Source organism: Nomascus leucogenys, chromosome 15 (assembly GCF_006542625.1).
Source record: "Nomascus leucogenys isolate Asia chromosome 15, Asia_NLE_v1, whole genome shotgun sequence".
In the NCBI taxonomy this organism is placed as follows: Eukaryota; Metazoa; Chordata; class Mammalia; order Primates; family Hylobatidae; genus Nomascus; species Nomascus leucogenys.
This window is the reverse complement of record NC_044395.1, coordinates 6,697,333-6,769,421: the sequence shown is the minus strand read 5'-3', so window position 1 is coordinate 6,769,421 and position 72,089 is coordinate 6,697,333. Positions and strand designations below refer to the sequence as shown.

The 72,089-nt window shown below is 38.7% G+C and overlaps 1 long non-coding RNA gene across 1 annotated transcript; it reads left to right on the top strand.

Moving 5' to 3' along the window:
- Nucleotides 1–17,514: 17,514 nt before the first annotated feature.
- On the top strand, nucleotides 17,515–46,013 carry LOC115830479. The gene is made up of 4 exons (XR_004026023.1): nucleotides 17,515–17,691; nucleotides 20,396–20,477; nucleotides 22,744–22,858; nucleotides 45,850–46,013. It is a non-coding gene; the product is annotated as an uncharacterized LOC115830479 (long non-coding RNA).
- Nucleotides 46,014–72,089: the final 26,076 nt, after the last annotated feature.

The following is a 72,089-nucleotide window of genomic DNA, read 5'->3' as shown; positions in this document are numbered from 1 at the left end:
GCGGGAACCCTGTTAGTTATTTTGACTTTTGCTGCTATTGCTGGTGCCACAAATGATGGGAATGCCTCAGTTTTATAATGTACTTCCCTTAAAGAGTTCAAAGGTCCTTACCAATAAAAGCCATTGGGGGCCAGGCACAGTGGCTCACGCCTGTAATCTCAGCACTTTAGGAGGCCAAGGCAGTTGGATCATCTGACATCAGGAGTTCAAGACCAGCCTGACCAATATGGTGAAACCCCATCTCTACTAAAAATACAAAAAAAAAAAAAAAAAAGTTAGCCAGGCATGGTGGCACGTGCCTGTAGTCCCAGCTATTCAGGAGGCTGAGACAGGAGAAATGCTCGAACCCAGGAGGCAGAGGTTGCAATGAGCCGAGATAGCACCACTGCACACCTGCCTGGGCAACAGAGCAAGACTCCATCTCAGAAATAAATAAATAAATAAATGTCATTGGGGAAAGTGTAGACCACATCTTTTCTCATGTCCAGGCATCGTGGATGACATGGCATGGCAGACTTCCATGACATCAATCTAAAAATGACTGGAATATAGTATGCTACACTTGATGAGTGATGAAATGTTAACAACTCTAATAGCTCATATATACTCTGCGTTTATTATATGTCAGGCACTTTGTGTTATCTAATTTTCACAAAGTTCTATGATCTATTGTTATATTAAACTCATTTTACAGATAAGGACACTGGGGACACTTAAATTTTAAATAACCTACCAGAGGTTGTATAGTCAAGACCTTGCCAGAGATTCACTCTCAGGTCTGATCCTGAAACCTCTGTGCTCTTAACCACTTGGCAATATTAAGTCCTTTGTTCCTTATATTTTATTAGGATATGTTCAAGAGATATTACAAACAATCAGAAAGTTGGAAGAACAGAATGGCGCGTCCTTACATTGCTCAGTGTCAATACTAACATTCACTAGGCCAGTAGACATTGCCGAGCATTTACTAAGTGCCAACTAGGAGCTCAGAATATGGATGTAAGTGTTCAGAAAATAATATGACAAAGCTTAAACAAGGAATGCCTTATTATTTGGTCATTAACAGAACAGAAGTAGACAGACAGGCAAGTTGCTAGGAAAACTCAGCTAAACCGTACTAATTTTGCTTGAAACTGGAAGACAGAATTTGGTGAAGAATTGGTCTCTATGTGAAATGCGCTGATCTGTGCCAAGAATCTGGTCTCTATCACGTAGTTTCAAATGATCCCACTGAAGAGAAACTCATGATGGACATTGGGGAAATTTCTCAGTGAAGACTTCTGTGTTCTCTACCTCTTAAAAGTGAGTTTGAAAGGAATGAGGATGATGACATTTTGCAGGGTGATTTTTTTGCTCTCTCACTGTCAATACCCATTCTCATATCAGTCTCTTTTAAATTAAGTAGATAAAATTTAGGCCATTTTGCTGCACACTTGAATGCATGCAGTAAGCCGAGACTCCATCAAAATGGAATCAGCCAAACACAGCAACAACAGTGCATAAGGGTGGAAGGTTGGGATGGATCGATCTGCTTAGGAAAGCCTAGGAGACCTGCCCGAGCCACTGTCATTTCTGCAACAACTCCTGAATCACTGGAGGACTTAGGACACTCAGTGAGATCACAACCTGCCTTTTAGCCTTTGGGCAATGTCATGCTCACAGGCTTGAAAAGTAGCCAGAGATCTCCCTGCCAACAGCTGACAAGGGAATCAATCTACCTCACAGCTGCTGTTGATCCATTGCATACAGTTTAAGACAACACCTCTGGGCAGGGGGAGGCTTTCCAATACATCTCCCATTGTCCAGAGCTGCTCCTGAAATCCAGCACATGCAGAGCTGGGACTCATCTCACCATATTGTCTACTCATGAAATTATTAACGACAACCTCCTGTGGTTGGGGTTTGGCAGGGAGATCTTGTTTCACACGTGGCTGGCATATATTTGGCCAACAAACCCACAGTGCACCCCACAAATAGACAAGGGATCTCAATTATTCACTGGCTGAAAGTACAATATGTCTCAGAGCCTCCTCTCTAGCCCATGGTTGGTTGATCCATGGACAACGGTCTTGTTAAAAAAGAAAAAACACAGGTGTCAAGTCTTGGCAAGATTCCAAACTAAGGTCATCAATGGCAATGTTTTCTGTGAGAATACAGCTCTAACCAGTGCAAGATAGTTCAATAAGCTGGTGAAAACGTTATGTTAGGTTTGGAAGATTGATGAACGGAAGGCCCCAGTGTTCATTATTGCATTGGTCTCTCAAACTCTCTCAGCATTTCTTTTTCAACATCTCATTAAAGTCTCTATTCAGGGACCACCTTGAAAATTCAATGAAGAAACAAACAGAAAGCGTTTACATTTTTTCCGGATATGTTAGAAACCACTAGACACAGCAGGTAAAGGACTTGTTTTTCAACTGTTTTCAAATCTGTGGTCTCATCCCGCCTTGCTCCTAACAGTACCACGAGGGACTGCCACAGTTCTCTATTTCATCTCACAAGATGAATCAAACATCTCAGGCACCCGTCACCACTATTGTGAGGTTTTGAAAAGTGACACATTACTTTCCTAATTCAATTCATATGAAAACTTGCAGAGATAAAGTTTACCTAGTAGTCATATTAAATGAATGGAAAGCAGATAATCCTGTGTACAAAATAGCATGCTGCTGCTGGTAAGAGTCAGTGGAAAGTTCTGACCCTCACTCACCACACACCTATCCCCAAGTTCCCGCTAATGTACATATTGCCAAATCTCAGCAACTTAATATAGTTAAATTCCCTATAATATAATAATTAAGTTCCTTGTAATGTATTTTTCTTTCTTTCTTTAGTGCAAGTACCTAACCACCATTCTTTACACAATATAGTTAGGACAACCTGGAATAAAGCTTGAAGGCCCCACTGAATTAAGCAAATATAAAGCAAATTGATGCTCAATGTCCTGGAAGAACAATGCACAAAGGCCTTCCACCTAGTTAGTTTGTATATTACCTTGGATGCAGTGAGAAGACAGAAATCATATAGCAATTTGCACAGTGAATTTTAGCAAAGTATTAACTGTTAGTAGAAGATTAGCTACTAAGAAAGGAAGAAGAAAAATTCTGAAGAATATTCTAAGGCTGAGGTAGAGCCCCAACCCCCAGGAAGGAACAAACTAGGAAGGACAATCCCATCTCTGAGGCTGGGTTTCAGAGCCTGTTGTTGAGGGTGTGACCAGAGCCTGCTGGATGGGGGGACAGTTTGCCGGGTTGTTCCAGACCAGAGGTGATACCAGTTGCCAGGCCAACTGTGGTGAGTAGAAAACAACAAGCAGGAAATAATCTCCTGAGTTGGCAGCTGGCTGGTGCTTGTGGGCAGGGAATCATTGGCCTGGGTCTGGCAACTTGAACGTGCCCCACGCGGCTGGCCACGGAGAAGGCTGAGAACAGACACTCCTGCAACACTCTCCAGTGGAAAAGTAGAAACGTTGACACGATCCAGCTCCAGCATCACAAGCTGTCAATGAAGATGGATTTGACGATTGTTGAGAAACAATAATCTGACAACTGGTATTGTTGGAGTTTTTTGTTTGTTTACTTGCCTGTTGTTTGCTTGTTTTGGGCGAATTGGAAAATACTACCCGGGTCCTCCATACACACTGCTTCAAGGTTTTCTGGACAGGAAAGCGTAGTATCATTTCTCATAATTACAGTCTAGGCAGACCTGTCACAACAGACCAGGTCACACCTGAGGGGCTGTGGCCAAAGCCCAGGGCAGGCAGGACATTGAAGTTTGGGGATTAAATTTACATTGATAAAGGTGGGTGTCGAGTCTTTGTACCATGCCCAGTCTAGATGTCTATGTCTTTGAGGGGGCTTTCAAGTTTCTTTGGTGTGTGGCTGATACTGGAAATGTTTCTAGTCCCTGCCTCAACATCAATAAATCCATCTTGAAGAATAAAGGCTGAGCATGGTGACTGTGAACTACAGAGAGCTATAACCCTGAGCACAAGTTTGAGCCCCATGAATGCCCTGCGATATATGTGAGTCAGTAAGTGCACCCTGGGGAAGGTGCCGTATCTTCAATGCATACACTATGCATTGAGTGTAGAGAACAGAGCTGGCCTGACCCTTCTGTCTACATCTGCCACTAGAAGCAGGTACCTACCCTCATCTCAACAGGCACGCGCTCCGACTCCGGCCTTAGGGAAGAGTAAGCCTCTAGGGTTCTTGAGACAGGAGAAGGCTTAAGAGAGAAGTAGTGGGATTTTAAAAATAAATACAACATATTTTTTACATTTTTGATAAGAAATAAATTTACAGAGAGAAAAATTAAAGTATTTGAAAAGAACATATTGTAATACGTCTTAATTCTACCCCTTCTCCAATCCATCCAGGTTCACTCTCAAGAAACTATTGTATTATTAGAGTTTTGGTAGTGCTTCCAAAGATATGGTATGGACAGTGGAGCCAAGATGGCCAAATAGGAACAGCTCCGGTCTACAGCTCCCAGAGTGAGCGACACAGAAGACGTGTGATTTCTGCATTTCCATTTGAGGTACCAGGTTCATCTCACTAGGGAGTGCCAAACAGTGGGTGCAGGACAGTCGGTGCAGCACACTGTGCACGAGCCGAAGCAGGGTGAGGCATTCCCTCACTCGGGAAGTGCAAGGGGTCAAAGAAAGGGGTAACAGACGGCACCTGGAAAATCGGGTCAGTCCCACCCTAATATTGCGCTTTTCCAATGGGCCTGGAAAACAGCACACCAGGATATTGTGTCCCGCACCTGGCTCAGAGGGTCCTATGCCCACGGAGTCTCGCTGATTGCTAGCACAGCAGTCTGAGATCAAACTGCAAGGCAGCAGCGAGGCTGGGAGAGGGGCACCTGCCATTGCCCAGGCTTGCTTAGGTAAACAAAGCAGCCAGGAAGCTAGAACTGGGTGGAGCCCACCACAGCTCAAGGAGGGCTGCCTGCCTCTGTAGGCTCCACCTCTGGAGGCAGGGCACAGACAAACAAAAATTCAGCAGGAACCTCTGCAGACTTAAATGTCCCTGTCTGACAGCTTTGAAGAGAGTAGTGGTTCTCCCAGCATGGAGCTGGAGATCTGAGAATGGACAGATTGCCTCCTAAAGTGGGTCCCTGACCCCCAAGCAGCCTAACTGGGAGGCACCCCCCAGTAGGGACAGACTGACACCTCACTTGGCCAGGTACTCCTCTGAGACAAAACTTCCAGAGGAACTATCAGACAGCTGAATTTGTGGTCTCATGAAAATCCGCTGTTCTGCAGCCACCTCTGCTGACATCCAGCCAAACAGGGTCTGGAGTGGACCTCTAGCAAATTCCAACAGACCTGCAGCTGAGGGTTCTGTCTGGTAGAAGGAAAACTAACAAACAGAAAGGACATCCACACCAAAAACCCACCTGTACATCACCATCATCAAAGACCAAAAGTAGATAAAACCACAAAGATGGGGAAAAAACAGAGCAGAAAAACTGGAAACTCCAAAAAGCAGAGCACCTCTCCTCCTTCAAAGGAACGCAGTTCCTCACCAGCAACGGAACAAAGCTGGATGGAGAATGACTTTGAGGAGTTGAGAGAAAAAGGCTTCAGACGATCAAACTACTCTGAGCTATGGGAGGAAATTCCAGACAATAGCAAAGAAGTTAAAAACTTTGAAAAAAAATTAGATGAATGGATAATGAGAATAACCAATGAAGAAAAGAGCTTAAAGGAGCTGATGGAGCTGACAGCCAAGTTTTGAGAACTACGCCAAGATTGCAGAAGCCTCGGTAGCCGATGCGATCAACTGGAAGAAAGGGTATCAGTGATGGAAGATGAAATGAATGAAATGAAGCAAGAAGGGAAGTTCAGAGAAAAAAGAATAAAAAGAAATGAACAAAGCCTCCAAGAAATTTGGGACTATGTGAAAAGACCAAACCTACGTCTGATTGGTGTACCTGAAAATGACGGGGAGAATGGAACCAAGTTGGAAAACATGCTGCAAGATATTATCCAGGAGAACTTCCCCAATCTAGCGAGGCAGGCCAACATTCAGATTCAGGAAATACAGAGAATGCCACAAAGATACTCCTCGAGAAGAGCAACTCCAAGACACATAATTGTCAGATTCACCAAAGTTGAAATGAAGGAAAAAATGTTAAGGGCGGCCAGACAGAAAGGTCAGGTTACCCACAAAGGGAAGCCCATCAGACTAACAGCTGATCTCTCGGCAGAAACTCTACAAGCCAGAAGAGAGTAGGGGCCGATATTCAACATTCTTAAAGAAAAGAATTTTCAACCCAGAATTTCATATCCAGCCAAACTCAGCTTCATAAGTGAAGGAGAAATAAAATACTCTACAGACAAGCAAATGCTGAGTGATTTTGTCACCACCAGGCCTGCCCTAAAAGAGCTCCTGAAGGAAGCATTAAACATGGAAAGGAACAACCGGTACCAACCACTGCAAAAACATGCCAAATTGTAAAGACCATCAAGGCTAGGAAGAAACTGCATCAACTAACGAGCAAAATAACCAACTAACATCATAATGACAGCATCAAATTCACACATAACAATATTAACTTTAAATGTAAATGGGCTAAATGCTCCAATTAAAAGACACAGACTGGCAAACTGGATAAGGAGTCAAGACCCATCAGTGTGCTGTATTCAGGAAACCCATCTCACGTGCAGAGACACACATAGACTCAAAATAAAGGGATGGAGGAAGAATCTATCAAGCAAATGGAAAGCAAAAAATGGCAGGGGTTGCAATCCTAGTCTCTGATAAAATAGACTTTAAACCAACAAAGATCAAAAGAGACAAAGAAGGCCATTACATAATGGTAAAGGGATCAATTCAACAAGAAGAGCTAACTATCATAAATATATATGCACCCAACACAGGAGCACCCAGATACATAAAGCAACTCCTGAGTGACCTAAAAAGGGACTTAAACTCCCACACAATAATAATGGGAGATTTTAACACCCCACTGTTAACAATAGACAGATCAACGAGACAGAAAGTTAAAAAGGATATCCAGGAATTGAGCTCAGCTCTGCACAAAGTGGACCTAATAGACATCTACAGAACTCTCCACCCCAAATCAACAGAATATACATTTTTTTCAGCACCACACCACACCTATTCCAAAATTGACCACATAGTTGGAAGTAAAGCTCTCCTCAGCAAATGTAAAAGAACAGAAATTATAACAAACTGTCTCTCAGACCACAGTGCAATCAAACTAGAATTCAGGATTAAGAAACTCACTCGAAACTGCTCAACTACATGGAAACTGAACAACCTGCCCCTGTATGAATACTGGGTACATAATGAAATGAAGGTATAAATAAAGATGTTCCTTGAAACCAATGAGAACAAAGACACAACATACCAGAATCTCTGGGACACATTCAAAGCAGTGTGTAGAGGGAAATTTATAGCACTCAATGTCCACAAGATAAAGCAGGAAAGATCCAAAATTGACACCCTAACATCACAATTAAAAGAACTAGAAAAGCAAGAGCAAACACATTCAAAAGCTAGCAGAAGGCTAGAAATAACTAAAACCAGAGCAGAACTGAAGGAAATAGAGACACAAAAAACCCTTCAAAAAATTAATGAATCCAGGAGCTGGTTTTTTGAAAAGATCAACAAAATTGATAGACCACTAGCAAGACTAATAAAGAAGAAAATAGAGAAGAATCAAACAGATGCAATAAAAAATGAAAAAGGGGATATCACCACCGATCCCACAGAAATACAATCTACCATCAGAGAATACTACAAACACCTCTATGCAAATAAACTAGAAAATCTAGAAGAAATGGATAAATTCCTCAACAAATACACCCTTCCAAGACTAAACCAGAAAGAAGTTGAATCTCTGAATAGACGAATAACAGGCTCTGAAATTGTGCCAATAATCAATAGCTTACAAACCAAAAAGAGTCCAGGACCTGATGGATTCACAGCCGAATTCTACCAGAGGTACAAGGAGGAACTGCTACCATTCCTTCTAAAACTATTCCAATCAATAGAAAAAGAGGGAATCCTCTCTAACACATTTTATGAGGCCAGCATCATCCTGATACCAAAGCCTGGCAGAGACATAACCAAAAAAGAGAATTTCATACCAATATCCTTGATGAACATTGATGCAAAAATCCTCAATAAAATACTGGCAAACTGAATCCAGCAGCACATCAAAAAGCTTATACACCATGATCAAGTGGGCTTCATCCCTGGGATGCAAGGCTGGTTCAACATACGCAAATCAATAAATGTAATCCAGCATATAAACAGAACCAAAGACAAAAACCACATGATTATCTCCATAGATGCAGAAAAGGCCTTTGACAAAATTCAACAACCCTTCATGCTAAAAACTCTCAATAAATTAGGTATTGATGGGACGTATCTCAAAATAATAAGAGCTATCTATGACAAACCTACAGCCAATATCATACTGAATGGGCAAAAACTGGAAGCATTCCCTTTGAAAACTGGCACAAGACAGGGATGCCCTTTCTCACCACTCCTATTCAACATAGTGCTGGAAGTTCTGGCCAGGGCAATCAGGCAGGAGAAGGAAATAAAGGGTATTCAATTAGGAAAAGAGGAAGTCAAATTGTCCCTGTTTGCAGATGACATGATTGTATATCTAGAAAACCCCATCGTCTCAGCCCAAAATCTCCTTAAGCTGATTAGCAACTTCAGCAAAGTCTCAGGATACAAAATCAATGTGCAAAAATCACAAGCATTCTTGTACAACAATCACAGACGAACAGAGAACCAAATCATGAGTGAATTCCCATTCACAATTGCTTCAAAGAGAATAAAATACCTAGGAATCCAACTTACAAGGGATGTGAAGGACCTCTTCAAGGACAACTACAAACCACTGCTCAATGAAATAAAAGAGGATACGAACAAATGGAAGAACATTCCATGCTCATGTGTTGGAAGAATCAATATCATGAAAATGGCCATACTGCCCAAGGTAATTTATAGATTCAATGCCATCCCCATCAAGCTACCAATGACTTTCTTCACTGAATTGGAAAAAACTACTTTAAAGTTCATATGGAACCAAAAAGGAGCCCGCATTTCCAAGTCAATCCTAAGCCAAAAGAACAAAGCTGGAGGCATCACGCTACCTGACTTCAAACTATACTACAAGGCTACAGTAACCCAAACAGCATGGTACTGGTACCACAACAGAGACATAGATCAATGGAACAGAACAGAGCCCTCAGAAATAATGCCACATATCTACAACTATCTGATCTTTGACAAATCTGACAAAAACAAGAAATGGGGAATGGATTCCCTATTTAATAAATGGTGCTGGGAAAACTGGCTAGCCATATGTAGAAAGCTGAAACTGGATCCCTTCCCTACACCTTACACAAAAATTAATTCAAGATGGATTAAAGACTTACATGTTAGACCTAAAACCATAAAAACCCTAGAAGAAAACCTAGGCAATACCATTCAGGACATAGGTGTGGGCAAGCACTTCATGTCTAAAACACCAAAGCAATGGCAACAAAAGCCAAAATTGACAAATGGGATCTAATTAAACTAAAGAGCTTCTGCACAGCAAAAGAAACTACCATCAGTGTGAACAGGCAACCTACAGAATGGGAGAAAATTTTTGCAACCTACTCATCTGACAAAGGGCTAATATCCAGAATCTACAATAAAGTCAAACAAATTTATAAGAGAAAAACAAACAACCCCATCAAAAAGTGGGCAAAGGACATGAACAGACACTTCTCAAAAGAAGACATTTATGCAGCCAAAAAACACATGAAAAAATGCTCATCATCACTGGCCATCAGAGAAATGCACATCAAAACCACAATGAGATACCATCTCACACCAGTTAGAATTGCCATCATTAAAAAGTCAGGAAACAACAGGTGCTGGAGAGGATGTGGAGAAATAGGAACACTTTTACACTGTTAGTGGGACTGTAAACTAGTTCAACCATTGTGGAAGTCAGTGTGGTGATTCCTCAGGGATCTAGAACTAGAAATACCATTTGACCGATCCATCCCATTACTGGGTATATACCCAAAGGACTATAAAGACATGCTGCTATAAAGACACATGCACACGTATGTTTATTGCGGCACTATTCACAATAGCAAAGACTTGGAACCAACCCAAATATCCAACAACGATAGACTGGATTAAGAAAATGTGGCACATATACACCATGGAATACTATGCAGCCATAAAAAATGATGAGTTCATGTCCTTTGTAGGGACATGGATGAAACTGGAAAACATCATTCTCAGTAAACTATCTCAAGGACAAAAAACCAAACACCGCATGTTCTCACTCATAGGTGGGAATTGAACAGTGAGAACTCATGGACACAGGAAGGGGAACATCACACTCCGGGGACTGTTGTGGGGTGGGGGGACGGGGGAGGGACAGCATTAGGAGATATACCTAATGCTAAATGATGAGTTAATGGGTGCAGCAAACCAACATGGCACATGGATACATATGTAACAAACCTGCACATTGTGCACATGTACCCTAAAACCTGAAGTATAATAAAAAAAGATATGATATGCATTATAACTACACACACACACATATATATTCTATATATAATCTATATATTATATACATAATCTTATTCTGTTTCCACACAAATAGCATTATACACTGTTCTGTGCTTTGAGCTTTGATTTTTTTTTTAACTTTTCAAGTTATACTTTTACCAACAATATATAAGCCACAGTGGCCTGTCTTCTCACACCTTATTAAACTTTTGCTAGTCTAATAGATGAAAGATTGAATCCCTAGGTTTGAATTTTTACTTAATTTATTCAAAGTAACCCTTCGTATTTTTGGTTAGGTTGAATATCCATTTGTATTTTTTTTTCTACTGTGACTTGTCTATTTAAATTACCTCCCATTTTCCCATTATGTTGCTTCTTGATTAAGAGATGCTATTCTTCTCTGAGTTAGGAGATCAAAATGTGTTTCTCTCATTTTTTCACTTGATTGGTAAGTTTATTTACTTGTTTTGGTGATTTTTGTCATGCAGTGATTTACAAAATGTATTTAAATGTATTAGTCTTTTTAGTTTTAATTCCCTAAAAAGGCCTTTGGAACCACAATATTACAACGTATTTCCATGGTTCATCTAATAATTTAGTGTCTTACATTTAAATATTTAATCCAGTTATGTATTTATTTTGGGTATAATTCATGAGGTAATGTTCTAACTTTATTTTTTCTCATATGAATACACAAGTCTTTTTATAGAGATGTATACAAAAATTTCTCTTCCAGGCCGGGTGCAGCGGCTCACACTTGTAATCTCAGCACTTTGGGAGGCCGAGGTGGGCAGGTTACCTGAGGTCCGGAGTTCAAGATCAGCCTGGTCAACATGTTGAAACACCATCTCTACTAAAAATACAAAAATTAGCCAGGCATGGTGGTGGGTGCCTGTAATCCCAGCTACTGGGGAGGCTGAGGCAGGAGAATCACTTGAACCCCAGAGTCAGAGGTTGCAGTGAGCCAAGATCACGCCACTGCACTCCAGCCTGGGTGACAGAGCAAGGCTATGTCTAAAGAGAAAAAAAAACTCTTCCAAATCAAGTTTAATGATACTTGTCTCAATTTTGACGGTCCTGAAAAAAACTGTGCTTTTTAAACCTTTGTTTAGTTTTTAAAATATACTAGCTTTCATTTTGAACTTTTTCCTGAAACTAACTATTTGAACTTTTTCTTGGACTCCCAATTATGTGTATATTGATTCTGCTTTCTCTGCCTTCTCTAGATGTCATTTTTTTATCATTCATACTAAGATTATGTTAGTTTCATTTTACTGTATTTACTTACATCTACCATTCCTGTCTTCTGCCTTATTGGAAGTGACTTTTCTTCCCTGTGTGCTTTGTTTTTTCACACTAATTTCTGTGATGTTTATATTTTTTAAATGTTTGTATTTTTAAAAAATTTTTGATACTCACATTTCACTTCTTTCTAGTGTGTAGTCATCTGACTCTTGTGTCATTACTTTGTATTCTTATTTTAAAGATTCAATTGCTTCATTACAGTATTTGTTTTTTAAAAAAAATTCACGAGAAATGTTTGAAGATGATTTTGATCTATAGCCACATATTTCTGTTGAACATTATAAATTCACCAGTTGCTCCATATTTTCTTTGTTTTATAATGGTATTTTATACATGTTACACTGGTTCTTAATTACTCATCTCTGAATTAAATAAGTTTTTGCCAAAACAGTTATTTCGGGGAGAGTTTTATGGTAATAAGTCAGGATTACTTACATACCAGGAAGAATTTGTGTCCTGACCATGGCATTGTGAGTGAGTTTTAAACCGTACTTCTTCCCTGCCAGTAAAATGTCCAGGCATAGGGCTGATTACAATGAGAGGCTTCTCATTTACCTGAAGGTAAATGAGGCTACTCATTGTCCTGAAGATGATGCCAACTTCAACATTTTCAAATGAAAAGTCTCCTGGTGGTTTCTTGAGGAACTCATTGGAAATAAATAAAATAAATATAGTTGTAGTATGTCTTGTGTGAGCGTGTAAGTCAGACTGTAACTGATTCATAAGGTTTTGAAACAAAAATTTTATACTAAAATTGGCTAAAATATTTGTAACCAGCACAGTCACGTTATCTCTGTAGACTATGAAATACAAATGTTATACTAGAACATTAAAGTGTTTCTTCTTTCCCTTACAGCATCCTAATTCACATAGCATTCTATCTTACAATAGGAATAGTCAAGTCTCAATTATCTAAGATACTCTCTAAAAAAAAGTGTGCTATTTTCCTCTTGGGATATGTTCTTCCATTAACAGTCAATAAAACCATAGATTAATGGAGAGACAAGAGAAATGCTGACAAAAATAATGAAGGCAGGCCCTTTAAATTTTTAATTCACAACCAAATATTTTCCAAATAGCCAAAATCTGTATCAAATAACTTTGATATCTAGGATTATTTTGTTTCTGGATGATATTAAACTAGACTTTGATCTATATCATCCTTAATCACTACCATCACTGTATCTGTCATCACTTTCTCTCCCATCCTTAATCACTTAATCACTCTATTTCTACTAGTTTTTAATAGATGATAACCTCTAAAGTCATGATGATTGTATCTCAAATACACTACATATTGTATAAATATATACTGTATTAGTCTGTTCTAACACTGTTATAAAGAAATACCTGAGACTGGGTAATTTATATGGAAAAGAGGTTTAATTGGCTCACACTTCTTCAGGCTGTACAGGAAGCATAGCAGCTTCTGCTTCTGGGGAGGCCTCAAGAAACTTATAATCATGGTGGAAAGCAATGCTGGAGCAGGTGACTTACATGGCTGGAGGAGGAGCAAGAGAGAGAGGAGCGAGGCGCTACACACTTCAAACAATCAGATCTCATGAGCACTCACTATCATGAAAGGAGAACCAAGAGGATGGTGCTAACCCATACATGAGAAACCACCCCCATGATCCAATCACCTCCCACCAGGCCCCACCTCCAACATTGGGTATTACAATTCAACGTGAGATTTGGGCGGGTACACAGATCCAAACCATATCGTATGTATGTATTTAACTGGGCTTTCAGAAGAGAGTGGTGACACCTAAAGTAATGACCTCTGCAAAGAAAGAGTAAATTTTGAGATTGATCTTTTTGGTGGACTAGGAGAGAAGGAAGGGCAGAAAAGATCATAGAGTAGTTCTCATTAAGCAACAGAATAACATTCAAGCAAAACAAATCTTTACACTTAGAACCAATTTAAATTATCCAATTCTTCACCCACACACATTAAGCTAGCTGATCTCAGGATTGAAAATAAAACAAAACTTTGTGTAACTCATAATATTGTGTCTGGAATTGGTGGGTTCTTGGTCTCACTGACTTCAAAAATGAAGCCGTGGACCCTCATGGTGAGTGTTACAGTTCTTAAAGGCGGCATGTCTGGAGTTTGTTCCTACTGATGTTCGGATGTGTTCGGAGTTTCTTCCTTCTGGTGGGTTGTTGGTCTCTCTGGCTCAGGAGTGAAACTGCAGACCTTCACGGTGAGTGTTACAGCTCATAAAGGCAGTGTGGACCCAAAGAGTGAGCGGTAGCAAGATTTATTGCAAACAGCAAAAGAACAAAGCTTCCACAGTGTGGAAGGGGACCCGAGTGGGTTGCCACTGCTGGCTCGGGCAGCCTGCTTTTATTCTCTTATCTGGCCCCACCCACATCCTGCTGATTGGTAAAGCCAGTGGTCTGTTTTGACACGGCGCTGATTGGTGCGTTTACAATCCCTGAGCTAGACGCAAAGGTTCTCCACGTCCCCACCAGATTAGCTAGATACAGAGTGCTGATTGGTATATTTACAATCCCTGAGCTAGACCTAAAGGTTCTCCAAGGCCCCACCAGAGTAGCTAGATACAGAGTGTTGATTGGTGCATTCACAAACCCTGAGCTAGACACAGGGTGCTGATTGGTGTAATTACAAACCTTGAGCTAGATACAGAGTGCCGATTGGTGTATTTACAATCCCTGAGCTAGACATAAAGGTTCTCCACGTCCCCACCAGACTCAGGAGCCCAGCTGGCTTCACCCAGTGGATCCTGCACTGGGGCTGCAGGTGGAGCTGCCTGCCAGTCCCAGGCCGTGCACCCACACTCCTCAGCCCTTGGGTGGTCGATGGGACTGGGCACCTTGGAGCAGGGGGCAGCGCTCATCCGGGAGGCTCAGGCCACACAGGAGCCCATGGAGAGGGTGGGAGGCTCAGCCATGGCGGGCTGCAGGTCCCGAGCCCTGCCCCGCAGGAAGGCAGCTAAGGCCGGGCAAGAAATTGAGCGAAGCGCTGGTGGGCTGGCACTGCTGTGGGACTCAGTACACCCTCCGCAGCCACTGGCCCAGGTGCTAAGACCCTCATTGCCTGGGGCTGGCAGGGCCGGCCGGCTGCTCCAAGTGCAGGGCCCGCCAAGCCCATGCCCACCCAGAACTCCAGCTGGCTCACAAGCGCCACACGCAGCCCCAGTTCCTGCTGGCACCTCTCTCTCCACACCTCCCTGCAAACTGAGGGAGCCAGCTCTGGCCTTGGCCAGCCCAGAAAGGGGCTCCCACAGTGCAGCGGTGGGCTGAAGGGCTCCTCAAGTGCCACCAAAGTGGAAGCCCAGGCAGAGGAGGCACCGAGAGTGAGCAAGGGCTGTGAGGCCTGCCAGCATGCTGTCACCTCTCAATATTTAATCCATAAAGCTCCCAGAAAACAGATTCTAGTGTCTTAAGGCATACTTCTCCAATACAATCATTCCGACACCATCACATTTATGAAATCAAACTCCGAGGAATGGGGGTGCTAGGGTTTAGATATGGTTTGTTTGGCCCCACTAGGTCTCATGTTGAAATCTGATCCCTAGTGTTGGAGGTAGGGCCTAATTGGAGGTGTTTGTTCTTGGGGATGAATCAGTCATGAATGGATTGATGCTATCCTTGCAATAATGAGTGAGTTCTCACTCTTATTTCCTGAAAGAGTTTGCTCAAGAGCTGGTTGTTAAGAAGAGCCGGGCACACTCTTCCTCTCTTTTGATTTTTCTCTTGCCATATAATCTGCACATGCCAGTTCCCCTTGCCCTTCTGCCATAAGTGGAAGCAGCCTGAGTCCCTCACATGAAGCAGATGCTGGCACCATGCTTCTCGTGCAACCTGCAAAATTATGAGCTAAATAAACCTCTTTTCTTTTTGAATTAACAAGCCTGAGACATTCCTTTATAGAAACACAAACAAATACAGGAGGTACAAACATAAAGGGGCAGCATGCAGGAGTTATTCTGTGGTGATAGAAGAATTCTATATTTTGATTGTGATAATGATTATATGAATCTGTATATGGGACAAAATTGCATAGAACTACATACATACACACATGCATGAATACATGTAAAAGTATTGAAAACTAAATAAGATCTATAGTCCAGTTAACAGCAATGTACCAATGTCAATTTCGTTGTTTGATGTTGTACTACCATTATAATAAGATGCCATGCTTGGGAGAAGCTGGGTGAATGGTGCAGGCATTCGTAGGTACTCTTTTGCACAACACTCTGAGTCTATAATTACTTTGAAAGGTTTTACTTAAGCTAAGGAAAAGTTTCTCTTATTCAATAATCAACATCAATGTTAACTTTCAACTGTTGACCTACATTACCATAGGGGTGAGCAGCTTGGGAGAAGAGGGCTCCTCAGTCTTGGTGTCAACATGTTGTTTCTTGGCACCCCCACTGTTAATCTTGAGCAGACCTCCAGACCTACTCCAAATAAGCACACCAGTTGTGTAAAACCAAGTATCCTGTTCGAGATCTTTTTCTAGTCGTCATCCTTCCCTAGTTAGACTGTCACTTGAAACACATTGGAAACCACCATTAGATTGAGGGCTACTACTGGTAGTTCAGGGACCCAGACTGAACAAGACACAGAAGTCAGCTGGAGGATTTTAAGGTCTTCTTAATCTTATCCAGTGTTTTTCAAGGATGGCAAATCAAATTCTGCCACTAACTTGGTTTTATTTATGTGACAAATATTTAGTCAGTGACTTCCCTGAAAGTCCTGAAACTTGTGAAAATGATTCCTGGTTGCCCAGTGCCTACAGGATAAATTCCAAATCACTGAGTCATTCACATAAACTCTTTCACAATATTTGCCCAATCTGCCTCTCTAGACCCATTTTTTTTTCTTACTCCTTTTACCATCATTCTTCTTAAGGTTACCCCTACCCCAGAGGATATGATGCATTCTATATTCATCCATGTACATTTACTTGCAGTTTCACAAATATTGCACCACCCATTGTTCCTGCTAATCACTAAGTTTGGAATGTTTCCTCTGCCATTCCTGGAATATCCCTGTCCCAGCACACACACACACACACACACACACACACACATTTAAGCATTGAGAACACATACAAATCTTTTAGGGCCCAGTTCAAAAGTGCTTGCTTTGACATATTCCCTAACTAACCGCTGTGATTTAGAATGGCCACTTCTTTGCAGCTCCTGGCATTAGGAGGTGGAGGCAGTTTTCCCCATTCTTGATTCTGGAATGGCCCAGTTAATTGTTCTCACCAGTTGAATGTGCAGCAGAGGTGGCACTGTGTGACTGTCCAGTCTCACTCAAGAGGCCTTGCAGTTTTTGTTCTCACTCTCTTGGAAAGCTGCTGCCCCCATATTAAAAACCTGGGTCAATATGCTGGAAAAGCCACATGGAGGAGAGCCAAGACACTCAGCTGCAAATTCCATGTTACTGCCAAGTATGTGAAGGAAACTTTCTTGGATCCTCTGGCTGCAGCCAAAACACCATGAGTAATCCCAAGAGATGCCAACAGAAGAGCTGTGTGGCTGAGCCCAGATCCCAGAGCAAAATCATGAACAATACCTTTTGTTTGAAGGTTCTTTTTTGGAATGATTTGTTACACAGTACTAGACAATTGATACAGCCTCGCCCCAACTCCAACCTCAAGTAACTGGTCATTCTGAATTCTGAGAGACCACAGCACTCTATGTCTACTTCTATTATAGATTCATATTTGACCATAATTATTTATTTCAACATTTCTCTGCACTACCAGACTTTGAGTTCCCTGGAACTAAAACTATTGCTTGGACCTCACACTGTACCTGAATACCTAGTAAGCACTAAAGTAATAATTGGTAAAGCAATGAAAAGCTAAAGGACTGGCCTTACTCAGGTTGATTCTGTCTGAGTGTGTTCGTCAAACCACAGGCAGAAGGAACTTTCACTTCGTACACTGGAAAGAATAGTGAACCTCATGCCTCAGTGGTGTGGCTCACCTGAGGTTAAGTTCAGCAGCAGTAGTAGACTGGAACTTTTTAGAATGCTAAGATTCAACAGCCTCAGATGAACAGTATTTCACTAGCTCTGCCAACCTAAAAGCCTAGGGAACTCTTTGCTTGCAAATAACAGAATATAATTCCAAGCAAAATCCTGTAAGACTTGGCTTTGAGTCAAAATTATAAAAATAAAAACATTTGTTTTTTACAATTCCTCTCTAGAGTTTTGTTCAGCATTATTCAGATGAAGTTGAATTATTCACTATAACCTATAGTTATTTGCATATAACTGGGACATGGCTGAAAAAAGGAGGATCTTATCAATTATCTTCAGATAATAATTTCTCCAGTTTAGAACCATATTTTGCATATATTTTAGCTGGACGAGTCCAACTATTGAATCATTAAGTAATCCATTTCTAAGCATGGATATTAAGTTACTTTTTTACATTTAGTTAAGGTTGCATTATTGCATTTAGTACTATTTTCATCTTATGTTTTACTCTTAATATTATGTTATCTTTAATCACTAGATGAAGTTGGAAGGCAAAAACAGATTGAGTAAGGAGCTTGGAAGAAGAAATTTTCAATTCTTGTTTTGCTTTGTCAGTGAATTTCTCTCTGTCCCTTTTCATCTTAAATATTTGTCCCTAGTTTCTTTACTGGCAATGCCTTTTAATGAAAAAAGAAATGTTTTAATTAACCACAATAGTATTTGTTTATGTTAACTTAAAAATTACAGCATTTGCAAATTTTTAACTATAACCAAAATCAACAGCTAGCCTAATTTTAAAAAAGTCTTTAGAATGCCTTGATATCTATTGGAACATTACATATTTGTGATCCATTTTACTTTCTACTGTTGAACAGCAGATCCTTCTGGTTCAAGAAAGGCTACAAATCCTTATTAAGTTGCTGTAGTATTGGCAAAATACAAACCAAACTCTATATTAGTGAGCCTGTATTTATTTGTAAGAAAATTTAATCCATATGATTTTGAGTCATTGTCACTTACAGTAATACAAGCAAATCATGCTGCATAAGTGCTACTTGATTTCCAAGATGTCTTTTGAACCAACTTTTGAGGTGGTCTTTTTTATTTAGGACAAGAAGGTTTATTTTTACTGGTTGAAAAAAGGCTCAAGTTTGAGTAAAAATATGGGCATTCATCACAATAGAGGATGAAAAACAGACTTCTTCAGACGAGTAACAGCATAATGTTGAGGAGTGTTCTAGACAGATAGACTGACTCAGCTGTGAGGTGTACACTTTCTGGGCAAAGATTAACCCTCATGCCAGCATAAGCCAACAGGAATAAGCAAGTCAACTTTTCTTTCCCACATTGTCCAATGTAGATAACTGGTGACTGCATTAAAAATGCAAATCAAATTATTGTAAAGTAAACCTTTGTTGATTTTGTAACATTTATGTAAGTGGGAGAGCCAGGGTTTGAATCAGTCTTGTGTTGTCTGTTGAACTGGGTGCTGAATGGAATCCACCTAAACTGGCTGTTCCTCAAACTTCATACCAGAGCAATGAATCACCTTCAAAGTTAACTCAGGGAGCATATTGGCTCCAAAGACCATTAACCCTGGGAACTCCCCAACTGAAAGGTGGGACTGGAGAGATTTAGAACTGCTGGCTTGGAATTGTGAGTCATGGTTGAATGCCAACAACCTGGCATAAATCACAGAAGCACTTGAATTTCACATTCATTACTTACAACAGTGTGGAAATTGCTCAACATTTATGGCAGACATGCATTCCACAGATATAAAAATAAAACTTTATTAGAGATCTTGATATTAAATTTAGACACTGAGAATTAAATTCAGGAGAGCCGATCTTTCTCAAACCATAAATAAGAAATAGAGTGGTTCCACTGTTTAACTTTTCTTTTTCGTAATCTATATGGCCAAAAATCTTAATCAAAAGACATGACATTTAGAGACAAGAAACATAGATTTAAGATCCTACGCTGCTGATCACTAGTTAATTGATGTTGGGAAATCACAAAACTCTCTACTGTAGCTTTAGTTTTATAAGCCTAATGTGCATCATAGGGTTAACATCAAGATCCAATGACGTACTATGTCTATAAACCTTTTAGAGTCATTAATTTAGAGTCATTCATTTATTCTTTAGATTATATGTGCAAAATTGAGAAAAAGGCATAAGCACAAAATTTCATGTGAGTAAAACTCAGGAATCTGAATATTTTTAACCTCTGTAGGAAAATGTTGTAAGATCTATAACACTGTATTTCAATCTGTTTCTAGGCATTAAGAACAACTATTTTATTTGCGTCATAACCCAAATTCATGCTCCCCCCCAAAAAAGGAGTATTTAACATCAGGGTATAAAATGCCAGCTGGAAGAGTATTCACAACCATATACAATAAGGAGTCGTACTTCCAAGAAGAAAGCTGATGTCCCACTTCAGCATCAAATCTAAGATGCTGCATTTCACTTTCTCTGTACAAATATCATAATCTGTTTGTTAATCTCTTGGTTTTATTTCAAAAATGAAACTATATTTAGAGAGGAAACAAATTCTACCAGTTGCTGTTGGGAGCAAAAGATCTTTTTCTTTCTTGGATGCCTTATATTTGGACAGAGAAAGGTACATATTTTAACTGTATGTGAATTCAAGTGTAATGTATTAGCTTTGATTGTGCCAGAGTTCCTAGAGGGCTCCAGAAACCAAAGGATGTGGCTAGTCGCCCTAATTTTGGAGACTTGAATGCCTTTGTTCATAGTAGGAATCCAGAATAGAACGTAGCAACTTCTGTTCCTCATGATTTTGTATACTCCATCCGTAATCATCTGTCCTCATTCTAGACGCTAGTTTGGTTTACCCTATGGTAGCAAAATCAGTTTTCATTTTCTTAGGGAGAGATGAGACTACTGGCAGGAGGAAGAGGAAGGCAGAGTAGAATGATAAAATTGTGTGTGTGAAACATGGCTGCTTAGCCCAGTACTAGCAACAGCCATCATTTTGCTATCTTTCTTCCGTGTCTATTCAGTGAGAGTTTGGCCTGGTTGATTGCTAAGATCTTTTCTACGTCTGATGGTGAGCAATCTTATTAAATTCTTGAATTAGGCCACCACAAATGACTACAATCATTTGGCTCATATAAAGATGAATTAATGCAAAAAATGCTTGCATAAATGAAGGTATGGCACAAAAGAAATATAAATGGAGGTAAAGAGAGCTATACCATTTTAATGCAATCATAATTTTGACTTCAGTACACTCTGGAATATACCAATCAAATTACAACATCTTCTCCCTAAGGCAGGCATTTCAGTAGTGGACATAAGAGAACTAGTGTATCAGTCAGGATCCTCCATAGAAAAAGAACCAAGAGAATATGTAAATCCACCTTTGTTTGATTGATTGATTGTTTGAGTAGTTGCCTCATCCCACAGTTGTGAGGACTGTCAGGTCTGAAACCCATATGTCAGGCTCACAGTGTGGAAACTCAGGTAGGATTTGATGCTACAGATTTGATGCTAGGGCCTTGAGACAGAATTCCTCCTCCAGGATAGCCCTTAGGCTGTCCTTCAACAGACGAATGGTTCAACTTACTGTGCAGTTCAGCTTTCAATTGATTGGATGACATTCATCCACATTATCATGGGTAATACCTTTTACTTAAAGACAACTGCATCAGCAAAATACTTCACAGTAACACCCAGACTAGCGTTTGATTAAATAACCTGCTTTTTAGCTGAGTTAACTCAGAAGACTAACCATAACAACTAGTATAGTGTTGAGTCAAAGAATATTCCCTTTTCAGTAAAACATTAGGGATTCTGCAAAATAGAGTTAATGCTCTGAAATTTGTCAGAGTTTGTAATAGATTTTACATTTCTGCCAGTCCATGTCAATCTTTTCTTCATGCATCGTTTTCAGTTTATTTAGTTAAAGACGCCCAAACTATTTGGTGATTGAGCGGATGACTTTGTTTCCAATGGCATTGTGTATAGGAATGTTTTAATAGGAACTTGTTCACAAGTCTACATTTATGCACATTTTTGAATGTTAAAAAATTTACAGAATCTTTTAAATCAATGGGCATAAACATGTAGAATCTTAGAGCTGCATGGGCCTTCAAGATTATGTCGCTCTACTTTTCACTCAATGCCACAATATCTTCTCCCTTAATGTTGAAATTTTTAGTAGAATATTCCTTATGATGGGTAGATTACTACTTCAAAAATCAGTGGATTCTCAGTTCTAAATAGCCCATTATTGGAAAGATCTTTCACAAGATGGCCTGTGTCTATCAACCTGATAGTTCCATCCATTGACCGTCTCTCTGCTCTGTAAAGACATGTATGATAATCTATCATTTCTATAAATCCAATCCTAGTTTCACATATGATCTCTAAAATATCTGTGAACAGCTCCCTGCTTTCTTCACCATACCTCAGGTGGCACTATAAATTGCTTTCACTGTCTCCCTAATCCCCACTATGCTCTAAAAATAAAAACAATGGAGTATTAATGTCAGATGTTTATTGAGTTGAATCTATACGTAACACGCCAGATGAAGTTTTGGCATTGTGCCATTTATCTAAAAAACTCAGATAAAGGCATTTTTAGTCAATGTAATAAAGCCTTAAAATGAATTTAAGGCCAAGACATAGGTATCTACACTTTTAGAATAACTAAATCTTGGTGATTCCTTCACAATAAAAAAGGCAAAAGCCATGTTAATAAATGGATAATACGTTTTTATGCAAACTAGATACGCATCATTGGAAGGAAATTAATAGCAATGTTGGTGAACTATGTTTGAGTTTAGGAATTTAGTAGGAAATCAGATAACTTCTGAAGATAACCATTTTCTTTTCCTTTTCTTCTTCATCAATCCAAACAGAATCAGAATCCATCCTTCTTTTTCCTAACTGGAATTTGAGAGACATGAGAAGGGAACTAAATACACAGACTTCAGTATCTGGTGGAAAAAGATAAGGTGTCTCAAGGAACGTTGGGTAAGGATAGGTATGATGTTAGATAAAGGGTTTTTGTAGATGCTCATTAGTAAGTTGAAGAAGTTCCCTTCTATTCCTATTTTTCTGAGTTATTTTTTTCAATCATGAATGGATGTTGAATTTTGTCAAATGCTTTGCTCTATATTGATTTATACGATCATGTGATTTTTCTTCTTTAACATGTTGATATGGCGGATTATACTGATCGATTTTGAATGTTAGATTGGCCCCACATAGTTGGAATAAATCCTGCTTAGTCATGGTGTATAATTCATTTTATACATTGCTGTAGTTGATTTGCTAATATTTTGTGGAGGATTTTTGTTATAAGTTATAATTGTCTATAGTTTTCTTTATTTTTTTAAATTGTATTTTCTTTTCAGTTTTTGGTATCAGAGTAATTCTAGTCTCGAAAAATGAGATGAAAAATATTATCTAAAATTGGTGTCAATCCTTCTTAAAAGTTTGGTAGCACTCTCCTGTGAAACCACCTGGACCTGGACATTTCTTCTTCAGGACATCTTAATTACAAATTGAATTTCCTTAATGGTTATAGAAATGTTCAGATTGGCAAACTCATCTTGGGTGAGTTTGGGTGGCTGGTGGTTTTCAGGGAATTGGTCTGTTTTTTCTGTGTTGTTGAATTTATGAGCATTCAAAGGGTTAAGACATATGAATAGTCTGCTGTGGTACAGTCAGCCTCCAAGATGAGCCTCAGTGATTCTTGCCTCTTGCTATTCACACTCTTGTGTAGTCACCTTGCACATTATACTGGAGTTGGCCTGTGTGAAATATAGACTATGTCAGAAATGGCAATTATGTCTCTTCCAACACTAGGTTATAAAAGACATTGCAGCTTCCGGTATAGTCTCTGTCTCTCTCTGACTATGGCTCTGAGGAAAGCCAGCTGCCACACTGTGTGTAGCTCTATGGAGAAGCCATGTGGTGGAGACACCAGCTCTGTGAGTGCACCATCTTTGATATGGATTCTCCAGTCCGGTCAAGGTTTCAGACGCCTGCAGCTCTGGCCAACATCTTGCCCACAGTTTCATGAGAGAACATGATCCAAACAATTCAGCTAAGCTCCTCCTAAATTCCTGTCTTTTACAAATTCTAAGATAATAAATGTTACTTTAAATTGCTCAGTTTTGGAGAAATTTATTAGGCAACAATAGATAACTAATAAGATTGCCATTAATATAATTTTAGGACCATTGAACCAGAATGATTTTCCTTTTTCTTCCGTTTTAACTATTTGATCTTTCTTTTATTCATTCATTTATCCATTCCTTCATTAAATAAATATTGAATAGACCTCTACTATATGCCATACATTATATTGGGTCTGAGAATACAAGAATGGTAAACAGAATACTAAATAGAATTTTCCTTTTCTCTCAGCCCCAAATTAAGGGGCAATAGATAATTGCCCCTTTCTCCTAAAGATAGTATCTTGGAATTACAACAAATACCTTCTAGGGCTTAATAAAAAATAGTAGGATTAGTCCTGTGCCCCTCAAGCCAGGTAACTTCTGGAGAAGCAACCAGCTTCTACAAAGCAAAGGCCAGAAATCTAAAAGGAATTCATAAATGAGAGTTGTTAGAGTAGGAAGAGCATGAGAGAAATGCTCTGGCCTTTCTCCTCTCCTTCCCATTGGGGGGATTTTTCAAGAGGGTCTCCACAGAGATGGAGTTGAAGTGCCTCAAGAAGATTGGCAACTTATTCACCAGCCTAATGAAGCGGAGCTGCAGAATCACTTACGCTTAAATCAGCACTGCTGCTGAGCTGAGAAATTTCACCCAGGTATGACAAGCATGCACTGGGGTTTAAAGGTTATAGGCTAGAATGGAAACCAATAACTGCTTCTTTTATGGTGCATTCCTAAGGCAGGAGACTGTCTGGAGTAGCTGCCATTGTAAAGGAGAGAGTGCAGCAGTAGCCAGCACAGCTTCTATGCACCTGTCTCCAAACCTTCATCCATTTCCCTTCCTTCTCTCTGGGAAGTCGGAAGTAGCAGAGAGAGGAAGTAAAGGAATCATGGAAAATTAAACACTCCCTCCCTACACACACACACACACACACACACGCACACACACGATCCCTGAGCAATGAGTTAAATCTGAATTTGGATACAGCAGATAAATAGTATTGCATACGAGATTTGAGGTTTCAATGGATTTAGCAATCCCAGAATGTGATCACAAATCTATGACATATGCTTGAGCTGTGATGAGAAGTAGGAAAGGAAGATACAAAAGAACATGTCTGAAAATAGTTATTAGAGAAGAATAATTTTTTCCTGTCAGAATTCAGGTCTTCAATGAACAAGTTAATCAATAATGAATTAAAAGTAGGGACACTGTCTTCCTGGTGTCTGGAATCTTTCCATGTTGATCTTTCAGTCCCTGGAATTCACAATAAGGAGAAAATGACTTACAAGACATTTTCTTAGCCGATGACTTGATCTAGGAATATACCAGAATACAGGGAGGGAACAATATCCAAAATGGTGTGAAAAGAAAATAATTTTGGTGAGGCAGGAAAGGAGCCAAGAAAAAAACAAGAAGGAAAGGGAAATTGAAAACCAGAAAACAAGCCTCTGCTGAGTGTCATAGGAACTGACTGCACCTGTCTCTTCCTTAATCCACTTCTGCCAAATGAATAGAATTCTCTCCCTGTCTCAGCAGCTTCATGTGCGCCTTGAGTTTATATCCGTATATCTGTAATGGTGGGCACAGTGTAGGGTGAGAAGAGGAAGAGTAGAAGAGATTATTTAAAAAGAAAGTTTTACAACCAGGAAGTATTGGAAGAGGCAAATCATGGCAACTCTGGATGTTTCTCCTAAAACCCCAGATAGAACTGACTGTAAATAAGCTAAATTTTTCTCTAGATAGAAAGTCTTTTTCCTCCTGGAGTCCCAAGGGTCCCTTGCATCATAAATGAAGCCAGAAAAAAAAAAAGTTATGTTGAATAGAACTTGATAAACTTATCAGTTGCCAAGTTACAATGATGTGACATCCCACCTCTAGCAATAAGAAAAGCTGTAGCCTTGGACCTATGAACACAGAAGTTTTATAATAATTGTTCAATCACACCCTATTGGCCTAAGAAAAATAACTTGCCTTTATAAATTACTCACTAGCAGGAAGTATCTCAGCACTGAATGAATTTCGCTATATTTTCACTAGCCTTCAAATAAAATCTCTTCATCACAAGACACTGAAATGGACAGGACTGTTCAAGAAGTGGAATTTAGGCTGGGAACAGTGGCTCACACCTGTAATCCCAGCACTTTGGGAGGCCAAGGCAGGAGGATCATTTGAGTCCAGGAATAAGAGAGCAGCCCAGGTAAGGCCTCATCTCTACAAAAAATGCAAACGTTAGCCAGCATAGTGGCGCAAGCCTGTAGTCCCAGCAACTTGGGAGGCTGAGGTGGGAGGATAACTTGAGCCTAGGAGGTTAAGGCTACAGAGAGCTATATAATTGCACTCCAGCCTCGGCGACAGAATTAGACCTTGCCTAAAAAATAAAAAGGTGGAATTTAGAAAGTCAGCCTATATTTCCTCTGCTTTTAAAAAATCTCTGCAAAGATATCTTGCATAATTATGCCCACCTCCCACCTCTGTGGATCAAGATCAAGAGCCACCTTACGTTTGCAAAAACTTAAACTTTACAGAACATTTTAGAAGAGGTCTGATTAGTTGTTTCTGGAACAAGATGGACTTGGTATACCAGAGACACACAGAGAGTAAAGAAGCTTGGGTCTAAGTGAAGGCTGGTCCTTTTATCTTATGTGTAACTTTTTTTTTTTTTTTCTTTTTAGACAGAGTCTCACTCTGTAGGCCAGGCTGGAGTGCAGTGGCATGAACTCAGCTCACTGCAACCTCCGCCTCCCGGGCTCAAGCAATTCTCCTGCCTCAGCCTCCCGAGTAGCTGGGATTACAGGCATGTGCCACCACACCAGGCTAATTTTTTTTTTTTTTTGTATTTTTAGTAGAGATGGGGTTTCACCATGTTGGCCAGGCTGGCCTCGAACTTCTGACCTCAGGCAATCCACCCGCCTCAGCCTCCCAAAGTGCTGGGATTACAGGTGTGAGCCACCACACCTGGCCCTTATGCATAACTTTTAACAAGTCATTTAACCCCTCTGACCTTCAATGTATTCATCTGTAAAATACAGACAATAAAGTCTTCCCTATGTAATATAAATGACTTAGGAAGATTAACCATTTAATATGTGTATTAAAATTATCATCACTGACCATGCTGTGTTGGTTTCCTATTTCTGATTTCCTACTAACTGCACCAGATTAATCATAAAATTCCACTTTCTTCATGCAATCAAAGAATGCTGACTTTGGGCAGGACGGTATTATTCTATATCAAAACATGCCACAGCATAGCCTCAGTCTACCATTTCCACCTTCAATCTCATTTTCCAGCACTCCACAACATGTGCTGTGGACTCAGGCTGAACTATCCTACAAAATATCTTTGCCTCCATGTCGTTGTTTACCCCAGAGATAAATAAAGTATACATTCTGCCCTCGCATGTTTGGGTTTTCTCCACACCCTTGAATGTCTCCCTTGGAATTCACAAGGTAGTGTCCAGGCTTTTGGCTTGAGATGTAACATTATTCATCTTTTTCCTCTCTCCTGTATTGTCTCCTTGAGGAAAGAGATAATGTATTCTGATTGGTTGTTTTCTGTTTTGGGTTTTTATTGTTTGTATTTTTCACAACATAAAGAACAATATTTTGCACATAGCAGATGCTCAGTAAATGCCTTTTAAACAATGAATGATTTCAATTTCATATAAATGTAAGACTTGTTCTCTGGACTCCACCTTTCAGAAGAGTGGGTAGAGACAGAGGTCACCTCTTCTTATCTGCCTCGGAAGCGTATTGAAAAAAGAAGTGTGTGGCCCAGAAGAAACAAGGATGCTGAGAGGCTCTAGGGACAGCCACCTTGGTCCAAAATGAAGAATGTAGAGGTTTATCCTTCAGCCTTGAGTAATAAATCCCTCAAACCTTGAATTATTTTTCACTATAAACAAGAAGGCATTCTCTGAGTATTTAAAAATTCTTTAGATAGCAGCAGGTCATGGGAAGCCACGCAAAGTCTGCTCAGTGCAGGAATCTGATTCTGGGTGTCCCCCTGGGAAACCAATCTCCTGAGCTCAAGGAGATCCTCATCTCTGAATTTTTTCAAATAGCCACAAAGGAGACCTAAGTCGAAGACTTAACCTCTTCTATGCTCAAGTAAGCCCTTAGCTGCAACTGGAATTCAGAGTATTTCCACTTCAGAATATAACACACATTTCGGAGGAAATGGGGGATTGACTTAGCTTGGAAAGATAAGGCATCAAGGGGATCTCAAAGGAGAAAGGAGTTTTTAGCCTCTCCACACAGTGCATTACTAGGGAAATCACCAAACATCTAACACCTGCACGGTGGCTTCAGCAGGGAGCCCTGGCTTCTGCTTGGTTACCCTTGCTGAATTCCCCTCAGCACAAATGAGAACTGGCTGTGATTTCTTTCTCTTTTTTTGATTTTAAGTTATGGGGTGCATGTGCAGGATGTGCAGGTTTGTTACATGGGTAAATGCGCGCAATGGTGATTTGCCGCACCTGTCACCCCATCACCTAGGTATTAAGCCCAGCATGAATAAGCTGTATTTCCTGATGCTTTTCCCCCTCCCTCTGACAGACCCCAGTGTGTGTTGTTCCCTTCCTGTGTCTATGTGTTCACATTGTTCAGCTCCCACTTATAAGTGAGAACAAGTGATGTTTGGTTTTCTGTTCCTGTGTTAGTTTGCTGAGGATAATGGCTTCCAGCTCCAACCATGTTCTGCAAAGGACATGATCTCATTCCTTTTTATGACTACATAGTATTCCATGGTGCATATGTACCATGTACCACATTTTCTTTTTCTTTTCTTTTCTTATTAGTATATTTTTTTTAGAGACGGAGTCTCGCTCTATTACCAGGCTGGAGTGCAGTGGCACAATCTTTTTTTTTTTTTTTTTTTGAGACAGAGTCTCACTCTGTCACCCAGGCTGGAGTGCAGTGGCGCGATCTCGGCTCACTGCAAGCTCCGCCTCCCTGGTTCACACCATTCTCCTGCCTCAGCCTCTCTGAGTAGCTGGGACTACAGGTGCCCGCCACCACGCCCAGCTAATTTTTTGTATTTTTAGTAGAGACGGGGTTTCACTGTGTTAGCCAGGATGGTCTCGATCTCCTGACCTCGTGATCCACCTGCCTCGGCCTCCCAAAGTGCTGGGATTACAAGCGTGAGCCACCGTGCCTGGCCAGTGGCACAATCTTGGCTCATTGCAACCTCTGTCTCCCAGGTTCAAGTGATTCTCCTGCCTCAGCCTCCACAATAGCTGGAATTACAGGTGCGCACCACCACACCCAGCTAATTTTTCGTATTTTTAGTTGAGACTGGGTTTCACCATGTTGGCCTGGATCTCCTGACCTCGTGATCCACCCACCTTGGCCTCCCAAAGTGCTGGGATTACAGGCGTGAGCCACCAGCCCCGGCCACCACATTTTCTTTATCCAGTCTATCATTGATGGGCATTTGGGTTGATTCCATAATTTTGCTGTTGTGAACAATGTTGCAATATAACATACATGTGCATGTATCTTTATAATAGAATGATTTACATTTTGGGGGGGTATATACCCAGTAATGGAGTTGCAGGGTCAAATGGTATTTCTGGTTCAAGGTCTTTCAGGAATCACCACACTGTCTTCCACAATGGTTAAACTAATTTACATTGCCACAGATAGACTTAAGATTACACTACAAGGCTACAGTGACCAAAACAGCATGGTACTGATAGAAAAACAGACACACAGACCAATGGAACAGAGTAGAGAACTCAGAAGTAAGACTGCACATCTACAACCATCTAATCTTTGACAAACCTGACAAAAACAAGCAATGGGGAAATAATTCCTTATTTAATAAATGGTGCTGGGAGAACTGGCTAGCCATGTGCAGAAAATTGGAACTGGACCCCTTCTTTATCTCATATACAAAAATTAAATTAAAATGGATTAAAGTCTTAAATTTACAACCCAAAACTATAAAAGTCCTAGAACAAAACATAGTAACTATTCAGGAAATAGGCACAGGAAAGAATTTCATGGCAAATACATCAAAAGCAATTGCAACAAAAGCAAAAATTAACAAATGGGATCTAATTAAAGAGTTTCTGCACAGCAGAAGAAACTATCATCAGAGCAGACAGACAACCTACAGAATGGGAGAAAACTTTTGCAGTCTATCCATCTGACAAAGGTCTAATATCCAGAATCTATAAGGAAATTAAACATGTTTATGAGAAAAAAAAACCATTAAAAAGTGGGCAAAGGATGTGAACAGACACTTCTCAATAGAAGACATTTATGCAGTCAACAAACATATGCAAAAAAGCTCAACATCACTGATCATTAGAGAAATGCAAATCAAAACCAAAGTAAGATGCCATCTCATGCCAGTCAGAATGGCAATTATTAAAATGTCAGGACTTTTTTTTACAAGCCAAGACATCACTTGTCATTGGTTATAGGTCTCTCACAGCCGCCACTAGACATGGCTGTTCTCAGAGCCAGTCCTCACTTCAGATTTCATATCATTCCTGCCTGTTTTCTACCTTGGCTCCATGTGTAAGGGATTGCTTACCACGGGAACATATATTTTCCCCCTCCTCTGTATCTGTGTAGCGAAATATGGAACATGTATTTCTAAAGAAGAAAAAAAGATTTTTTTCAAGTACAAGGCCATTTTAATGCAGATTTTAAAAAGTAAAAGTGAAACTTACTCATGTGAACATTTTGAACCTGCCATTACAGATAAAAAATTAAGTCAAGAATCATAACTAGCTGGTAAAGTAAACATTTACACAATTGACACATTATAAAAAAATCAAGCAGCAGCTAGGTGCAGTGGCTCACACCTGTAATCCCAGCATTTTGGGTGGCCAAGGCAGGTGGATCAACTGAGGTCAGGAGTTCTAGACCAGCCTGGCCAACATGGTGAAACCCCATCTCTACTAAAAATACAGAATTAGTCGAGTGTAGTGGCACATGCCTGTAATCTCAGCTACTTGGGAGGCTGAGGCAGGAGAATCGCTTGAACCTGGGAGGCAGAGGTTACAGTGAGCCAAGATCGTGCTACTGCACTCCAGCCTGGATGACAGAACAAGATTCCATCTCAAAAAAAAAAAAAAAAAAAAAAATCAAGCATAGTAGAAGCAATCAACACACAAATAAATTAACAATAGCTAAAACTCCACACAGTAAAATTGTTGAAAGTGAAACACTGAGCAAAGCATCGCCTTATGATTAAACAGACAAAAAATAAACTTGATAGAAATCATTTTACATAGACTGAAAATAAAATTATACACTATAAATATTGATAACAATAATATTTGTTAAAATATCAAAATATTCTCAGAAATTTAGATCTAACATTTTTAGACATGAAATTTGGACTTTGTAGAAGTTATGGCCACAAAAGATAGTTTACAATTGCATATGGGTAAAAATTGATTTAAATTCAAATGAGACATTTTTTATAAAATTTACACTAAAAAAAGGATTTGTCCAGATGAAAACAAGTTTAGTCAAATAAATTTTTTTTAAAAAAAATTGAGGTGATTTAACTCTGGATACCAAATTGATGAAGGAATTAAATAACTTTAACGTCATTTTCTCCAGAAATTTTTTTCAGTTAAAAAATTATCAGCACTAGTATATGTAAATATAGCGTTAAAATGTACTCAGTCTAAGAACAGGCAGATGTTAATAACTGAGGTGCAAAAAAGGCCAGAATCACTTCCCATGTGGAGTGAGCAAAGAGCCAACTTCTTATATAAAACCAAGAGTCAAAACATCCTTCGTACACTCTATACTACCTCCCCTGATGCTTCTTCTATGTCCCCCCTCAATGTTTGTCACCTCAGCCTCTGCTGGGGTGATTCCACTATCATGGATCCTCTCTCCAGAGAATATCCTTAAATGCCAAGCTTGCATTCTGGTAGATTGGTCTTAAATTCTGACACACACACTCTCGCATTCAGCCTCACACATAAAGCGGTGGAGGTTGAAGTGGGTAACAAAGTAGTCTTCTGAGATGCAGTGAAGATAATTTATTTCTGGTTATGGAGTCTCATTTGAGTCTTACAACCCTACAACTGCAGTAGGCTCCAGCACAGAGAGTGCTGAGACAGCCATCCACCCATCTCCCTCTATGAAGAGGGGAAACTGAGACTGGGGAAAGCCGGATGACTCGTGGTGACTGGCATGACAAGTTGAGGGGGCGAGGGTAATGGAAACATTCATTGTCCTTTGCTAGTACTTCTATGGAAAAACAAATTATCACAGATAGTTACTCTTAGTCAGCCCTGCACGCAATTTAAAGGCAAGAAATATTTTTCTTTCCTGCCTTACCATCCCACTTCTCAGAGCTTGCTGACACTTATGGCCTTAAGTTAGCACATTGCCCTGACTTCAGCATCCCGCCCAGGCCAGCCCTTTCCAGGCAGGCACCACATGCTGGCTAAGCCTCACCACCATCCTGTTTCTCAGAACTATTTCTCACCTAATTCCCATAGGGCTGCTAAAAGCGCCTGACTTTCTGATTGATAAATCACTAATAGGTGTATATGTGTTACAAAATTTCAGTGTGCTGCCTCTCCAAATGTGTTTGCATTTCAACAGAAGACTCCTAAGAATACTTGTCTACTTCAATTTTAAATTAATTTTAATTAGTTAATAAAAAATTATTGTGCTGGTATTAATGGCATGCTAATTATATTTGTACGAGACATGAGGCAGGGGGTAACTGCTAAATTTGGATGCTAGACTGTAAGAAAATAATTCTGGCAAAAGAAAAATATGTGTGTACATGTGTATGTATGTACATACACCTATGTGTATGTGTGTACATATGTGTATGGATGTGTACATATATATGCATATATGTGTGTGTATGTATATAGATATATACATGTGTATGTATATAGATATATATATATACACATATGTATGTATACAGAGAGAGAGAGAGACAGTCATGCCTCATATCATACCAACTAGGCAACCAATAAAAAACATATTCAATTTCAGATGGATTACAGATTACAGATCTAAATGTTAAAAGTAAAACAACAAACATTCTAGAAGAGCACCTTTGTAACTTCAGAATAGCCATTTTTAAACAGGACACAAAGGCATCAAACATAAAGGTAAAAATCATAAATTAAACTATAGAAAAATTAAGAAATTTTGTTTCTCAAAAGACACAGCTGAGTGAAAATATAATCCACAGAGCAGGAGAACGTATTTACAATACACATATTTTAAAAGGATTTATACCTAGAATAGATGAAGTACTAAAACAAATTGCTAAGACAAAGGCAAATACCCAATTGAAAAAATGCACAAGAGACTTGAATAGATACTTCACAAAAGATAACATCAAGATTACCAATAATCATGTGAAAAAAAATCATTCAATTGGATTAATCATTGGTAATTACTAATTAAAACCACAACGTGATACCACAACACACAAGCTACAATAACTACAATGAAAAATTCTAAATGTGGCAAAGAGGTGGAGCGACTGGAAGACTGATACACTGTGCGTGGGAGGTTTAATCGAGTCAACCACATTGGAAAACAGTGTAGCAGTATCTACTGAAACTAAATATGTAAGTGAACTATTGCTTAGTAATATCACTTTTAGTTATATACCCAAGAGAAGTGCAAACGTATGTTCACCAAAATACATTTACTAGAACTTTCATAGTAGCATTATTCATAGTAGCCAAACTTGGAAATTACCAAAATGCTCACCATCAGTAGAATGGATAAGCATGGTGTATTTTACACCATGAAATACTACACAACAATGAGAATTAATGAGCTATAAATCTATGTACGAAGATGAATAACTGTCAAAAACATAGTATTAAACAAAAGAAGCCAGCATATATTTGTGATTCTCTATACATCCCAAGAGAGCAAAACAAATGTTTTAGAAGTCACAGTAGAGGTTTCTCACAGGGAGATGGGTAATGTCTGGAAAGGAATACAAAGAAGGGCTCTGGGGTGGTGCAAATAGTCTGTTCTTTTAGCTGGGTGCTGGATGCACAGGTGTAGCTGGTAAAAAAAATTAGCAGGTATGTTCCTGGAATGTGCTCATTTATCTTTATGCATATTATAGTGCCTTAAAAATGTTTACAAATATTAAAGTAAATTTAGGCAGAAAAAATATACTAAGTCCTTACCTACATGCAAAAACGAATTGCAGACTGGAGAGATTGTTGGCTTGAGAGCAACACATGGAAAAAGGCCTGAGGTTTTAATTAACTACAATCTCAATCGAAGTCAAGAGTAGAGTGCGGATGCCAAAATTACTAAAAAAAAAAAAAAAAAAAAAAAAAGGTTCACTAGTATAAGAATTGAGTGTATTCAGAATGTAAAACGTCCTCAGGGACTGCACAGTACAGCCCTTTTGTTTTACTTGTGAGAGAATCAGAGCCCACAGAAGACTTGGCTCAATAAAATTTAGATTTTAAGAAAAAGAGTTAGAACTGAACATCATGCTTTCTGACTTCCTCACCCAGAACACATTCCTTTAGATCTGTGCTTCCCAAGCCTTCCTGAGCATAAGAATCAACTTTGGAACCCTTAAAAAAACCCTGAATCGGCTGGGCACAGTGGCTCATGCCTGTAATCCCAGCACTTTGGGAGGCTGAGGCGGGCGGATCACCTGAGGTCAGGAGTTCGAAATCAGCCTGGCCAATATGGCAAAACCCCCATCTCTACTAAAAATACAAAAATTAGCTGGGCATGGTGGTGCACACCTGTAATCCCAGCTACTCAGGAGGCTGAGACAAGAGAATCGCTTGAGCCCAGGAGGCAGAGGTTATAGTGAGTCGAGATCACGCCACAGCAGTCCAGCCTGGGCAACAGAGTGAGACTCTGTCTCAAAAAAAATAAATAAATAAATAAAACCTGAATCTCTAGATCATTCTGTACAACAAACTGAGGACACACTGCTTTGGTCTGTTCCAGACCACTGTACCAGAATTGGAAATGCGATGCTTTTGCTCTACTCATCCCTTCATTCACTGTGATTGATTAATTAGAGTAGTTTCTACTTCTTGAAAGACAGTTTTTTTGGCAGTGGTCAAAAAAGGGAAAAACACACTGAACCCAATTTCTGGTCAGTGCATATCCTCTGAATATGTAATGTTGCAAAATCATATTTCAAGTGAAAACAAAAACCACACTAGTTTTACAAAATGAAAGAAACCTCATCGTTGGCCAGAAAATAACTAAAATACATAAGCAATAAATTTGACTCTTAGGGACTATGGTCCTCAAAACAACCCACACACTGTATAGGACAAAAACAAAGTTCATTGGCACAGGGCCCAGTGGTAAAGAGAGGAGGCTGAGCCCACAGTTTACACAAAGCTGTGTCCATCAAGTGCTGGTCTGCTAGCCCATGGCCTGGCTCCTGCCATCCCAGTCACAGGGCAGAATGGGCAATGATGGAAAGAATGGTTCTGCCCTGCTGAGGATGGGAAAGAGGCCCCAGGGGAAAGCAGGGAAGTGAAAGTACAGAGAGGCAGAGGAAATCATCTCCTTACACAAGAAGAGCTTGCAAAATGGAAATTACAAAGTACATGAAGAAAAAGACTCAGAAGAGATTGCCTACAAAATAAAACATTTCAGACAAAAATTCACCCCTGACAGTATTGAAAATATTGACATTAAAATCTTCAAGATCCTTAAAAACTGGAGGTGAAAATTCATAAAATAAACATGGTGTTATGGAACAACAGATGTAGATACTGAACACAGGTGGATGATAAAACCAACCAATTCCAAATCATAAAGTGAAAAATACAGTCATTAAAATAAAAACTTGATAGAGGGAAAAAAGTCTAAATTGGACATGGGTGAAGATATAATTAGCAAAGTAAAAGAATGAAGTATTTAGTAAGTGGCACTGGGAGAGCTGTCTATCCATATACATAATAAGTATTTTGCATATATTATATGTAATATATAGTATGCATAAATGATTTTTATTTCATATTATTAATAAAATAAAATATAAATGTTTAAAAAACTTTAAATCTATTAGGAGAAAATATAGGTGCACATACTTAAGATTTCAGAGTAGGGAAAGATTTATTAAAGCAGACACAAAAAGAGAAAATCAAAGAAAAACTCTGATAAACCCGACCAATTTAGACTTAAAATTTATGCATAAATAATGGTATAGAAAACAAAATTAAAGGCCGCTGAAAGGAAATATGTTCAGCACATATAAGTCCACACCCAGAATATGAAAATAAATATATTCAATACAAAAATATCAAAGAATATAATAGAAAAATGGGCGAGGTATTTTCATGTGTCATTCATGGAAAATGACAAACTGAAATAGAAAACTGCATTTGTTAAATCCAAGTGAAAACACGCTCACCTATAAAAATGATCAGGAACATTTTTAAAAAGTAAGACACACTTTAAAATCCACCTGACAGACAAAAATATCAATGTTTAGCCAAGAATGAGAGCAAATCGGAACTCTCATTTAATACTGATGAGAGTTTGCTAATAGAACCATCACAAAGAGCAGTGGCATCATCCCAAAACGTTTATACTCTGTAACCCAGCTATCCAAGGTAGTGGTCAAAAAAGGGAAAAACACACTGAACCCAATTTCTGGTCAGTGCATATCCTCCGAATATGTAATGTTGCAAAATCATATTTCAAGTGAAAACTTGAATGCTTCCCTGTGTGTGTGTTTGGCCTAGAGAAAATCTATGAACTCTTACAGAGTAAAGATAACTATATACAAGGATGTCCCATACAACAGTGTTGTATCAAAAAGGGGAAATAATGCAAACGTCAAGTGGTAGTGAAGAAAGATACAAAGTAGGATACATGGATAAATTGTGATATGTTCATATAATAAAATATACTGCAGTTAAGAAGAATAACCTACATATGTATTGTCATGAATCTGCTTTGAAAATATAATATTGAATGAAAAAGCAAGTTAGAAAACTTTACATGTACTGTATTTAATTTACATAATGCAAATGAATGATATAGCTTTGCAAATATGTATAAACTATATATATTTTTATATATGTGCATACGTTATAGTTAAAGAGTACATATACAGAACTGGATGCACATCAAATACTTCTTAATCTCTAGCTCTGGAAGGGAAGGGAATGCAAATTAGGAAGGACTTCACAGGGGTCTCAGTTTTACCTAATACATTCTTTGCCTTCAAAAAAGTGTAAAGAAAACTGGACAAATATTAACAGTTGTTCCATTTTGGTAATGGATAAGTGAGTATTTATTAACTTTTTTTTCTTTTATTAAGGGAAAATACCTAAATTCAGGAGCTTAGTGAGAGCTACAGGGTTTCCAAACCTAGAGAATTTAAAAAGGATCTTAAAGAAATAGCATACAGATGGGTATGGTGGCTCATGCTTGTAATCCCAGCCATTTGGGAGGCCAAGGCAGCTGGATCACCTGAGGTCAGGAGTTCAAGACTAGCCTGGCCAACATGGTGAAACCCCGTCTCTACTAAAAATACAAAAATTAGCTGAGTGTGGTGGCAGGCACCTGTAATCCCAGCTACTTGGGAGGCCAAACTCAGGAGGCAGAGTTGCAGTGACCTGAGATCGTGCCATTGCACTCCAGGCCTGGGAGACAAAAGCGAGCATCTGTCTTAAAAAACAAGAACAACAAACCACAAGAAGTAGCATATTTATAAGCAGAACAGCTACCATAGTAAGGGCACCCAAGCACATCATATTTGGAAGAAGTGAGAGAACAAGGAGAAGGAAGAAAGGAGACCACCAACACAAATTCTCTCAGATACTAGAACAGCTGTCACTGACTTGCATTCTTTTGCTCCAAGGTCTCTAATGAAAATCCATAGATGGATGTTAGAAGATTAGCCTCAAATTGAGAAAGAATTCTCTAGCAATTACAATTTTGAAAAATTACTTGGCAATCTCAGGAGAAAGTAAGATGCTATCACTGAAGTTAGTCAAATCTAGTGTGAATACAACCTGGTATGAATACAGCTTTTGGAGTTGAGTAATGCTTGCCATAGTTTGAGGTTTGGCTATGGAGAGAATGGCAAGTATGATAAACACTGTTCACTCCAATAACAAGGCATTTTGCAGAGCATTTCAAAAACTCCCTTACTTAATTCTCAAAATCACACTAGAGGTTGGTAGTACTTCATTATTCTTTTTACAAATGAAGGCGAATATCACATGCGTGGTAGAGATTTGAATTCAGATTGTTCTGACTCTAAGGCCTGAACACGTCATTAAGTTCCTTACGACCACTAGAATGTCAAGATTTATGAAATCAAAGAACTAGATTTCTAGTTATGAAATTTAAGGTTCACCGAGGTTAGATGTCTTGAAGATGTTTTGGCCAATTCAGAGTCCCTGAAGGCAAACCACTTAAAAGTAAACTTCAAAGGGTACTCTTTGGTCTGGTAAAGTCTAGTTTTAATGCTATGAATGTTACTGACTCTACAATGTAATATGAAGGTGCAAAATAAATAAATAAATAAGTAAAACCTGACACAATGATAGAGGGATTTGTACAAAAGAAGAAATAAGTACAAAGCTCAGTTCTTGAGACATTTGGTGTCTGTCGGTGTGGGTGTTTCACCATTCAATGATCCCATGACCCTACACAGTCCACATTTTCAATGTACCTCTTAATCTACTCCTGTCATATGCTCAATCCTTATCACTTGAAAAATCTGTGAAATATTCTATATTCTCATAGCCTCAACCAAACCCTTCCCACACAGCTAACTGCCTGGCACTCATTTTATCTATATCTGAATAAGAGAGAGGTAGATGAGTCAAATATTCCAGAATTGTCACCTATAGTGTGAAAGAAATGGAGGTGTTTGCAACACCGAGTTTCGCTTACTCCCCCAGGCGGGGGACCCTCTGGGGATGACGTGGAATTTGTCCACTTAGCCTCAGCGTCTGTGTTGGTTAAGAAGGGCACTTCCCCAAGAATATTGTGTGCAGGTAGAGGAAACAAATTACAAGAAAATTAAGCCCAGACCAAAAAGTACCTGTCATTGAACCCTTGTGGCTATGCAGATTCCTCAAAGAGAACCTGAAGGACTCAGTGAGTTCTGGTTCAGAATTTGGGGTCAAGGGTCAGACCCACAACTAAATGTGTTTTGTGCAGTAAGAGATAAAATGGTGGGAAGGGGTGATGTGTGTGCCGCCGTGTGTCAGCCACATCCAGTGAAAAGCTCATCACTAGTGTTCTGGGACAGCCTGAAGGAAGACAGCCTGAAGGAGCAAACACAACCTCTGCAGCTCTGCAGGCAAGAAGCTCCCTTAGCATTGCTTCTCTTGCCTTCCTTCCTTTTATCTCTCTCACCTCCACCGTGATTAGGATGCTGAGCGTGTCAGAGGTCATTCAAATGACTTTGCTAATGAAGACTTAATTTCCCCCAAATATGTGCATGGAAATATAATCAGGGTAGGTATTGGAACCCAAAGTTTTGGTCTCCAAAGAGTACATCTCCAGACAGCCACTGAAAGAAGCCAGTTGGTCAGAGCCCAGAGAGGTAGCTGTGCAGAATGTTCAGGGCACTCCGGACCTTTGGGCTTCTCTGTCCGGGACAACTCTGCTGCCCTCATGGTCGAAATGGTTCTTCAGCAGGGATTTCTACTCAACCCAGAGAGCAACCAGGGCTGAGTACTGAGGAGATTTTATGCATCTGAGCAAGAGCGACTGAGAGAGAAAAGCGTTCTTGGCAGGATCTTAAATTTCTGATTCTGGAAAAGGATTCTACTCAAATTTCTCAAAATTACAGAATTGTAAGTACAAAGTCCAGGCTGGGCATGGTGGCTTATGCCTGCAATCCCAGCACTTTGGGAAGCTGAGGCGTGTGGATCACCTAAGGTCAGGAGTTCGAGACCAGCCTGGCCAACAAGCTGAAACCCCGTCTCTACTAAAAATACAACAATGACCCAGGCTAAAAATACAACAATGACCCAGGCATGGTGGCACGCACCTATAATCCCACCTACTTGGGAGGCTGAGGCAGGAAAATTGCTTGAACCCAGGAGGTGGAGGTTGCAGTGAGCTGAGCTCGCACCACTGCACTCCAGCCTGGGTGACAGAGTAAGGATCTGTCTCAAAAAATAAAAAAAAAAGTAAAATAAAAGTACAAAGCCCTATGTCATTACTCATTCCAGAGAAAACTTCCCTGTGCAAAAAAAAAAAAAAAAAAAAAAAAGTACAAAGTCCTATGTAATTTTTTTGTTACAACCCATCTATGAATTGAGGGCCCTGGTAAGCTCCATCTGAAATCAGCATCATGATATTTGCATACATAAGGAGAGTTCTGAGACCGGGTGCATACTTGTGGTTAAAGTCCCATTAGAATAGCTCCTGTATAGAATACATTGTACACACAGGATGTAAACTCAGACAGTGATGGGAGAATATCAAGGCTAGGAGCCACATGCGAAGGCACTTGCAGGCAGGTGTCTGGAGCAAGTAAACCTCTGAGCTTCAATTTTCTCGTCTGTAACAATGAGAGTCCTACTTACTCTAACCATCTTAGAAAGGTGATTAATTGTGGCAATCAAATACGGTAATTGCATTGTTCTCCCCAGACTGCTACAACTAAATACTATAGACTCGGTGGCTTAAACAAAGACATTTACCCATTTTTCACAGTTCTGGAGGCTGAAAGTCCAAATCAAGGTGCCAGCGACATGGTTTCTGGTGAGGGCTTTCTTCCTAGATTGCAGACGACCATTGTCTTGCTACAGCCTCACATGGCAGAGAGATAGAGCTCCTTCTAGTCTCTTCCTCTTCTTATAAGGGTGCTAATCCCATCATGGGACTCTTCTCTTGGGACCTAACCTAACCTGAATTCATGCCTGAAGGGCCTAACCCCCTAATACCATCATGATGGAAATTAGGGCTTTGACATATGAATTTGAGGGGGTCACATTCAGTTCGTATCAGTAATAAAATGAAAGTTTTATAAGTTATTTAGAACTCTGTAAATCCACCTGGCGTCATTACCACCATTACTAATGTAAGCTTCATATAATATGTTAGAGCCTGATACAATATCCTGTCATTTTTTTTCCTTAAGGATGATGGCATTTTAAGGAAACTTACAAACATGCTCTAATCCCTGTCTGCATCCCTACTTTCCACACGAGGAAACAGATAAAGCTGGGTATAAATTCTACCTTCATATTTTAATAAGTATTGTCCTAGAACAAGTTATTTCACCTCTCTAAGTCTTCGTTTCTTCATTTGTAAAAAAGAGACAATGCTGATAACACCTACATTGTCAGAGCTGTGATGAAGTTTAAATCGGACAATGTATGTTACATGCATACGCTAGTCTATATTAACACAGAATAATAGCCTGATATTGTTAGTGTTAAATGTCACTGAATGTTAAATGCTTCTGTTATGTTTTGTTATTATTAATGTTATTGTTAATCACAGAGTTGGACTACGTACCAAGTCTCCTGACATCTGGTGTTCTTCAGAAAAAGAAGGCGTTCTAATCTAGCAAAGCCAATTAAGGCTAAGAACAATTTTTTTCTTAATGACAAATCTTACTAGGTCTTTTCCAGCTGTGTTTTTTCCATCTAAATAGTAAAGATGAGTGCAGGGGAAAGCCAGTTTCTGGAAGTACCCACTAGAAGGGCAGTAAGTAGAATGGGACTCAGGTTACAAAGCTCAGTAGGTTTTAGCTGGGCCTTGTTGCTAAGATACCTGTATTTTCCCGAAAACCAAAGGCAATATAAAGTCTGGTTTGAAGCCATAGAGAAAACTTCCCTGTGCAAAAAATATCACTGGATCCTCTCTTCTGCAGATAGCTCACTGTCGAGGCGGGTATTTTCTCACATGGTATTTACTTTCTGTCTGTACTAAGTCTATTTGTTAGTATTTAGAATTGCTACTTTACTTTTCTAAAATGAGAACAACAACAACCAAAACATCAAAGTATGAGTGCCCAGTCAGAACTGGTAGGGTTACCACCGAGTGTTCAATGACCAAGTTCTCTGCCAGAGGGAGACTGAATGTTTGCCTCATTCCCAGGCTTCCTCGGCCTAAGTAGAAAAAGTTAATGGATTAGCCCTGATGAATGACTGAGGTTCTCAGCAGGCATGGGCTCCAAGCCAGAAATCAGCCCGATGTACAGACAGCAGCCATGTCTGGGGTTGCTGGACGTGGCTGATAACAAGACCGGAAACCCATCAGAGACACCCACCCCCTTACCTCTGGGCCTCATCAAAATTACCTGCCAAAGAGACTCTGCTCCAGACCAGCACCTTGTCAGCCTGTTTTGTAATAGAAAACAGCTGTCCCTGTTGAGAGGCAGAGGTGGAAAGAGTGAAAAGAATGGAGAAAATGCACCATTCATAACTTTTCTGGTTGTGCAGAACTGAAAGTTGCAATCACAGGGTATGCAAAAATGGGAAATTCTAGGGACCCTGTGGGAATGATGGTATCCTCCTCTGAAGGGGCTGATAGGAAATCACAGCTACTGAATTTAAACTAAGATGACTGTTGATCCTTAATAATGGATTTTGAGTAGAAGCTGAACACTGCTTAGCAACATCCCAGGGATAGCAGAGGCAAAGTGGTAGAGAGTTTTGATCAGGCAGTTCAGGTAGGGAGTAGAATCCTCATTGCTGCTTCTTCCTATTTGTTGCTGTAATTTAGTGCCTAGAACAATGGCTATTGCGTGGCATTGTGCTCCACAAATACTTGTTGAATGAATGATTAATAAAATTTATGACCTACATTTTCTAAGGCTGAGCAGAATGAATTTTTTGGTTCATGTGGTCACAATTTGATTCAATGTTCTGTCACTTACTAGCTCTGCTGTCTTAGGTAAGTTCCTCAATATATCCAAATCTGAGTTCATTTTTCTATAAAATTGGGCTTGAACAGTTACCTTATATGACTTTAAAGATCACCAGATTAAATAGAATGTGTTCTCAAATATCTTTCATGAAATGTAAGCTCAGTAAATGATAAAAGTGATCATGAACTGTGTGGTCATTCGATCCCACAGTAACTATTCATGTATATAAATGATGCCCAGATTTAACAGGACAAGATAAAAGTAATACCACAAATACTAAGAAATGTTAATATCAGACTGTTACCTTGTTAATAGTGGGGAAGTGTCACATGTTTCAGAGACATCCTAGTTATTTACATCCAGAAGAGGTTTCCCCAGGCAGAAGAGCTCACCAAGAAACAGTGGGCTGAAGAGACCTTGCATAGCCAGTTAACACCAGAGACAAAGATCATGTGAAAAACTAGAAGCCAGTTGTGAAAGGGGCACCATCAGCATCACTGGTCCTTGCATTTATAAAGAGGCAATTTAGTTTTTAAATTAGATCAGGTTCCCTGACTAATGAAATAATATCTCTGTACAAACATATAGATACACACATGCAGGTACCCAATACACACAGGAAAAAAGAGTTAACTCAAGAATAGGAAAGGAATTTAAGATCATTCAAATCGAGATCTTCAAAATTCGAGTATACATATTTCACTCATAACAGAAACAGGAAGCTGTGAATAAGGAACAGTCATAAAACAAGGAAGATGTCTTTGAAATCAAGATTATAATTGCCATCTACATACAGTTGCTTGCTCTATGTCTCTTTCTCTTTCTCTTTCTCCCTCTCACACACACACTCACTCTCTCTCTCACTCTGAAACTTCCAAATGTCTTCTATTAACAGGACACTTAATTCCAGGTGATGTATGTATCGAATTAGAATTCTAGCCCTTCTATGTAGTCTCAGGTTGTCTGTCATCTCTCCCTGAATGTTTCTGAGTCCCCCACCTGCAGTTCCCTGTGGCTTTTTCAGTGAGGATATGCCACTTAGCTTTTCTAATGGGGTCTTCTGGTGGCCCTGAGTGATGAGATCACTAAGGAAATACTTTAGTGCTGAGCCACTCATCCTGAGCCCAAACAAAGCCCACCTTCTGATGCCAGAAGGGGCACTTAGAAGTGAATCAGCACTCTGTCCTATCAGGCTTTCTATTTATGAAGAACAAGAGGTGAACAGCACTGTCCTTGCTGTGCACACTCGCATGCCTCCGAAGTCCCTTTGATACGATAACTCAGCTGGTTCTGTCTTCCTCTCAGAGCATGGACTCTGTCCTACCAATGGGAGGACTGTGGGGTTTGAGAAAGCTTCTGTAGGTGGTTCTGGTTCAGAACACCCCACCCATCCAGCGCTGGATTGAGAGCTAGGGGTCAAAAGGCACATTGAACGGTAGACGTGAGGCTTCCTACGTCTCTTATTTCACAGACCTTATGGAAAAGCAGGTTTGGAAATGAATGAGCCCAGGATGAAAATTTAAGTCTCTATAAAATATTTTTCATCTACAAAGAAACAACTTTTTCCTCTACCAAAGTTATTTCAGATACATGTGTCTTCACTATGGTCATCCGGGTATTTATAAGGAATACTACATCCCTTGCATTTCAGGTGTGTTGTGAATCAAAGATTACATTATTTTTCTTTTATCCTTATCATCTCCAAACCTCCTATACAACAATTGCAAAGGAAGTAATATGGCAAACTCTCAAGTCTGTTGTGAGAATCAATTTACTTAGATTACGTAAGATATCTAAAACAATAAAACGTGCTTAATGTATAAAAGCTATTATCGTAGTTAACTTTTCTTTTAGTCTTATGACTACATTGTAAATATTGTATAATCTGCATTGCATAGTCATACAAAAATGTCATCTTCACAATACATTTCTAATAACCTGGAAAGCATTCTGTCATTTTCTTAATATTGGCGTGATTCTTGGGTTTGGTTAAAAGGGATTAGAAGAGATTCATTCTCCCCATTTCTAATAAAAATACAAAAAATTAGCCGGGCCTGGTAACGGACGCCTGTAGTCCCAGCTACTCAAGGCTGAGGCAGGAGAATGGCGTGAACCCGGGAGGCGGAGCTTGCAGTGAGCTGAGAGGGCGCCACTGCACTCCAGCCTGGGCGACAGAGCGAGACTGGGTCTCAAAAAAAAAAAAAAAAAAAAAGAAGAAGAGATTCATTCTGTGTTTGGTCTCTTTTCTCCCCTGTTTGAATTTGTCACAGCCCTTTCCCTATAGTGAATCTGATTGCTAGGAAACAGTCCGTTGTGAAATATGTCTCAATGTTACATTTATTTGCAATATATTCAGCTTTACTCCACGCTCTGGCATCGTTCTCTCTAATGAGATCAATGTATTGCCCAACTGAGTCACTGGTTCCTTCCCTTCTTCCAAAGAAAACAACGGCAATTCCAAGGAATTCTTTTCTTTGTTAGTTTTTAGCCTCCTATTTCATTTCTATTATAAATAGCATCAATTATCTGATGTGTAGCTGACAGAGAAGTTTGCCTCCCATGAATCATTTAATTCAGCTGATTCAGCAAAATATTTGACCATGAATGTGCATGCGTGTGTGTGCGCACAGACTCCAGTGCCTGAGTTTTCGTATAAACTAGACAAAGGCCATTTGTCTCCAGATTAATGATAAACAAGATTAAGAACAGTTTCTAAGTTTTGTTTCATTTGGGCCTTCTTGAGCTGCATTTAGCAGATACTAAATTATAATGACCTTTGGAAAGTTCACAAGTTTCCAGGGGTCCAGGATAGTAATTAGCTCTTAACTGTAAAAACAAGTGCTGCTGAAGAACATAAGGTCATAGGAAAATCAGGAATCAGGACTTTGTACAGAAAGATAAAGTGAATAAAATAATGTTTATTCATTTATGAAGCACTCGTTCATGATTTTCTTTTTTTAATATCATCAAAAGAAATAAAATGCCTTATGTTTAAATTTTCACTATGCTTGTATTTCAGCCTCATCAAGGGATACTACTCCTGATCTTTTCATTTTACTTTCCTCGGGTCTGCCTAAACTCAGTGTCTCTCCTAGAAAACCAGCCAACTCATGAAAAACTGTTTGTAAGAAAATGTTCTCAACACAAAGAAATAATAAAGGTTTGAGATGATAAATATGCTAATTACCCTGATCTGATCACTATACATGATATGTACGAAAACATCACTATGTACCTTGTAAAATTATTATGTCAATTAAAAAAAGGGAAAATGTGTTGTGCTTAATTATAATAAGAAAATTTAAACAGATTGATGAGAATTCAAATGTTTTCACTGATGTGAATATTAGTTAACAGGAAGAAAGAACTCATAAAAACTGTTCCATACTTTTTTTACCCTAAAGAGTTAATCCATGCTGTTATAGACACTACCCTGTGAGACACACAAATGCTTTTCCAACTCACTGATTTCAAATCAAAGGGCAAAATATACATTAGTAATGATGATATGCAAAACTCTCCTCAATGTGAACGTCAGTATTTACGTTTTAATGTCAGTTACAAAGATCCCTGGCCGGGCGCCGTGGCTCACGCCTGTAATCCCAGCACTTTGGGAGGCCGAGGCTGGCGGATCACGAGGTCAGGAGATTGAGACCATACTGGCTAACACGGTGAAACCCCGTCTCTACTAAAAATACAAAAAATTAGCAGGGCGTGGTGGCGGGCACCTGTAGTCCCAGCTACGCGGGAGGCTGAGGCAGGAGAATGGCGTGAACCCGAACATGGGGAAACCCCCCATCTCTACAAAAAAAGTACAAAAATTAGCCAGGCGTGATGGCATACTCCTGTAGTCCCAGCTACTCAGGAGGCTGGGAGGATGGCTTGAGTGCAGAAGGTGGAGGTTATAGCAAGCCGTGAACATGCCACTGCACTCCAGCACGTGCAACAGAGCAAGACCCTCTCCTCTTCCCCTCTCACAAAAAAAAAAAACAAAAACACAGAACTACATTACTGCATATTTGTTTGTGTACAATTTACTTGTAATGTAACAACTTCTAGTTTCCCCATAAACTGAAATCCTACACTCAAAAAATAAATCCAGTAATTCACAATTATGTGTTTTGGCTGGCCAAGCATGTTTATCATTTTAAAATAAAATACAACGTTGCAAAAACAGTTGTAGTATCTTGGCAATTGTGTTTCAATACTGTAAAGTATAGGTATCAGAAGAGATTGGGCAGATTTCAGCACATTAAGTTACATTTTATTATAGTTCATTACATTTAAGAAAAAATTAACTGAAAATGCCATTTTTCTTGTTATCAGCATGGAAAGGCCTCAGTATAATAAGTACCATGAATTCACTTATTGAGCATTTACCATATGCCAGTCAATTGACACTTGTCACATAGCCTTTTAACATGCCTATGGTGCAGACAGATTATTTTTATTTACAGATGAAAGTGAGTTTTGGAGAGGTAAGGTAACTGTACTCAAGTTTAAAAAGAAGAAAAAGGTAGTAAGTATAGTAAGTAGAGGTGCTGAGAATTAAACCCAGCTGCATATGACTCCTTAGACCATGATAACCTCTCTGCTATTGTCACTTGCACAAACTGGCTAAAAATAAACAAAAGGAGCAAAACTAAAACAAAGAGATCTCATGCACACAGAAGTGCACGTAGACTCCTATACTTAAGGAATCATCATACACTAAAAGGCCATATGTTTCCAGGCATTTTTCCTGAAGAGTTGATGGAAATGTATCCTTTGAAGGGTATAATGTGCCACCAATCTTTACCATTCTCCTCCCTCCCACTGCTCTAGTGTCTTGTGTTTTGAGGTGAGTATCCTGAACCAGACCTCTGAGTAGCTGCGTCTGTAGGTAAAACACACATTCATATCGTGGACCCTAAGGAGGCTGTGTGCCAATGTATCCATTCTTTTACATGCTAGATCAAAGGCTGTAAACATCATTCCTGAAGATGAATGTGGTCATCTTAGCAATGCTGACGTGTACCAATGTGGATGAAGATCAAATTTGCTTAGAGTTGTCTTTCTTTAGTTATTTCTCTTTTAAAACCTACGCTTGGAGTTTTAGGGGTTCAAAGCAAAAGTTAAACAATTTTATACCAGCTCTCATCCAAGTTAAGACCAGTAGCATCATCAGCACAATCAAAATGGTCCCAAGCAATGTTCCATTTGAGAATTCTTTTACCACAAACTTTTAAACCTCACGTACTTCAAAGGAAAACATTTTGTTTATGCTTATTTCAGCAAACGTTACTGAGTAAAACTGATGGGCTTCTTAAGTTGTTTCACTAGGTTTGATTTTAAATCAAGATGCTATAAATTAAGAAGTCTTTTAAAAATTCAACTTTCTAAATATGTCAAATTTTACTGGGTATGTTAAAAATCAAAGGAAATGTTCTAAATAATATTTCAACTTGCGAGAGATGTTCACCTAAAAACCTGATGGAAAATAGCCAAGCATGGACAGATTTACAGCAGAGGGGAGATGAGGCAGGGCTTGTCAGGACTAAATGAGCTATGAAAATCATTCAAATGTGGGTTCCAATAATGGCTGCACAATTGCCTTCTATAAGACCTCTGCTCATCATTGACTCAACACATGGACACAGGAAGGGGAACATCACACTCCGGGGACTGTTGTGGGGTCGGGGGAGTGGGGAGGGATAGCGTTAGGAGATATATCTAATGCTAAATGATGAGTTAATGGGTGCAGCACACCAACATGGCACATGTATACATATGTAACAAACCTGCACATTGTGCACATGTACCCTAAAAGTATAATAATAATAAAATAAAATTTAAAAATGTATAGAAGATTAAATTGAGATAAGATGTGTAAAATGCCTGGCACATCGATCACATGGATGTATAAATTAAATGTACTACTATGACCAACTAGAGTTTTAGACCAATAGAAAGTGTGATACTAAAACATACAAATTGGAGGGTAGCACGTAAGAGTTCAGCTGCTGCTTTCGACAGTTTTTAGCATGCTGCTCAGGACTCGTCACACATAAAAACCAACAATTCCAATTGGGAGAAAATTGACCCCACTCTCACCCCTCCAACAGAAGAGTGATGGTTGTACTCTGGAAGGTGTCTGGTCACAGACGGAGAAATTTCTCTCGAAGTCTAGCTCATTTTTATCACATTGGATCCTAGAATGGAAATGGATATTCTTGTGGATAAGAACATTGATGCTAGGTCTGCACTGCCAAAATTCAAATCATGCCTCCCTTCCTCAGATCCAGCTATATAATTTATAGGGCCCAATTCCAAATGAAAATGCAGGGTCTCTTGTCCAAAAATCAGGGGTAAAGTGTCATTATGAGAAAAAATTAAAATTGTAAATTATTAGCACAAATGTTACCATTCATCTTTACATTGTGCATACCAGTTTAAATGCAAATCTAAGACCATTTAACTTGTGCGCAGAATTACTTAAATTACACAATTTGTCTTCCACAATTCAGATATTCATATGTGTTGTGTTTCTTTCCAGAACAGTGGAAACTGCACTTAACTAACTCAACAGTACTTCTCGATATGTGCACATTCTACAAACACTATCTTTGGCTTACTGATAAGTAAGGAAGGACGAAAAGAAAAAGGAATTATGGCTCGCCCCATCTTTCCCTTTCCTTCTATGTCATCATTACAAGCATAAGTAGTTGGCTAATACAGGGAAGTAACATGAGTAAGCAGGGATGTGATAAAGTGCCTGGGCATTCATGTCTCTTAGAGACACGCCACTGCCTTCTTTCTATGTCCAGTGCAAGTTCTGGTTTGAATAGAAAGTGCGGCCTCTTGGGGGCTGCAGTGCCCATGCTTAGTCATAGATACGACCTGCTTCCTTTGTACTTGCTTTGAGTCTCTCTGCACTCTCATGCATTGCGGATCCACTGGAGTTCTGTGTTCAAGGAACATCTTCAACACTACATGTGGATGGAGCAATAAAAAAACAGCAGATATCCACATTGCCCATACTTCCTCTGCTCACACGCACATTCTTGTCACATTGAGCTTCAATTATAAAACACAGATTCAAAGATAAAACTATTATGACTTCCAGGACAGTAACAGCGGAGCATTAGACCAAACATGCAACCCTTTTGAGAATGGGGCCCTGTGTGATTGGACAGGCTAAACACCCACGAAGTCAGCCTTATGCTTACTAATTGTGGGAGCTCAGGTATGCTTCTAAACCTCTCTGTATCTCAGCTTCTTCTTCTGTAAATTGGGAAAATGATCTTACCTATCGTATCTTATAAATTTGTTGTGAAAACAAGTTTACTAATGTGTAAAGTGCTTGAAATAGTGCCTGGCATATAGCACAATATAATTAATAGCTATTATTCTTATTGTATGATCATCACCATAAAGAATTTTTTTTAGTGCGGTAGGATCTTAAACTATGTCCTTAAAATGGTATTCAAGAATAATCCTTGAATTTTATATATCTATACCATCCTTGTCCTCAAATTATCACAAGGTTTAAAAATTATTTTAGAGTACAGTTTCTCTACGTTAGCATGATTTACATTTCTGGCCAGATAATTAGTTCATTGTTGTAGGGTGTTATCTTGTAGATTATAAAATATTTGGCAGCAAGCCTGACCTATATCCATGAAAAGATAGTAGTACTCTCTCCCCAGTTACGACACCAAAAATGTCTTTGGACATTGCCAAACTCCGGGGGGCAAAATCCTCCTCTGCAATCCCACTCTCCCATTGAGAACCACTGCTTTGTCATTACATAGTATCGATCTGTCCAAGAACATTTAAACTGTCTTGCCAAATAAGTACATCAAGGGCCAAATACCACCACCACCACCCGCAAGCAGCACTCTCAAACTCTAACATAGCAGAACCCCAAAATGACATTCTCCTTAGGTTCGCCACAGTCCTATAGCAATCTGCCTTTTCTTCTCACTTACTGAGCAAGGAGGTTCAAGCTGTTTAAAAAAAAAAAAAAAAGTGGAAAGGTTCACTCAAGTCTGGGAACTGTCAAATCTCTGATAAGCTGGTCCAAAGAGACAGAAGTGAATTAGCTCTTGCTCCCAGGATGGGAAGCCCTAGGAGGTATTATTGTCTAGACGATGCTCCAGCCCCGCTACCTCCTCCCCCGCTGCCGAGGACCTTGGCATGCCTCGGCTCAGACAGAGCCCTTATGGAAAGTAACATGAGGATTGTGCTGACTCCAGTGAGTTTGATTTATCAGGACTACTGGCATTTGCAAAAGCAAGTGGTCTGTTTGGATGAGATGTTTCCCAGGCAAAACGAAGAAAAAAATCTGGCCGGATTCTCACTGCTCTTGGAACTTCTGAATGTCATTGATGCTTCTCAGCAGAGCAAAAACAACAAGCATTTTATCTGCAGGAGACTGTAGATGTCCCAGGCATATGTGGCCCCCAATGCGCATCACCTCCTTAAGCACTTTTGAGTCCTTACACCAAGAATGTTAACAAGCCCACACTCTGCACTGCTAGACTCTGCTTGTTCTGTAGCCTTCCTCACCACACTCTCCTCCTCAGGCCTCCTTCCATTTCCCCTCCCCCAACTCCAGGTCCATTCCCATCTGTTTTCTGTTAAGAGTTCATTTTCAGAGTGCAGGCTGGTGGAATTCGGAGTTCAGACCCCCTCGAGTGATGAGAGTCCTGGGGCTGCTGAAGGTCCCTTCACGCAGTCCCTGCCACCTCCCCCTCCTTTCCCTCCCTATGCCCCATTTGCCCTTGTGCAATAACACGCTGGAGCCCACATCTGTTTTCAATTCCATGTTCATTTGAACTGTTCTGGGAAAATGGAGGCTCTCACTAAAGGCTAGGGTCTTAAAGCAACAGCATGAATGCAAACAACTTCATTGGACCAACAAAGAAATACATATATATATATATTTATATCCTTCATATGCAAGCTGGAGCTAATTCATCGATGATCTGTCTACACTGGTTCCTGGATGAGGCAATATATAATTACGGACTCTTAATTCCTTAATTCTTGGGTCCGATGGTCATCTCTTGCCCAATTTCCAATGTGGGAATGTTGCCTGAATTCCATCCACAATCTGAATTAACAGAGTAGATGTTCTCAGACTCCTGTCTTTGGCTTCAGCTTATTGTCTGATCACAACAGTAGATTTTTTTGTTTCCCATTGGAAAAATAATGTAGGGGATTTTGTTTTCATTATTTATCTCTGTTTATTATCAAAATAAAAGATGAATAACAGTGGGTGTCTTTTAGCAGAGAAGACTACTGGTATGCTCAGCCTTCAAGCAGAGCACACAGATGATCTTCTACAGAGACGTGATGGTACATCCTCAGCCAAATATCCTTCTTCTTCTTGAGAGAAGTCTATTTGACCATAATGAGGAAGCCATTACCTATATCTTACAGGTCACTGCTAAGTTGTGGGAAGAATTAATTTAAAAAGCTTCAGAGTCCAGAAGATCCTGGAAAAACAAGCTGTGTCGTCATAAAAAAAAGCCCTAGTGATAGGAAGTTACCATAATAAGAAGAATTTGTTCTTTCAGGAACTGGGGAACCAAAGGTTGTTTATTTGTCATAATGAGAATATAATGCTTTTATTTCATCCCTTCTCCAAAAACAGCCTGAATGTTGTATGCTCCTGAATCCTTTGATGAACACCCAAGTCCCAGGTACAAGGAGAAGAGAATTATTCACTCAAGAAGTATTCATGTTAATTTAATATTCATATATTCCATATCAATAATGCAACATTTATTATGTACCTTATATGTAACAATATGTAATATCCCACCCTGACAAATATTTGTGGAATAATTATACATTCATATGTCTTACAGGTTTTATATATATATATATGTACACACATATATATACACACATTCAACAAATATTGAGACAGTATATAACCCTAATGTATAATAAACTATATATGGTATGTAGATATTATATGAGTAATGTAAATATATACAAACATGTTGAAATGATGCATATAAAACTAATGTAAAATTATATTCTAGAATGTATAGAATAATCAATATATAATAAATTCATATATACTACTGACATTCATTCAACAGCCATTTAAGGCACTGTAGCTTGGTAGTTTAGAATTTGGGCTCTGGCGCCTGGTTTTTCAAGTTCAAATCTTGTTCAAATCCACTTAATCATTGTGTGACCTTGGCAAGTTACTTCATCTAGCTGGGTAGTGATTTCCTCATGTGTGAAATAGATATAATGATATTAGCTACGCAAAAAGGGTCGTAAGAGATTTTAATAAGTTAATCCCAAAAAAATTCTTTAGAAAACCCTAGCATATGGTTAGAGTTTGATCAACATTAACAGTTATGTGCTCCATCTGGGCAATGCTAGAGTTATGGTCTAGTGAGGGAGACAAGCACTAAAATGGGGTGGAGAAGGTGAAATAAGTGGTAAAGCAGTAGGTGCCAGTCATGGAGGAAGGAGATGAGGAGCTTTCTTTTCATCCCCAGACTCTTTTACAAGAGAGTTCAAGAAAGGATTCCTTTTACTGAGAAGTAGAGTTACCACTGAGTTGACATCAAGAACCAACATTATTATCAACTTTCTCTATTTTTTATTCGGTTTTACATCAATCTGAGGATGTAATTGGCTTGATTCTCACCCAAAGTTAGTAGGTTTTGAGAGAAGAGAGATTGGGGTATTTAAAGTATCACCCAATAGATTCACTACTTCCACAACAAACCCTACATGTAAAGCTGCTACAAAAAGCATTTTATGTAGTGTTGACTCTAAAGGTTTTAACCTAATTTTAGGTTGGCATTAAATTTGAAGACTAAATATTTTATTAAGGAGACTCTCCACAACCTTAATTCTGCCTTTGGTTGGAACTTGGGCCTGGATTCAAGAAAGCCTCTTTCTCTCAAATAAAAAGCTCATAGGTCAGGTTTCTATAAATAAATGTCACTTTATTTTCATTCACTCAGTTTCCCAACTAACTCAGATATAATTTCTGATATAATTTCACCTATTGATCATCTCAATCGCCTTCTTAGACCCTTCTCACTTTAGCCTACAAATGTTCCAGAAGGTAAAGGGTACAAAGGTGTACAGATGAAAAAATATTTTTTTCAGTCCCAGGGCCTGTTTTAGCTTCTGGCATCTTATCCCAGAACTCATATTTACCCAAGACTTAATAAAATAAATCTAGTTCTTCACCATAAAGTCTATAGAACTTTGAAACTCCATATACTTTAAAAGAATCTCTTAATAAAGGACAAAGTGTCCTTGAAGAAATAGTAGTTGCTTAATGAGTTCTTCAAAGGAAAAAACTTCCATATAATCATTTTTTTAATTAAGAAGAAGCAAAGTTAAAAAAAAAACCCTCCCAGATAATGAAAGGAAAAAATACTGGGAAACAAGACCATATTAAATTTGCCCAATAAGGCAGGCTCATATGGGGAAAAGTAATGTGCTCAGACCTACAGCTATTGATCATGGTAAGTTTGAAGAAAATGAGATCAGACAGGGTTAAAAGATTGTTGACTCAAAGAGCAAAGCAGCAATATGACAAGTGTGTTTTGGAAAAGAGACCTGAGTTCAAACCTCAGATCTATCTTTTACTATGTGACCTCGAGTCATTTGCCTAATAAAATGAATTTTATCTTCCCTGTTTGTTCCATGCCACCTGTTTGGCTCCTTGCAATGATTGGCAACTCTAACACTGCTTCATTAGGTCCCACCTCAGTGCCCTCCATGGACAACCAAACATGCTCAAATACCCCAGGATGGAAAACTTCAGTCAGCTGGAGAGGTAGGAGAGCTTTACAGAGATGGAAATTTAAGATGATAAAAGACTTCACCAGTGGGTGGCAAATATATAGATACCCTATTTCCCAAAATAGCTCTGGGCCTTGGAGTGCCGGGGTAAGCAGGCTACCATCCCACTTCCATAGCTGATAGCAGAGAAATGCCTGCTGGGGACAGAAAAGCTAGAGAAATGTGTTTATCTTCCAAGCAATACTTATAAAATAATTGGTGAGGGGGGTCTTCTAGGGTTACGTTGAATGTATAAACTGTTTATTTTTGCAGCACTGATTGGGAGTGCATGGAGAAGGGCTAATGCACTTGGGTTCAATGTTTACTCCTTCTAAGGGGCTGTACCCAGGGCTCATGAATGTGCAGTCATCCTCTTTCTAAAATAGATATTATTCCCCAGTTTTTCTCCAGTGATACCAAGCCATAACATCTCACTCCATTTCCCCTCTTTTTAACGCAGTGGGTACAACTGGAAACCAGCAGCCTGTGCCCCCCAAAAATTTAGGGGAATACTCACATGTGGTTATCCTAAAAGACTTTCTTGTACTCACTCCCACTAATTGGAGGAGGGAGTGACTGTTTTCAATCAACTCTGTGTTAACTTGAACTTGTCTCTGCATCAAAACATAACGGGGAGGATATTTTTTCTCAAAAGATTTATCGTAACTAATTAATCATCATGACCATAAAAATCTGTTCATTTTTGTGAGGCATAGAAATTATGTGAAATCTGTCCAATAATGTTAATAAGAGTAACACTGAACGAATGCTGATTAGGCACCAGGCATCCTTCTGAGTACTTTGTAGAGATTAATTTATAAATTATCACAACAGTTATTCTATGTGATTTAATATTATTATCCCTATTTACAGATAAGGTAACAGAAGTACAGAGAGTTTAACTATCTTGTGCAAGACACTTAAGAAATGAGAAGAGTAAACTATGAAGCTGCAATTTGGAATGCAGGCAAATCAGGTCAGGGCCTGCTATTTAAATCCTGCTGTAGAGGACTGCATTTTTACATTGACCATCGAAACGTGTTAGACAGAGGAGCATCTAGAAACACTAGAAATCCTGCAAACCCACGAGGTCTAGTTCTCAGCCCTACAAGGAAGGCCCCTCTCCAGGTTTTTTCCTCCCTTGGGTATTGATATGGTTTGGCTGTGTCCCCACCCAAATCTCATCTTGAATTGTAGCTCCCATAATTCCCACTTGTGGGAGGTACCTGGTGGGAATTAACTGAATCACGGGGGCAGGTCTTTACCATGCTGTTCTCATGATAGTGAATAAGTTTCACAAGATCCGATGGTTTTTTTAAAGAGGAGTTTCCCCACACAAGCTCTCTTCTCTTGTCTGCTGCCATGTGTGATGTGCCTTTCACCTTCTGCCATGATTGTGACGCCTCCCCAGGCACTTGGAGCTGTGAGTCCATTAAATTTCTTTCTTTTGTAAATTGCCCAGTCTTGCGTATGTCTTTATCAGCAATGTGAAAATGAACTAATCCAGGTACACTGTCTCAGCCCTACAGGCAGTGGCTTCTCCCTGGAGCTACTATCTCTGTGTTCTTTAGCCTCTATTTTCCCAGTACTAGTCAATCCCTTGTCACTCCAGTCTCCTATGTTAATCCCCTATTTGTATATATTAAACTGTCCCTGTTCAAACCCCTCATGCTTCCTGCCTCCCCAGAGGACTGGCCCTGAAACTCGCTCAGTGACTCCTGTCCTACTCTTCCCTTTGCATCTGCTTCAGCTGCTCTTGACTCCTCGCTGTTCCTCTGGTCTTCCATCCGTGTTCCCACCTCAGAGCTTTAGTACTTGCTCTTCCCTGGAAAGACTACACACACACACACTCACACACACACACACCTCTTACATTTGATAAATGAATGTATTGAATTCACAGGATACAAAACTGAAAAAAATTAGTAGCGATTCTGTACATCAAAAATGATTAAGCTGAGAAGCAAATCAAGAAGGCAATATCATTTACAATAGCCACAAAAACAAAACAAAATAAAATAAAATACCTAGGAATATAATTAAGGAAGTGAAAGACCTTTATAAGCAAAACTACAAAAGTGATGAAAGAAATTGTACATGGCACAAGAAATAGAAAGCATTCCATGTTCATAAATTATTCAAATGACCAGACTGCTCAAAGCAATCTATAGATTCAATGCAATCCTTATCAAAATACCAATGTTATTTTTTTTTTACAGAATTAGAAAAAACAATCCTGAAATTCATATGAAACCAAAAAAGAGCCTAAATACCCAATGAAATCCTAAGCAAAAGAACAAAACTGAAACTATCACATTACCTGACTTCAAATTATAATACAGGGCTATGTATGGTACTGGTGTAAAATTGGACACATAAATCAATGAAACCAAACAGAAATTAAGCCATATCTCTACAGCCAACTGATCTTTGACAAAGTTGACAAGAACATGCAGTGGGGAGAGGATACCCTTCTCAATAAATAATTCTGGGAAAATTGGAAAACTGGATATCCATATACAGAAGAATGAAACTGGACCCCTATCTCTCATTATATACAATAATCAACTCAAGATGGATAAAAGACTTAAACGTAAGACCTGAAACTACAATAATACTAAAAGAAAACCTAGAAAAAAACTTCTAGACATTGATGTAGGCCAGTGGTGTACAATCTTTTGGCTTTCCTGGGTCACACTGGGAGAAGAAGAATTGTCTTGGGCCACATATAAAATGTAATAACACTAACAATAGCTGATGAGCTCGTAAAAGTCACTAATAAATAATAATGTTTTAAGAAAGTTTAAGAATTTGTATTGGGTCACATTCAAAGCCGACCTGGGCTGCATGTGGCTCATGGGCTGCAGGTTGAACAAGCTTGGTCTAGGCAAAGAATTAACGACTAGGACTTCAAACACAGAAGCAACAGAAACAAAAATAAACAAATAGGACTTAATTAACTAAGAAGCTTCTGCATAGCAAAAGTAATAATTAACAAGGTGAATAGGCAACCTACACAACAAAATAAGATATTTGTAAACTGTGCATCTGACCAGGGACTAATATCCAGAATTTATAAGGAACTCAAACAACTCAAAAACAAACAAACAAAAACCAGAAACAATTTTATTAAAAAGTGGGCAAAGGACATGAATAGACATTTTTAAAAAGAAGATATACAGATGTCCAACAGATATATGAAAAATGTTCAACATTGCTAATCATCAGCAAAATGTAAATCAAAACCACAATGAGATATCATCCTAACTCAGAATGATTATTATTAAAGAGACAAAAAGTAACAGACATTGGCAAAGATGCAGAGAAAAGGGGGCATGTATACACTTTGGTGGATATGTAAATTATTTCAATCTCTATGGAAGACACTATGGAAATTTCTCAAACATCTAAAAATAGGACTACCCTTCAATCCAGCAATCCCACTACTGGGTATCTACCCAAAGGAAAAGGATTACTTATATCAAAAAGATACCACCACTAGCATGTTTCTTACCACACCATTCCCAATAGCCAAGATATGGAATCAACCTAAGTGTCCATCCATGGATAATTGGGTAAAGAAAATGTGGTACATATACACAATGGACTACTATTTAGCCATAAAAAAGAATGAAACTATGTATTTTGTGGCAATATGGATGGAACAAGAGGCCATTATCTTAAGTAAAACAACTAGAAACAGACAAATACTGCATGTTTTCATTTATAAGTGGGAGCCAACTAATGTGTACCCATGGACAGAATGTGGAATAATAGATAACAGATGCTAGGAAAGTTGGAGGGGGTTGGAGGAGGATGGATGACAAGAAATTAATTAATGGGTACAATGTACGTTAGTTGGGTGATAGATACATTAAAAGTTCTGAATTCATCACTTTGCAATAAACCTATGGAACAAAATTACATTTGTACCCCTTAAATTTATAAAAATAAAAAATACAATACCAAAAATTCTAAAAAATTATGAGGTGGTTTGAACTAAGTAATGAAAATAACATAAGAACATCAAGATGAAACAATAGAAAGTATCCAATCTGAAGAACCCAGAGAAAAAGAATAGCGAGAGAAATATCGGAGACCTATGGGACAATATTAAATGTTTTAAAATATGATTATTTGAAATCTCAGACAATGAGGATACAGAATGGCAAAAAAAAAATTTCAAAGAATTAACAACTGAAGTTTACAAATTTAAGCAATTCAGAAATTTAAAGAATCAAGAAATTCAGCCACCCAAAGAGGCTAAACATGAAGACGATCATACCTCAACATATCACACAAAATTTGCTACAAACCAATATTTTGAAAGCAGTCAGAGAAATACAACACATTGCATAGAGAGAGAAAATGATGATTCAAATAACTATTAAGTTCTCATTAGAAACAAGGAAGGTAAGAAGACAGTGAAAAAATTATATTGGTAACCGACAGATTAAATTAACCAAACAATTGATAAAATTTAAGAAAACTATGCAACAAAATATGTTTAACCTTAAGCTTAGATTTTTTTCAGATCATGAGACAATAAAGCTACCAAATCCAGTAAAGGTAGACAACTGTATTCTCACCTTCACTCTTTGTATTTGGGTTATTTTAAAATATTTTAAAGTAATTCATGGGTCAGTATAGAAATCATATGAGAATTGATAACATGCTCCACAATGAATTGTAATAAAAGCAGTGCTAAACTTCTTAAAATGAAACATATAGTCTTAAGTGTCTATTTTAGGAAGTAAAAAGTATTTCTTAAAATTTTACTTCTACAATTTAGAAAATCTGAGTAATTCCAAGAAAAACAGAAAGAAGAAAATAATAAACATGAAAGAATATATTAATGAAACATTAAACAAAACAAACCATCAAAAGCAACAGAAAAGATTAGTAGGAAAATGAAATACATAAAATGTTGACAGGTTGGTCAATGCAAAATGGAACTTTCAAGTAATTAATCTAAGAGTAAAAATTTGATGTAATTCGGATCAAACTGTTCACAAGTATCTCAAGTCTCAGGATGATCTAGAAAAAAACTAAAGACCCACCAAAACACACTTAGACCTGATAAACAAATTCATTAAAGTTATAGGATACAAAATCAACATACAAAAATCAGTAGCATTTCTGTTATACCAATAATGAACTATCAGAGAAAGAAACCAGGAACACAGTGCCATTTACAGTCGCTGCCAAAAAACAACAAACAAACATTGTAATAAATTTAACCAAAGAGGTGAAAGATCTCTGCAAGGAAAACTACAAAATACTAATTTAAAAAAATGGATAGGACACACACAAATGGAAAGACATTCCATGCTTACAGATCAGAAGAATTAATATTGTTAAAATAACCAAACTAACCAAAGCAATCTATGGATTTAATGTAATCCTATCAAAATACCAATGTCATTTATTATGAACCAGAAAAAAATCCTAAAATTTGCATCAAACCAAAAAAGATTTTCAATGCCCAAAGCAATCCTAAGCAAAAATAACAAAACTGGAGATATCACACTACCTGACTTCAAAATTTATCACAAAACTGTAGTAACTTTGCATAGTTTGTATCAACATGATACTGATACAAAAACAGACACATAGACCAATGGAACACAATAGACAACCCATAAATAAATCCACATATTTGCTTACAGCCAACTAATTTTTGACAAACTCACCAAGAAAATACATTGGGGAAAAAATCCGTCTTCAGTAAATGGTGCCAGGAAAATTGGATATTCATCTGCAGAAGAATGAAACTGGACTGCTATCTCTCACCATATATAATTGACTCAAAGTGGATTAAAGATAAATGTAAGATCCAAAATTATAAAACTAGAAGAAAACATAGAGCAAACACTTCAGGACATTTATCTAAGCAAATATTTTGTGGCTAAGACCTCAAAAGCATAGGCAACAAAAAACATTGGCAGATGAGACTATTTTGAACTAAGAAGCTTCTGCACAGCAAGGAAAATAATCAGCAAGTGAATAGACAATGTATTGAGTAGGAGAAAATATTTGCAAATTATTCATCTGACAAGGGACTAAAATAAGTCAACAGTAATAAACAAATAAAATAAATAATCCCATTAAAAAGTGGGCAAAGGTCCTGAATAGACATTTTCCAAAAGAAGACATACAAATGACCAACAGGTATATGAAAAAAAAATGCTCAACATCACTAATAGTCAGGGAAATGCAAATAAAACCACAAGGAGATATCATCCTACCTCAGTTAGAATGGCTACTAAAAAGACTGAAAAACAACAGATGCTGGCGAGGACGCAGGAAAAAGCAAACAACAAATATGTACAAATATTATGTATCAATTAAAAAATACACTGAATGAGATTAACACAGATTAAATATCAAGTAAACCTGAAGACATTATAAATATCCACGTGATTCACGTAAAAGAAAAAATAATCATTTCAAAGATGGAAAAAGCATCCGTGAGCTCTGAAACAGTTTCAAGTAAGCTAACACATGTATCTTAAATTCCTGAAAAAGAAGGGTAGTGACAGAAAAAAATATTTTAAAAATAATAGTGATAATATTTCAAATTTTGAGGAAAACTACAAATCCACAAATCTAAGAAGCATAATCAATCTCAAGCACAACGATTATTTAGAAAACTACACCAAGACTTATAATCCAATTGATCAATACTAGTGATAAAGGGAAATCTTAAAAGGAGCCTGAAGAAAAAGGAACATTACATAAAACATAAGGTTGACAGCAGATTTATTGTCTGAAACAATGCAAGCACGGAGACAATATAGCAACATCCTTTAAGTAGTGAAATAAAACACTCTAAACCTAGAATGTTGTGTCTAGAAAATATCTTTAAAAATGATACAATGTATTATAACAGTGTAATTTATCATTACAAGTTAAAATAATGCATCACAAAAAGACCTAAATTATAAGAAATGTTACAAAAAGTCCTTAAGGCAGATGAAAAATGATAGCATATGGATATATGGATAAACCAAAGCAATAAAATACTATTTAATCCTAATTACATAGGTAAATATATTCAATTTTTTATTACTTAAAGATTTTTAAAAGATAATTGGTTGTTTAAATAGACAAATAAAAATATAACATAAAGTCTATAATGCATGTATAATTGAAATGCAAACTATGATAGAAAATAGATTAATGGTTCTCTGGGGCCTAGGTTAGGGTAGAGATTTGAGAAGCCAGAAAGATAAATTACAAAGGGATGAGGGCCAATTTGGGGAGATTACAGATGCTTTCACTATCTTAATCGTGGTCATGGCCTCACAAGTATACACATACATCAAAACTTTTCCAATTTCACATTAAAAATAAAAGTCTGCAAGCAAAGTCACTGTGTTAAGGTTTTATAGCAAGTTCAATTTAACTATCCAGTAATAAATAGTCTCTATTTTATAAATTGTATCAGGAAATAGAAAAGGAGGGAACTATCCCCAAATCATTTAACAAGGATAATATTACCTTGAAACCAAACTAGAATAGGTAGCATGAGAAAGGAATAAGTTTATATTAGGTTTGGGGCAGATTTGGTACTTGGCTGGGAGTCCTCGAGGACTACAAGGGCATTCAACAGCACCTCCTATGCAGTCAGATTCACAAGGGCCCTTGAAATCCACTGCTGGCTCCAGGGCAGGGACAGACCTCAGCGCCCCCAACCTACATATGCCCCAGCTGTTCCACTCTTGAAGTTTACCAAGCAAGCAACTGTTTAGAGACAATTTAATTGTAATGAGCCCTCATAGCTAAGTGGTCTTTTATTAGCCCAAATGGAATCCCATGCGTCAGGAGGGGTCACCTTCTCCCAATTCCCCTCCAGTCTTTCCCCATTAAAGTGAAATATGGCTTTAATATAGTACACCTGGGGGAAGTGCTCTCTAGCTGGCAGCCATGGATGCCCACCCTCCCCTATTTAAAGGTTGCCTGTTATTTCCTTATTCCTCTGGGCTGGGTTTGGCAGCTTTTTGAATGATCAGATTAGTTTTAAAGTCAATAGAAACATAGCATGCGAATAGCAAAATCACTGGCACTTAAGCACTTTGGGGCTGACTTCAGTCATAATTTAAGTATAAAGAGATTGGGGGAAGACAGAACAAACAGCCCATGAAAACTAGTTTTAGAGTTCTTTACTCAGTATATGTTTGGGGAAACTGCAAGACAGACGACTCCAACAAATTTAGGTTTTAGTGTCTCTTGGGCTCCTGAAGCCTGGGAAAGGCACAGTGGGCCAAAGCTGGCCTCAGTGTGTGTGGGAACTGCAGGGGATGGGGGTTAGGAGGACAGTTGATAAAGAAAATGGTTCAAAGCTCTATTTTGATTCCTAAGGTAAACTACGCTACCAGGAGGAACACAGAGCTCATTCAAGGCACAAAGCTCAGATTAAAATGTTTCATCAGCTTTCTAACTTCCAGCACGCTCACCCTTGGGCACATCTAGCAGCCTGTGTGCCCCCAGAATTCTGTTGCTTTGGGGCACCAACAATACACTGAAACCAGTCTATGACGATTTTCATTCTCAATCATGTTAGCAAACGCTTGGAATAGTTAACAACTATGAGAAGGTCGCACAGCCCTCAAACCCTTTGACTCCAAAGTCTGTGTGCTATGGGAGTCAGTGCATGAGAATACGTTCCTCTCTCATATTTTCTTGACTCTCACTTAATTCTAAAGGTGTCTTTCATATTTTCAGCCTCCTCCTTTTTGAAATAAGTCAACAGTATGGCCTGACAGTCACTTAGTAGCTTTCCCCCAGTCATGGGTGATCAAATATTCTTTTGCATATTTGACATATTTATATTCCTCAGGAAGTTGTATCCACTGGCCCGTATCTTCAGTCAAATATAAGTTTTATGGTTGCAAAGTTCTAAATCTCTCTTACTCTCACATTTAAATTATCCCAGATCTTTCTGGAGATTCAAGGTCTACAGGAACCAGCAAGTATCTCTAAGCTGCGACTTAGGGAATTTGATTTATTTGGCTTCTTCTCCTTTGAATAGCTTGAGTGTTCCTGCTACAGGGAAAGGCCACAGAGTAAACAAGAAAATAAAATAACTAATGAAATCCAAGTATCTAATTCCAACAGAAGAGAGAGAGAGAGATCATGTAGAGACTCAAACAAATTATTTTGATTTACTATCTGAAACCTTAGGTCAAATTTCTGACTACTTTTATTCACACATTCATTGCATCATTTTTTCCTCAAAATCTGCCTTTACTTTTGATCACAGGCTGCTCTCAGAAACTGATATCATTGAGTACTACTGTATTCCTCATTTTCCTTGAAAGGGTCACTTACTTACTTTGCTCCTTGGACAAAAGCCCCCATGCCTTATAATCAAGGCCTGGTCTTGCTTAATGCCATGAGAGTGAAAGGGATGTAGGGACAGTTTATTATTTTTCTAATGATACTCATATGAGCTGCTGCATTCCCACAAAAACAGGGCCAGGCAGGGCATGCTTAGATTTTACGACAAAGGTGTAATAGTCAGGCAATATTTTTCCTATCTGTAATCCAGCTCCTTGAAAATGAGCCACTGTGGCATACCAGCTAGGAGATACTTTAGGTCTAGAATGTGGACATTCCGCTATAATGTTTCTTCACATAAATAGGAAACGGAAGATATTCTAGAGCAAAAGCAAAATTAAGATGATCTGAGCTTACTCCAAAAATGTAGAATTCAAATTACATATGGAAGATCTCCTTAACCAGAAGCAATGAGATGGGCGAGTTCCCTGACCCCCCTCCCAGGAAGTGCTAGAGGGGTACAGCTTATCTGTTTGGCCACCACATGCTCAAACCCCTTACAGGAGGGGAAGCATTCACACCGGCAGGCGCAGGACCGGGACCAGCACTTTTGGGCTCCAGCCCCACAGTAGTGTCTGGGGAGAGTACCTGCAACTCCTGAAACCTCGATGGGCTTGTCACAGTGCTCCTTTTAGCTCTGACGTCCACAGACAGCTTAAACGTTAACCAGCTCAGTGCCCTCTTGGTACCCGGGTTCTTGTCTGGCATCCAGGAAGAATCAAGTCACACAGACAAACTGAAAGATGGTAAATGCGGGGGATTTTATTGCCAGATGCAGGTGGCTCTCAGTGGGATGAAAGGGAATGGAGTGGGAAGATGATCTTCACCTGGAGTTCAGCCAGCCTGCGGCTGATCTTCTCTCAACTGCCCCCAGCTGAACTCCTCTTGATGTTCAGGTGCTTCTTCTCTTCTCTCCTTCTTTGCCTTGCCACTCTTCTGTTCCTCTGCTCTTCTGCTCATGGAGCCTGGGGTTTGGAGTTTATATGGGTACAGGATAGGGGGGTGTGGCAGGCCAAAAGCAACATTTGGGTGCAGAAACAGGAATGCCTGTTCCCATTTAGGGCCATAGGTTTCCAGGCTTGAGGCTTTGCTGGGGAACTACCCTCTTCTACCCAGTATCTCCCTGCCTTCTGTTCGTATCAGCAACATCAGTAGGATATGGAATTATGTTCCCAGAAGCCTTCTGAAAATACATGATATCCATCAGGGCATAAGACTTCACAAGAAGTACATAATAGAAATCATCCCTAGCACTGAGAAGAAAGAAATGAAGTTAGCTCCATCCACTGCAGGCCCTGAAGCCAAGGGACAACAAGGAGGTAAATGCAACAGCTCGTGTTCCTTCAGAGTAGCAGTTTTTAGCGGGGACGAGCATAGCCAGGGATCAAAGAAACTCATTAGAAAAGATGACAAGAAACCTTCCTGTTCAATACTGCTGTACCTTTTCCACTTATTGCTGAGATTTCCTCTTCTGAAAAGAAAAATCATAGTGATTCGGACATTGTCCAGCTTATGTAAAGCTTAAGACAACCCTGCTTCAAATTCTTCTTTCATCCACCCCCATTTATTTCTGATTGACATGATACTTCCAGCCTGAAGAAGTTGACAATCATTGGATAAGAGGTAGCACAAGAGGTTCACCTGAGAGGAAATAAACAGGAGCTCAATGGGGAAAAAACAGTAATACCACATTTCAGTGGCAGGAATTAGTAAAGTGCTTTTATTTCCATCTCCCTTTATCTCTTCAGGCAGCCACTACAGTTTGACTCCTTTGATTCTCAACCCAAAAGATCAAATCCTGATCTAAACGAATCCTTTTTGTTAGAATGTCTTCCCTTTCCCATTTGTGTGAAATGCCGAAATCCTGACCTAAATCCAAACCAAAACTGTCTCCTGTCTGCTGTGCTATGCATCTTATTCTCCATCTCCCACTTCCATGGCCCAGAAATATGAGTCCGTCACCATCTTCTCTCTGTGCCTCCTCTGATCTGCTGGACTCTAATTGCTAACTCCTGACTTTTGCACAGTAGAAATAACAGACTATGCCAGCCACGTGAATACAATCATCCTTTTCTATCTCTGTGTATGCAGAGTAGTGGGGGCAGAGGTGGTGAAGAGAAACAGGACATGGTGGGGAGGGCTGGGCTAGAGGAAGGGAGGCTAATGACAGAGAAAAAGGGAAGAAGGGGTAAATGAACTCTCTTCAGACAGAATGAATATATTCTAAGCCCCAAGATTTGGATTTTCAGAAAGGGCTTATAAACCCACCCAAATGAGCTTCAACACTTCTTAGAAACAGATTTGGTATACTAAGCTTGAGCTTACCATTACAGTGTTTTATGCATGAAAGTGCCAAGTCAGAGAAAACATGAGTAGAGAATGGGGAAGGAGAGAGACCGAAAAGAAGCCGTTGCACGAGTTTTAACTGATGAGAAACACATTGTCAGGTTCTGCCCTGGGGAATCCCAATCTGGCTATGTCTGCGGGGATGGTAGATGAAGAACACAGAACAAGGTGGGCAGAGGAACACCCTTGGTGTACCCAGAAACGGGCTCAATTGCTGCAGGAAAGCCGGGGCCATCTGTTCTTTTTCAGTTTGTGGAAAATACCACTTCAGTCCAAAAGGAGGCTCCGTATTTGGCCACTTTTAATAGCTGCACATAAAGACATGGTACCTGTTCACAGACTGAATATTGTTGATCACTTTTGTTCATTTAAAAATATAGGTTTATGTTGAGAATATTTCAATTCAAATACAATTATATTATAGATAATTCATATACAAGAAACTATTGTTAACTATTGTCTCCCTACTGTACTATAGAGCATTAGAACATATTACTTCTAACTGTATTTTTGCACCCATTAACCAACTTCTCTTCATGCCCCCTTCATAACCTTCCCAGCCTCTGGTAACCGCCATTCTACTCAGCACCTCCATGAGATCCATCTTTGTCAGCTTCTACATGAAAGAGAACATGCAGTATGTGTCTTTCTGTGCCTGGCTTTTTTTTCTTAACATAATGACCTCCAGGTCTATCCATATTGCAGCAAAGATGAATGTCTGGTGTGATGGGTTTCCCAATTACCCTGATTTGATCATCACACAATTTATACATGTATCAAAATGCCATCTATCCCCCAAAATATGTATAACTATTATATTTTAATAAAATTTTTAAAAGCAAATAGATGAAGAATAGATTTAACTTTATCTAAAAAATGGTACAAATACACACAAAAAATAAGCCACCAATAATCCAATTTCAAATATGAATATAGATGCAACACACACAAATGCTAATGTGTGCATGTGTAGGCAGGTAGATAGATAGATGAATAATAGGAAAATAGATATTAGAATATCATATATGCAGGAAGATTGTCTTCCCCTTTGCCTTCTATCCAAGATTAAAAATGTATTGTATATTTTTTATTTATGTTTATAGATTTTTAAATTTGAATTATAAACCAACCAGAATTTCCTTTATGTACAGCATTTAATATCAAAACCTAAGGATATATTCTTCTAAATTTATTTCCAATATCTCCAACATTATTTAATATATTTCCCAGTGATTTTGAGACACACTTATCACATATTTATTTCTTATGTACTTTCAGATTTCTTTTAGACTCTATTCTCTAACACTAATTTATTTGCCTCTTCCAGTGCCAAAATGTTTGCTTTACAGCTTGTACTGACCCACATTTATACTCTCATCTGACCTTTACGATTAATTTGCATGATTAGTGCCAATATCTATTCCCCAGGGTGAAAAGTAATTGCCTTCTTGTTATAATTGCTATACAAATTTGGAAAAAAACAGAAAAAAATAGCGATTGAAGCAACAACATGTATAGGGATGTTTAATCTCAGAGGCAACATCAAGGCAGAGACCTCATAGATCATCACAACCCCAATGTATTTATACCTATAGCAAAATGCACATTTTTTTGGCATTGAAGCTGGATGAATTTGCATTAAGAACATAAGTCTTCCATTGAATATGAAACATACTTGATTTCTCTGAGGCTCAGTTTTTTCCTCTGTAAAACCGGAAAGATAATACCGTTCAGGATTGGTGTTTAAATGTGCTGTGTATCTGGCATAGCAGGTGCTCAACAGAATTTAGCTCCTTTATCCCTTCTAATCGTCAATTCTCAGTCACTTGTCTAACTGTGTTTATTCAATTGTATAACTCAGCATTATTATGAGAAGATTGCAGTTGATTTTATAGTGTTGAAATTGATGTAACACAGATAGGAATGGGGAAAGAAGGTCACAAGCAAAGTACATCCTTGCTTTAAGGAGCTTACAGTCAAGTGGGTGAACAAAAATACTTCTTGCATGTTTTAAATAAAATAATCAACAGTCATTTTATGGAATTTCTAAATATGTTTTTAGGGTTACACATTAATAATACTTCTCCTTCTTTTAGATAATTTTAGTGGGGAAAAAAGAACAATAGGGTTTCCTCTAAAAGGACCTTCACATGAGCCTCCATAGTTACAGTGAAGACAAAGTCAATAAACAGATTTGTAGTTTCTCATACTTGGAACATAAGTTACTGAACAGAAGATGAGAAAAATGAAAATAAAAGTGCATTCGTTAGCTATTGCTGTTATGTAGTTCCATGATAAGCCATCTCACAACTCCCTTCAAATAAAGCAGTTTCTATATGGATCCGTAATCCAGCAGCCAAAGCCACATACATTCCAAGTTCATAGTTCTGAGTTTCCAGACAAACCTGGATACTTCTATCTCTCGACAAGGGCCTCAGTGGCCAAGGCACTGACTATATTTGCCTTGCCCCCAAAATGCATCTTTGCTGTACCTTCACACGGGTGGAGCTGTCTTCCTCATGAGATAAAGCAAATAAGAGGCATTTGGGGGAGACCTGAAGACTCAGAAATCTCAATATTATCTCCACCTTGGGTTCATTTTTCTGTCTTTGGGGCATAGAATTTACATTCATGTAGCCTGCAGGTCTTCACATTACTATCTTCTTAATAAATTTATATTGTAGTTGACAGGCAGAAAGAGCCTCTTTTCGAAGGTCATATTTTCTTTCTTTTATGCATTCAGATATCCCAGAAGCCCACAATTCTGCAAAATGTAGCCAGCACTCTCCAATACAGTTTCACTTTTTACTAAATAACCAACACTACAGCCTTGGAAAGCAAAGTTTAAATGCCAAGAAACAATAGTTCACAGTTTAACTAGTTGCTTTGATTCTATATAACAAGAATTGTATACTTTCCAGACTAGGATACAAGGTTTCCTATTGCTTTCAATCTTACCTCTTTGACTAGATCCATTTCACACTTCTCTGTTAATTATAATGCCCCACTCCTGGCACAAAATTCTGAAACTGTTATTCTTCTTTTGGTTGCACATGTTGGAAAAGCCAACTAATGGTGGCTTATACACAAAACTAATTTATTATTCATGTAAGTATATTTCCAAAGATAATACTGCCTTGAAATGTAGCTTGATTCAGCAGCTAATGAGGACCTGACTTTTTTCTGCCTTCAGTATTATTGGCTTTATCCTAAGATTGGGTTTTCTGGAGGTCTTAGAATGACTGCCAATAGGTGCTGGAGCTGCATTTTTTTGTTGCTCAGCTCTGCATAAAAGTGAGACTTTGCCGATCATTACCAGCAAATATCCAGAGATTCACTTTCTTTAAACAACTTAAATTACATATTTACCTTGTTACCTACTCTGTGTACAGGGAATAGATTGTATTGCTTGGCTTATCCCAGGTCATAGGGTGCGTCTGTGGATCTGGAGGTATGGTCGAATTACCCAGAACCAAATGGATTTCTACACAGTGACTGGGAGCTCTGGTAATGGGAAAGTAAGGAATGGTTGCTAAGGAGGCATCCAACAAATTTCCACTGCATTTAAATAGTGCCTTTCTCCTTATTGGATAAAGATCATGTACATTTAGTTCATTATTTTTTTTTCCTTAGCAACTAAAACAATGCAATTCATTTCTAGTCTGGGAATGAATATCACCCAAACAGTGTTGTTAATTGGGTATACTGCACATTAAACACAGACACAGAAGGTAAAACTAAAGTCAGTTTACAAACACAGATAACTTGTAACAGTCTTTACTTCATATTTCAGGATTTTTACACTTGGAATACTCTTCTCAGAGATATCTAAATATCTCACTCCTCCTCTTCATCTTTTTCCCTAAAGGTCTCCTCTTCCGTGAGGCCTTACCTAAACACAAGTCTCTTTCCCCTGCAACATTTCCTGTCATTCTTCCCCTTATCAGCTTTATTGAGATATATTTTATATATTACTTGTTCACCCATTTAAAATGTAAAATTCAGTAGACTTTCAGCATAGTCACCAATAGGTGCAACCTTCACCACAGTCCATTTTTGAACATTTCATCATCTCAAAAACAAACTCTGTAGCCTCTAATGCCGTCCTTTAGCTGCCTCAGCCCTAAGCAACCACAAATCTACCTTCTGTATCTATATGTCTTTCTGGGCTTTCATGAGAATGAGATCATACAGTACATGGTCTTTTGTGACTGGCATTTTTCACTTAGCAGAATTTATTCAAGGTTCATCCATGATGTGGCATATATCGGTACATACGCTCCTTGAGTTACAATGGAGACATGTCCTGATGATCCCCCTGTAAATTGGAAATATCATGAAGCCAAAATGTATTTAATATACATAACCACCAAATATCATCACTTAGCATAGCCTACATTAAATGTGTTTAGAACACTGAAATTAGCCTCCAGTTGGGCAAAATCATCTGGCAACACAGCACACTATAGAGTATCATTTGTTTGCTGTCACGAGTATGTACCTGACCAGAAGCTTTGACTCATTGCTGCTGGCCAGTATGGGGAGAATATATTGTACAGCATATTCACTAGCTTTGGAAAAGATCAAAAATCAACATTCAAAGTACAGGTTCTACTGTTTATGTATCATTCATTTTTTCATTATTTTGAAGTCAAAAAATTGAAAAGCTGTAAGTCAAATCATTGTTGAGGACTGTCTGTATTTCATTCCTTATAATGGTTGAATCATTTTTTATATGAATATACCATATTTTGTTTATTCATGTGTCTGTTGATGGATGTTTCTGTTATCTTCACCTTTTAGCTATTGTGAATATTGCTGCTATAAACATTTGTGTACAAGTCTCTATGTGGAGGGGGGGACACATATTTTCATTTCTCTTGGATATATTAGTAAGAGTTAAATTACTGGGGCATATGGTAGCTGTAAGTTTAATCATTTGAGAAACTGCCAGACTGTTTTCCAAAGTGGCTGCACTGTACTATATTCCCATTAGTAGTATACGAAGATCTTGATTTTTTTATACCCTCACCAATACTTGTTATCTAACATTTTTATTCTAGCCATCTTAATGGAGATGTAAAGTAGTAACTCCTTGATTTACCATGGTTACTATTTACATTTCCCTGATGACTAATGATATTGAGCATCTTTGCATGTACTTGTAAGCCATTTATATATCTTTCTTGGAGGAATGTCTATTTGGATCTTTTACCTATTTTTGTGTTATTTGTCTTTTTATTATTGAGTTGTAAGAACTTTTTATATGTTCTAGATACAAGTCCCTTATCAGACATACGATTTGTAACTATCTTCTCCCATTCTATGGGTTGTCTTTACACTTTCTTGGTGGTGTCTTTTGAAGTACAAATTTTTAGTTTTGATCAGGTCTCATTTATCTAATTTTTATTTTGTTGCTCATGTTTTTGGTGGCATCTTATACATTCTTTGCAAATCCAAAGTCATGAAAATTTACCCTTATATTTTCTTATAAACATTTTGTAGTTTTCTGCTTTTACATTTAGGTCTTTGATCCATTTAATTTTTATATATGGTGTAAATTATGATCCAACTTCATTCTTTCGCATATAGCTATCTAATTTTCCCAGAACCACCTGTGAAAAGACTATTCTTTCAACTTTGAATGGTCTTGGCATTCTTGTTTAAAATCAGTTAACCATGGATGTATGTGTTTATTTCTGAACTTTTGATTCTATTTCATTGACATATATGTCTATCCTGGGGATAGTATCATAC